The sequence below is a fragment of the Miniopterus schreibersii genome (genome assembly GCF_964146895.1).
Source record: "Miniopterus schreibersii genome assembly, chromosome: X".
Lineage (NCBI taxonomy): Eukaryota > Metazoa > Chordata > Mammalia > Chiroptera > Miniopteridae > Miniopterus > Miniopterus schreibersii.
Window position 1 is genome coordinate 16,742,831 of NC_138104.1, and position 72,089 is coordinate 16,814,919.

The 72,089-nt window shown below is 41.6% G+C and overlaps 1 protein-coding gene and 1 pseudogene across 3 annotated transcripts; both read right to left on the bottom strand.

The window, feature by feature from the left end:
- Positions 1–3,428: 3,428 nt before the first annotated feature.
- Positions 3,429–36,783, bottom strand: SLC25A43 (solute carrier family 25 member 43). 2 transcript variants are annotated; one of them, XM_081125582.1, is made up of 6 exons: positions 36,420–36,783; positions 29,527–29,768; positions 26,070–26,242; positions 24,589–24,624; positions 5,626–5,760; positions 3,435–4,674 (listed from the first exon to the last, which is right to left on the bottom strand). In XM_081125582.1, the coding sequence occupies exons 1-6, from the start codon at positions 36,692–36,694 to the stop codon at positions 4,474–4,476; spliced, it is 1,062 nt and encodes a 353-aa protein (XP_080981708.1). In that variant the 5' UTR covers positions 36,695–36,783; the 3' UTR covers positions 3,435–4,473. The 2 variants fall into 2 exon arrangements, with proteins under 2 accessions (XP_080981709.1, XP_080981708.1); XM_081125583.1 differs by lacking the exon at positions 24,589–24,624 and having other exon boundaries at positions 3,429–4,674.
- A 1,659-nt stretch (positions 36,784–38,442) lies between these two features.
- Positions 38,443–40,295, bottom strand: LOC308551220 (heterogeneous nuclear ribonucleoprotein K-like; annotated as a pseudogene). The gene is made up of 2 exons: positions 40,083–40,295; positions 38,443–39,865 (listed from the first exon to the last, which is right to left on the bottom strand). The product of its transcript is annotated as a heterogeneous nuclear ribonucleoprotein K-like (transcript).
- Positions 40,296–72,089: the final 31,794 nt, after the last annotated feature.

Below are 72,089 nucleotides of genomic sequence, written 5' to 3' on the forward strand. Positions count from 1 at the left end.
ATATATATTGAGATTCATCCATGCTTTTTGTGTATCAATAGTCAGTTCCTTTCTCCTACTATGGATATATCACATGTTGCTTCTCCATTCATCACTTGATAGACATTTGGGTCATTTCCACTTTTTGCCTATTATGAACGATGCTGCTATAAACATGCCTGTACAAGTTTTTATGTGGACATATGTTTTCCTTTCTCTGGTGTATATACCTAGGAGTGGAATTGCTAGGCCATATGGTAACTCCATGTTGACTCACTTGAGGAACTGCCAGACTGTAAAATGACTGTAGCATTTTACATCCCCCAACAGCAGGGTAGAAGAGTTCCAGTTCCTCTACATCTTGCTTGAGGCCTTTCTTTTGCCAACATCCCCTCAATGTCATTTTTTGTTGCTTCCCCCTCCCCCAGGAGTTTCTTGCCATCCACTCCTTTGGCGGTCTCATTCAGTCTCTTGGCTTTAAAGGCCATCTATCTGCTGATGACACCCAAATTTCTGTCTCCTGTCACCACTCTCCCCTGAACTCCAGACTTGTCCCAGTTTGCCCAGGACTGTTCTGGTTTATGCTTATTATTCTGACATTAGACATTATTATTAATAGTATCCTGCTTTATTAGCTTTCTATTGCTGCCATAACAAATTCCTGCAAACTCAGTGGCTTAAACAAGACAAATTTATTATCTTACAGTTATGGAGATCAGAAGTCTGATGTGGGTCTCACTGGGCTAACATCAAGGTGTCTGACTGGAATGTGTCTCTTTCTGGAGGCTGTCAGGAAAAGTCTGTTTCCTGGCTCATTCAGGTTGTTGGCTGAATTCGGTACCTTGTGGTTGTAAGACTGAAGTCCCCATTTCCTTGTTGGCAGTCAGCTGAGGGTTATTCTCAGCTTCTAGAGGCCATTCCCATTCCTTAACTCCTGGACACCTTTGTCTTCAAAGCCAGCAGTGGTGAATCAAGTTCTTCTCATGTCCCATTCCTTCTGCCTCTTGTTCTGTCCCACTCTTCCACCTTTCTCTTCCAATTTTAGGGACTTGTGATTAGGTTGGGCCCACCCAGATAAACCATGATAATCTCTCCATCTTAATATCCTTAACCTAGCCTTAGCCAGTTTGGCTTCATGGTTAGAGTGTCAGCCTGTGGACTGAAGGGTCGCGGGTTTGATTCTGGTCAATGGCACATACCTTGGTTGCAGGTTCGATCCCAGGCCCCTGTCAGGGCATGTGGGGGAGGCAACCAATGGATGTGTCTTTCTCACACTGATGTTTCTCTCTCTCTCCTTCCCTCAACCTTAATCACATCTGCAAAGTCCCATTTGTAACATAAGGTAAATGTTCACAGGTCCTAGGTATTAGGGTGTGGACACCCTTGGGGGGGTGTCATTATTCTGTCTACCACAACTGGTTTGGACAATTACATAAACAGTCTGTGCTCCAGACAACTGTCTACTTGGATTTCTCATGGGCATTTTGAATTTAACATGTCCAGAAGAGACCTTTTAATTCCTTCCCCACCAAAACTCTGGCCCTCACCAGTCTTCCTCACATTAGTAAATGTCAACATTATCTACCTTGTTAGTCAAGTCAAAAGCCAAAAACCTAGGTGTCATTTTGATTCCTTCCTTTTATTCCCTACATTCAGTCACTCAGTAAATCCTGCTGAGCCTAGCTCCAAAATATGTCTTGAACCCATTCACTCCTCTCCATCTTTATTGCTACTATTCTAGTCCAAGCCATCATGTCTTACTTGGACTTTGTAATAGTCTCTTAACTGGTCTTCCCACTCACAGCCTCGCTTCCCTCCAATCTATTATCCACACAGCAATCAGAAGGAAATTTTAAAAATGAAATAATTGAATCTGCTGTACATAAAAACCTTCAAAGACTCTCCACTGCATTTAGAGTAAAATTTAACTTCTTACTATGGCCCAAATGGCCACATATGATCTGGCTCTCTACCCAACCTCATCTCAGACACTCTCTCACTCACTCATTGCCCACACTCACCCATTTTCTGTTCACTAAGTCTTTCCCCACTACCAGCACCACTTTGGCACCTTCTGCTTTCTCAGGCAGGAATGTTCTCCCTAGTTCTTTGCATGGTTGGCTCATTCTCACCCTCCAGGTCCCATCTCAAATGTCACATCTCAGAGTGGCCTTCCCTGGCTCCCTGATTTAAGATATTTCCTTCACTCCCACAAAGTTCTCTAACAAAGTGCCCTGTTGATTTCCCTCATAACATTATAATCTGTAATTATGTAACTTATGGATTCATTTATTTCTTTATTGACTGCTGCTTTCACTCAGCTGTAAGCTCCAGAAGGGCAAGGACCTTTCTGACTTATGTACCACTGTGTCCAGAGTGCCCCGCAGCTGAATAAATGCATGAGACCGGTCCTCTTACTCTATCCCAAACAACTTTTGCTTGCCTCCATCTCCGTGACACTGCACATGACCTGCCTTCAGCCTGTAATGCCCTCCAACTTATTCTTGACCAACCAGTATCCTCTCACTTCCTTCAAAACTTAGTTCAAGACTCACTACTTCCAAAACCCCTGCTCTTTACCGGCCCCTCTCACCTGATGATCCTGTTAATCATTGATTCAGTGAGTGTACACAGAACCCCTTAGCAGTCTTGCAAACAGCTGTTACCACATTATCATGCCTTTGCTTGTGTTTGCTCTGTAATCATAGCCATTTCATGTATGTAGGTAAGTTTTGTTCCCTAAGACTGTATATTACTCCTGGGTCAATATTGCATCACACTTTATATAATTCTCCTAAAGTGCTTAGTCCAGCGTGGTGCGCACTGCCAGCCATAAAGCAGAACACTCCCTTCCTACTGCTGAGAAAATGCAAATAGCTGCAAGTTCATTTCAGGGACAGAGCTAGAGTTTTAAGAGTTGTTTTGAAGTTATAAAAATGAGACATTTGCTTTTCCTTCCTTCCTTCATTTAAAAAAAAAAAAAATCAATACAGCTGCTCAGAAAACATTCCTGTGTGTGGCAATAGCAAGAGCTTAGCTATTTCATCACACCTGTGGAAGAATGCACAGAAGGTGTTGATGATATGAGGTAAGTAACCTGAAGTTAGGATTTTAGATTTAGTTTAAAAAAATTTTTTTGCAGCTTTCAGAATTTGAAAAAGTTGTTCACCTCAAGGGAAATAAAGAATAACAGACGAACTGTTTGCTCTGGGTAAAGAGTTGCCACCCTCCAAACTCTAACAGATTGGGCTACAGATGAGATTTTCATGTGTCTATTAACTGCTATTCGCCATAAAACACTAGCTGCCACGGCAACTGGAAAAATGAGTTATTTTGGTATATTTCAGTAGACCAAGGTTCTTAGAGTTGAAAGATTTTGGCCAGTATATATTTAACCACCGTTTTAAAACTCAGATTAGTAATAAATGACCAACACATCATTTTTATTTCAAAAATAAATTTAATAAGGAAAAATACTTTCAGCATACTGAAAGCTTGTGTATATATATAACTTGGTATCATAATATTAAATTTTTTTAATGCATAGATAGGCACTATTCGCATGGAGTTATATAAACAACATAGAATCCCCAAGGTGAGTCAATCCAAAATGTGACATTTTAAAAATCTGGTAGAGATGATTAGTTTAAAGTGTTTCTTCAGTTATATATGGTTTTTTTTGGTATGTGTATCCAATGCTCTATTTGATCCTTCTAGGCAACTGGGACATCTTGTGAGAATAACTTAAGTTGACTAAATAATTTATTTTCAGGGTAGGCTTGCAAAGCAAGTTAAAAAGGCGGAGAATTCAGGCCACTTAAACTGTACATGACTGCAGTTGGAAGAAGGCCTTTTGGGGCATAATTAAGCAGTCATGATAAAAACTGCCTTCCTGAAACACAAGATTTAAGCCTGGGATGCTTCAAATTTAAATAAAGGATGGTTCAACTATGATAGTCGTACCTTTTCAATGTTAAACATCTTCATTGAGCTTCTGATAAGGCATAATTTACACTGTGGTGTGTACACTCGGAAGTCAGCAGAGGTTCTTAGTTCCAGAGCGATTCTGTTAGGAAGTCTCAGGTCAAATTGAGCATCACTAGGCCTATGTGGGTTAGTACAAGCTGTGACCCTGTGACTGAGCACATGGCATGGTCCCTGCTCAGCTACTTCAATTACATGTTGCTCTGAGGTGTCACGGCAATGTCCTTTCTTTGGTCTTGTGTAAATAACACGTATCATTTCTGCTAGCTTTTGGTATAAAACCTGGCGGAATGCCATAAGGGAGACAGTCATGTTGGGGAACCTTCCCATGGTACAGGTTCCCAGGGACATCAGTTTGGAGCTCAGAGGTGGCGTATGGCTGATTCTTCTCATTTCCAAGAGTAGCAGACAGGAGTACCCTCTCCTCACTCCACACATGCAATTGTGAACCTACATTTATCCATGATTGCGCCGCGCCTCCAGTCAGGGCACTTCTAGATCCACTCAGTTTTAAAGAGTTGGTTTTCTAGAATTTAGTTTTCCAGTTTTGAAGAACTTCTTTAATTCCCGTAATTCCTGGGGCTTCAAACTCTGATCCACCCCTGGGGTCAATTTATAGCTCAGAGGAGACATAATGTAACCATTTTGGTAAAGACAGATTCTCTTGCAGAACTCAAAGGTACCAAACATAACTCCAAAATATGGAACTATCTGTTTAAAAATAAAATGAAAACCATGTTAAAATCTTAGAAAGAAAGTGTCAGTGTGTCTGCAGTCAACTTGAGTCTGGGTAAACTGAGTTAAAGGCTGTGGATAATACAACATGGTAATTCTTTTTGGAATCAGATGGCAGGTGGGGGTGGGGAATGGCAGAGCAGTCGAAGGGCGCTGGGGAAGCACAGGTCTGGATTAATATCCACGTAGATGATGTGACTCTTCCTTTCAATATATGCTTGTCTTGATTGGAACCATTTATGTGTCAATTAGTACAAGGTTAGTCCAGAGTTCTTTTTTTTTTTCCCCCCAAAGAATGTAATATGTGAGGTTTTGTTTTTTTTCTTTCTTTTTTTCAATCCTCACCCAAGGATATGCTTAGAGAAGAGAGAGAGAGGGGGAGAGAGGGGCAGACATTGATGGACTGCCTCCCACATGCACCCCGACTGGGGATCAAACCTGCAACCTACGTATGTGCCCTGACTGGGAATCGAACCCACAACATTTGGTGTACAGGACAATGCTCTAACCAACTCAACCACCCGGCCAGGGCAGTCCAGAGTTCTTAACCTTTTTTTGGTCATAGAGTTTTGGGGATATGATGAAAGCTATGGATCCTTTCCCCAGAGAGAGGCACATATGCACACACATCTGCATTTTTCCACACAATTTTAGGATGGGGGTTAGGTTCCCCATGGGAGTCCATGAACCCCCATGGTAGGAACCTCTACATTAAACAGTCAGCTCCTCGGGCATGGGGTATCAGATGCCCCAACATTGCACAGGGTCCTCTCTCTTCAGGGATGACAGCCAGGCTGCACTTCTGGGCCTTGGGCTACCGTCAGTATTAGAGGGGACATTTCCATGCCAACTATATGTGGAGCGGCAAAGGAACAGGCTAGAACTGGAAGAGGCGGAGAAATAGTAGAGACGGACCACTCTTCTCACCTTCAGTAAGTTGGCTGCCAATCCACTCCAGAGCCCCAGTACTCCCTGGGCCTTCACTATCTGCCGGAAGCAGTCTGTGGCTCCTGAGAAATGGACATCTACTCCTCCACAGTGGGGGAGGAAGGGGCTCTGAGCCTGGCAGGAAACAGAAGATGGGATGAAGTGGGAAATAAACGTTTTAGTCAAAGTAGCCAGGGTCGCAAGTCTGGACTCTGGATGCCATGCTCCTGGCCAAGAGGATGGCAAAGAATGGCTGTCACAGGGCTCTTCTTTTTCCATGGGCAGTAAAGTCATGACACATTGCTGGCAAATTTGTGGCTTATTTTGCTTGGAAGGAAGCAGCCATTTGGGACAGGCTCAACTTCACCCTTAACGTTCCTTCCCAACCTATGCCTTCTGGACATGATCAACACACACTCCCATGCCCTTAATCTTTTTTAAGTGCCCCCGTTTCCTTGTCTTAACTGATTTATCCCCTTGCTTATTTTTATTTATTTTTTTAAAATAGAAACAGACTCATAGATACAAAGACATCAAATTTTATTCTTTTTAATTTATTGATTAGAGAGAGAGTGAGAGAGAGAGATCGATTTGTTGTTCCACTTATTTATGCATTCATTGGTTGATTCTTGCATGTGCCCTGACCGGGGATTGAACCAGCAACCTTGGTGCAAGGGGACGACACTCTAACTAACTGAGCTACCCGGCTAGGGCTTTATCCTCTTGTTTAGACCTCTGCTGTGGCACAGTCTTTCTGGCATGAGTTATTTAGGTATAATATCTGGCCTTGCAGCCAGAGAGCTCAGGGGAGCAGGTACTGGGCCTTCCTCACTGTTCTAGCTCTTCAGGGCCTAACATCCTTCATTGCACATAATGTCAGACCAAATTTACCTCAATATCAGCGTCACTAGTAGCTTTCCCCCAAATACAACTGTTTACCTGTGACCAGGCTCAAATAAGCTACATGAATGGTCATGAAGTAAAAAAATGGCCAATATCTACTGTTAGGTGTCAGGCATTACACTGAGTCCTTTACATGTTCCAGCTCATTTAATTTTCACAAAAACCTCATGAAATAGGTAATTTTTATCTTATTAGCTTGATTTTATAGATGACAAAATGGAGTCTGTGAAAGGATAAATCTCCAAAATCACAGAACAGAAGGGACAAAGCATCAACTTGAATTTGGGTCTGTTTGATGCAAAACGAAGCTCTACACCACTAAGTTGCACTGCCTTCTGATGCCCAGCACGGAGAATGCTATTGTAGCTCTTGATACGCTTGTTACCACACATCCGCGCTGAACGTGGCTGCCGTAGCATGTACACTGAATAAACTATTTATGCAAAGACTAGAGCTCGTGGGATGGTGTGAATCGGTGCCTCTCTGCAAGTGTCATACCCAACTGACATTCACAACACTAAAGAAAACATGTATTGCTGGTTGCTTCCTATGGACTGAATGTTTACGGGCCCCCACAATTCATATGTTGAGCCCTGATCCCCAGTGTGATAGTATTTGGAGATAGGGCCTTTGGGAAGTGATTAGGTCATGAGAGTGGAGCCCTCATGAATGAGATTAGTGCTCTTATAAAGAGGAACTTGGAGATATGATCTCTCTCACACCACCGTGTGAGGACACAGCAAGAAGGCCGGTGTTTACAAACCAGGAAGTGGGGTCACACCAGACACCGAGTCAATCTATTGCTTCCTTGGTTTTGTACTTCCCCAGCCTCCAGAACTGTGAGAGGTAAGTATTGTTTAAGCCACACTTAAACAATGGTATTTTGTTATAGCAGCTTGAACTAAAATACACCCAAAGGAAGAAGGAATGGTAAGGCTATAAACTAGTGCTTCTCAACCCTTAGCTTCATATTAGACTAACCAGGGATGCCTTTCAAAACCATCAATGATTGGAATCCACTCCTAGAGACTGCGATTTAACTGACCTAGGGTGAGGCCTGGACATCAGCATTTTTGGCAAGCTCCCCAAGTGGTTCTGATGTGCAGCCAGGGTTGTGTAGGCCCAAAGTTGCTGGGGGCTCAGACCTGAGTCTACTAACTGGCTGCTGATACTGAGAGTCCTTGGGAAAAGTACATGGGCTCTGAAGCCAGACTGCTTGGACTGAGTCCCTGCTTTGCCACTCACTAGCTTTGTGACGTTGAGCAAATGGCTTGACCTTTCTGAGCTTAATTTCCTCATCTGTAAAATGGTGTAATAATAATATCTACCTTATAGGGTTCTTGTCAAGATTAAATGAACTACATGTAAAATGCTTAGAACAGCATTTGACATATAGCAAGCACTACATAAGTAACCACCATTATTAATATTATTATTTATTATCTAAGCCTGGAGAAGAGACAAGTCTGCTGACGACTAAACCAACCCACTAGACTGGAATGCTAGACTGCCATTTGCCCAAACTGTATCTTACTAGTAAAGAGAAACAAACATGTTAGGCTGCTAGTCACAGGACCTGAACTTAAACACTCCCTCTGCATGATCCCATAGATGTCTAGATTAGATCTATAGATCCCAGGATGGGCATGCTGCTTTTGCTGCATAGCACCATCTGAAAAATATCAGAGGAGCCAGGTCCTAGTCCGGGCTTTGCCTTTATCTATATCTATCATCTATCTATCTATCTATCTATCTATCTATCTATCTATCTATCTATCTATCTATCTATCATCTATCTATCATCTATCTATCTATCTATCTATCTATCTATCTATCTATCTATCTATCTATCTATCTATCATCTATCTATCTATCATCTATCTATCATCTATCATCATCTATCATCTATCATCATCTATCATCCTTACCCAAGGATACTTCCCTCCCCCCACTGCTTTTCAGAGAGAGTGGAAGAGAGAGAGAGAGAGAGAAACATTGATTGGTTGCCTCCTGCACGTGCCCCAACCTGGGCCGGGGATCCAGCCTGCAACCAAGGTACATGCCCTTGGCCGGAATCAAACCCCAGACCCATCAGTCCTCAGGCCAACGCTCTAACCACTTGGCCAAACCAGCTAGGGCACCTCTGCCACTATCTGTATAACCTTGACCAAGTCGTTTAGTTCTTTGAACCTAAGTTTGTTCACGTGTCAAGTTAGGAGATTGGAATGAAATGACCTTGAAGGCCCTTTCTTGGTCCTATAATCCATGCTGCTGGCCCTAATGTATGCTCCTTCCTGACTCTGAGCTTTCAAACCTGCCATTTCCTCTGCCTAGCTGAGTCTGTCTGGTTGATCAGAATAGATACCACTTCCTCCAGGAAGTCTTCTCAGATCGCCAAAGTTGGCAGCCTAGTAAGCACTTCTGGTCACCCTGTACTTCTCCTTCATGGCATGTGACACACTATGTAATGATTTGGTGTATAATTATTTCTTTCATGTGTACTCCCTGCCACAACCCGACCTCTGGAACTGTGCAGTGACCATGTCTGCCTTGTTTGTGGTTTTATCCCTAAGGCCTACCAACATTTCTGATATGCAGTATGTTAATACATATTGAGGGAAAGAAGGAATAAACTTGCAGTAGGTCAAAAAAAAGACAAATACTTCAAAGCCAAGTACTCAATGGTTTCTGTGATAAACTTCACAGAGGTCTCCCAGCAAGGCGACATTTCAGGTTGTTCATTCTTTCCATGAGTACTGAAATAAACAATATTTTATAAATATATAAAAGCCACCCTTTGACCAAAGCAATCCTACTTCTAGGAATTTATTCTACAGATGTATTTGCCCATGTAGGAACTGATATATTTTATAAGGATTTTTTTGTTGTAACATTATTAGTAACAGCAGGAAATTGGAAATAATCTAAATGTCCACCAACACGGGGCTAGTTAAAAAAATAGTACATCTGTTATGCTACATGAAATGTCAGGCACAGCAAGACAAATACCATATGATTTCACTTATAAAACAAAATAAACAAGCAAACAAAACAGAAACAAACTCATAGATAAAGGATATTTTTATGGTTGCCAGATGGGGGGGTAGTGTGGAGAGATGGGTGAAAAAGGGGAAGGGATTGAGAAGTACAAATTGGTAGTTACAAAACAGTCCCAGGGATATAAAGTACAGCATAGGGAATATAGTCAATAATATTGTAATAACTATGTATAGTGTCAGATGGGTACTAGATTTATCAGGGTGATCACTTTATAAGTTATATAAATGTCTGATCACAGGGTTGTATACCTGAAACTCATGTAATATTGCATACCGACTGTAATTGAAAAATAAAAAATATTTTAAAAAATAAATAGTACATCATACTATGGAATACTATGGCACCATTTTAAAATATGTGGCAGCTCCATCTAGACTGATATGATATGTAACATCTCCAAGATACACTTTTAGTTAAAAAAAAAAAAAAATGGTGCACAGAGTATATGTAATAAGCTGCTCTTTATCTAAAAACAAAAAAATAAATTCACATGTTTGTGTATCTTTGCATAGACCATCTTTGGAAAGATTCAGGTAAGTAAGTGGAAGTGACAGTGTTGTCTGCAGAGAACTTGTAGGCTAAGGGACGAAGGTTGGGGAAGACTGACTTTTCAATGTATACTCTGTGCACCTTTGGGGTTTTGTATTATATGCATATGTTAGCAATGCAAAAGGTAGAGTACATGACTTTAAAAGAGCATTAATCAAGAAAATGAGAAGGTGAGCCACAGACTGGGGAAAATATTTACAAGACACATCTGATGAATAACCGTTATCCAAAATTTACAAAAAAACAACAAACAAAAACAAAATCTCTTGAAACTTTATAAGAAAACAACCTGACTAAAAATTTGGCCAAAGACCTCAACAGACACCTCACTAAAGAATATAAAAAGAGGGTAAATAAGCATATGTATAGATGCTCCACATCACCTGCATCAGGGAAATGCAAATTAAAACAACAATGAGGTACCACTATACACCTAATAGAATGGCCAAAATCTAGAACACCGACACCACCAAATGCTGGAGAGGGCGTGTAGCAACAGGAATGCCATTCATGGTACAGCCGCTTTGGAAGACAGTTGGGCAGTTTCTTACACAACTAAACATACTCTTACCATATGATCCAGCAGTTGTGCTGATTAGATGGTTAGATCTTGGTGTTTACCCGAATAAGCTGAAAACTTATGTCCATACAAAAACCTGCACCCGGATATTTATAGCAGCTTTCTTCATAATTGTCAAAGCTTGGACACAACCAAGATGTGCTTGGTTGTCCTTAGGTGAATGGATAAATAAACCGTGGTACATCCAGAGAATGGAATATTATTCAGCAAGAAAAAGAAGCCGTGAAAAGACATGAGGAGAACTTAAATGCATATTACTATGAAAAAAGCCAATCTGGGCGCAGCCACTGTGGAAAGCGGTATGGAGTTACCTAAAAAAATTAAAAACAGAACTGCCTCGTGACTCAGTGATTCCATTGCTGGGAATATATCTGGAGAAACCTGAAACACCAATTCAAAAGAATATATGCACCCCATGTTCACTGCAGCGTTATTTACAATAGCCAAGATTTGGAAGCAGCCCAAATCAGTAGATGAGTGAATTAAAAAAAAAAGGTGTGGGACATTTACACAATGGAATACTATGTGGCTGTAAAAAGAAGGACATCTTACCTTTTGTGACAGCATGGATGGACCCGGAGAGTATTATACTAAGTGAAATAAGCCAGTCAGAGAAAGACAAGTACCATATGATTTCACTTATATGTGGAATCTAATGAACAAAATAAACTGACAAACAAAATAGAAACAGACTCATAGGTACAGAGAACAGACTGACGGTTGCCAGAGGGGAGGGGGGTTGAGGGGCTGGGTGAAAGAGGTGAAGGGATTAAGAAAAAAACTCATAGACACAAACAACAGTATGGTGATTACCAGAGGGAAGGGGGGTGGGGGGAGGTAGAAGAGGGTAAAGGGGGGGATAAATGGTGATGGAAGGAGACTTGACTTGGGGTGGCGAACACACAATACAATATACAGATGGTGTATTATAGAATTGTGCGCCTGAAACCTATATAATTTTATTAACCAATATCACTCCAATACATTCAATAAAAAAAGAATAATTTTTTAAAAAAGAAAGTAAAAGGCCAATCTGAGAAGGCTACAGACTGTATGATTCCAACTATATGATATTCTGGAAAACTATGGAGACAGTAAAAAGATCAGTGGTTGCCAGGGTTTGGGGGAGAGGGGAGGAGTGAATAGGCAGAGGAGAGGATTTTTTAGGGCAGTGAAAAGACTCTGTATGATACTATAATGACGGATACATGTCATTATGCATTTGTCCAAACCCACAGAATGTACACCACCAAGAGTAAGCCCTAAAGTAAATTATGAAATATCTATGTAGGTTCCTCAATTGTAGCATGTAACCACTCTGGTGGGGTAATGCATTGTGTGGGCAGTGAGTATGTGGGAAGTCTTTGTACCATCCTTTCAATTAAAAAGTTTTTTAAACGTTTTTTATTGATTTTAGAGAGAGAAGAAGGGAGAGAGAGAAAGAGAAAAACACTGATGTGAGAGACAAACATCGACCGGCTGCCTCCTGCTCGAAACCCAACTGCGGATCTGACCCAAAACCAGGGCGTGTGCCCTGATGGGGAATCGAACCGGTGACCTTTTGGTGCACAGGACGATGCCCAACCATCTGAGCCACACTGGCCAGGTCAAAACAAATTTTTAAATTAAAGTAAGTTGAAATACAAAATTGCATTAGTTTCAGGTGTACAACATAGTGATTTGACATTTATATACTCTACGATGTGATCACCATGATAAGTCTATTAACCATCTATCACTGTGCAAAGTTATTACAATATTACCGGCTATATTTCCCGTGCTGTACACCGCATCTCCAGGGCTTATTTATTTTATAGCTGGAAGTTTGTCCCTCATATTCCCCTTCACCTTTTCACCCATCCCCCACCCCTTCCTGTCAATTTTGAGGTCAACCTAAAACTGTTCTAAGAAAATAAAGTCAATTTGAAAAAGGCACTTAAAAGGAGAGACAAAAGGAAGAAAAGAGTCTGCTAGTTGGAGCAAACAGGAGCTCAGAACCTTTTGCTTGTTCTTTGGAAACAACTTTATCTTCCGAGGACATATGGGACCCAAGTCAGAAACCAAACTGTCCAGTTCCCAAACCATCTGAGGACACACTTGCCTGGAAGGCAGTTGTGGTGGAGGCTTTTGTCATTTGGCAGCCCCTCAATAATCAAAACCAATAGCATTGAAGTAAAAGGACCTTTCTGCACTGTGAACCGCACAGCCCAGGGCCCAAGTTTCTCTTGGCAGAGCCAGGGGCTCAGAGCTGGGAGGCACTACGGCTCTGCAGTGGAAATGTCCTCAAAAGTTGGGTGCAGACAGCTGCCCCCAGCATGGCCCGCCTAGAAGATCCCCTCCCCTCCATCCAGGCTGAAGAGCATGCCCCCTGGTTCAGCAGCAGCCAGAGGAGGGCCCGGGATACGGGAGGGGGCAGTGAACAAATGGACAGCAGGTTAGTATTCTGCTTGGAAAGAGAAGACAGTCAGTTCCTGCGTGCTGGTGGGGGGTGGGGTGGGAAACAAAAAGTGCAGCTGGGCCAGGCTAGAGAAAGCAATTGAGATGCAAGGGAGCGGAGCTGCGGGAGCTGCCCAGGAGGAGGCCGGTGGGGTGCTCGCAGCAGCAGTTGGAAGAGCCAACTTTTAGTGTCACCTTGATTGGGAATGAGATGGGGCAGGAAGGGTGGGGGAAAAGACTGGGAAGATGACAGTTTCCAGGAGGCCGAGACTATACAGATACATGCGTTGCTTGCACATGGTGGCCTCTAGGTAAATGCCTTTTAAAGGAGCCCAACAAATGAATAATTAACTTTCCTACCCTCCCAGCTTGCCATTATCTATGGAGATAGAGGGTCTTTTGAGGTTTAGTGATGCTAACTCATCTGTGTATTTATAGCAATCAGGAAACATAGAACCGCACCTGGACCAGCTTTTATAGTTCTAATCAGGCCTTCAATGCCATGCGTAGATTCTGAAGAGATGCTTCAAGAACAATAAAAACAGTGCCTCAGCTTTATTGACTATTATCCTGTGCCTGGCTCGGTGTCTGCATTAACCCGATTCAGTCCCCCCTCTCCACGCAGGAGCGAGGCACTATGCTTCTCACCGGGCTTTACAGGTGAGGAAGATGAGGCTCAGGGCGGGTTCACAGCCTGCCCAGGTCCATGCAGGAGTAAGGGGCAGAGCTGGCGGCCAAAGTCCACACCCCTGACCATGGAGCTACTCTGCCCATTGAAGCTTGAAGACAAACACACAGCCATAACCAAAGAACTTATATGCATATATGCACAGCCCGTGGACACAGACAATAGGGTGTTGAAGGCCTGGGGGTGGGGCAGGGGGTGGGGCAGGGGCTGGGTGGAGGGGGCAAAGGAAGGGGGAGGTGAGGGATATCTGTAATACTTTCCAATAAAGTAAATAGATAAACAAATAAAAGAAGTACAAATTGGCAGTTAAAACACACACACAAGCAACAGCTACGTGGGAAAAAAAAAGGTGAAAACTGGTTTCTAAAGCTGCAGTGGGAATTCCCACAGAAGTGGGTGTAGGCAGCGAGGCCGCCTCCAAGGTACCCTCCATCTCATTTCTAAAAGTGGCTGGAGGCCAGCGGGGAGGGGTCAGCAAGCTCTAGCCATCTCCTGACAGCAACTGCACACGTCTGCTCACAGCTGGGGGTCTTTCTTGGCTGACCCCAGGCCATTTCTGGGGCTTTGTTTCCCTCTCCCCTACCTCTCTCTTCACCCCCACTGTGGAGGTAGGCTGGGAGTGGAGAGGGGTAAATTCCCACCTTAGCTGCTATTACTGTTTAGCTGGAGCTCAAAGAAGCTTGCTTAGGACATTTTGATTCCCAGGCTTTATCTCTTCAAAGGAGTAAGCCCAGGTCAGGTCCAGAGAAAAGGGCAGAGTGACTCAACGAGAGGGGAATGGAGAAGGCTCCTCCTTCCTCTCTCCTGGCCTGCCCTCTACCCTCTAGGGACAGTCACGTTTCCATGATCAACAACTGTCATCCCTAACATATTTAGGGCATGCTATACTTTTTGAAAAAAACAAAGGGAAGCATTTTCCTTTCCCTACACCTTAACAGTGACTCTCAAACAAAGCCACCTCGCCTGAGGGATATCCAGACATCTACCTCAGACTGCCAGGCAATGCCACTGACTTAGGCAGAAGAAGTCAGTCCCCAAAGGGGCAGGCCCAAAAGTAAAATGACAACAGGGAGTTGAAAATGCAACAAGCTGAAGGTAATGTTCCCACCCTCTCCCACGACCCTGACAGCCTAGAGCCCAGCAGTGTTTGCACTTCAAGTCAGGTAAGCTGGTCTGTTGGGAAGTAGAGCTCTGTTCCTACTGAGAAACCTTGAACAAGGCAGAGAACTTGGCACTGTTAGCACCTCCTAGCAGGTGTGATGATCACGATTTCCTTTTCCCTCTCGGGGCTTTTCACCCGCTCTCTCCCCCAGGGGCTCAGAGAGCCAGTCGGCCTTTCTTTCCAGTCCCTGAGCAGCGTGGTCAGTTTGTGGCTGGCCAAAGGTCCGTGGCTGCTGACGGATCAATGCTCCTCATTCTGTCTGCCGGCTTCAAGCCTTCCATTGCCAGGCTGCCAAGGACTAAATAAGGCAAGCCCCCCCCCCCCCAGCCCGCTTTTCCAACGATCCCCCGCCTTCTAACTTGAGTTAACCATTTCCTGGCCAGAGCCAGGCTCTTGCTTATTTCTGAGCTTGCACACTATTTTGTTTTTTCAAGTGCTCTTGCAGTTGTGAGGGGAAGCAGAGTTTGCCACTCCAAAATATACTTTGGGGGATATTGACTATTTTAAGCTGGTTATTAAGAAATGAAACACTCAGAAAGAACATTTGACCCTCCCCCTTACCTGCCTAAAGGAATTCAGATAGAAAATCCTGCTTAAACGAAGGGAGCTATTAGCATCATAATAGAAACTAAATGTGGCAGGCTGGGCGAACCCTAGCAATCTAACAAAGTCTGTTAGACTCTCTTATACGTGTTATTGATTCTGGGTGGCCCAGCAAGAAATTGTTCACCACATGTTTGCTCTTTCTCATTTACCTGTGAACTGCCTACTTTCCCTTTGAAGTCCCAGACCCCTGCCTCCCTCCCCTGAGTCCAGAATGGCACATAAGCCTCAACTGCCTAGTGTGTCTGAGGTCTCAGCTTCTTAGGGAACCCCTGAACGTACATATGTAATAGATTTTCACCTGTTAATCTGTCTCATGTTAATTTGATTATTAGTCCAGCCAGGAGAACTTAGAAGGGTAGAAGTTATGTAATAATAATAATAATAATTATTATTATTACATTTTTTATTCTCACCTGAGGATATTTTATTCCATTGCTTTTCAGAGAGAGTGGAAAGGAGAGAGAGAAAGAGAGAAAGAGAGAAAGAGAGAGAGAGAGAGAGACATCAATGTGAGAGAGACACATTGATTTGTGCCTCCTGCAAGCACCCCGACCTGGGCCGCGGATCAAGCCTGCAACTGAGGTACGTGCCTTTGGCTAAAATCGAACCCAAGACCCTTCAATCCTTGGGCCGATGCTCTAACCACTGAGCCAAACTGGCTAGGGCGAAGTAAAATTCTTTTTCTGCCCCACATTGTGAGCTCCCAATTCTCAAGTTTAGGTTTTCTTCTCCTTCTTCCATTACTCCCAAGCCTGGGGCAAAAGAACTGAAAAAAATAAAATAAAAAATGAACCAATTGCCTAGGATGTAAACAAGCCCCTGTACTTCTGGTGGAAGAAGCATGGGCCTGAAGAAGGAGACACCTGGGTTCAATCCCAGCTCCACCTCCTGCCAGCTATGTGACTCTTAGGCAAGTTACTCACCCTCTCTGTGCCTCATTTCCTCATCTAGAAAATAGGAATCCTAACAGTGTTTACTCATTTCGTAGGGTCTGTAAAGAGGGTGGAATGGGATCATAAACTGCCTTGTCCATATTAAAGGACTAATAAATGGTAGATGTATTATTATAATTTTCGAATACCAGGGAACACTCTTTCATTACCTCCTCCTGCCATATTTTGTCCCCATCGTTCCCCCCGACAGAAGCGCTCCACCAAGGAAAGCACAGCTTTAGACACATTCATTCACATCAGGTCACATTTACTGAAATCAAGAAACTAACAAAATACAAATTCTATGACGCTATGACTTGTCCAGCACTTCCAGGCACCGCACAGAGAAGTGCGAGTTGCACTGAAGAGGGGGTGTACATCCAAATGGTTTCACGATTTATTTTGCTCTGTCTTCTCAGCATAGTTGCCTCTCTTGAAAGGTTAACTGCGGTTTGGGCAGAGATAAACAGAACCCGACTGACTGCTGAGGTAGGAGATTGAAGACACTGCATTATCGGGGCGAGGATTATAGGCGGGGGACAGGCAGAGGTTCCCTCAGAGCAGGCTGTCCTTCCTTCCACTTGGGTAGGGACAAGCACACAGACTTGGAGCTCGCCCAGCAGCAGCTAAGGTTCGATTCTGTACTCACAGTGAGATCCCTCCCAGAAGCCAGCCCTGAGCTTCATTCATTTTTAAACAAGTATCAAGTGCCTGCTACAAGAGGCAACCCACTGTGAGGATATATGAATGTGTAAGATACACGTCTCAAAGGCAAAGAGCTCATAGTCTAGAGGGAATCGTGACATAGAAGGTTATAGCCCATGGAAGCATGTTGCACGGGCCTACGAGAGCTATAGGGAGGGTATGCTACGTGCATTCAGAAGGAGGCTCCCGCCGTAGGAGGTGAGAGGAGGCTTCAGGATGTGGCTCCGACAGGGTGGAGGAGAAATGGGAGCAGTGGGGGCGTGTGCAGAAGTGCTTTGAAAATTCAGTTGGCTGGGTCAAAGGGCACGCGCAGACTAACAGCATCATTCACCCACAAAAATCCCACAAAGTAACAGTGCCCTTGGGGGGGGGGAGGGGCAGGGGTGACAGTGAAAACGCAGCATCTTCCATTTTATTACTAAAGCACACCGTTAGCTGACTGGCTTTTCCTGCCTCGCCACCCCCTCTGCAGCGGTCTGGAACACCCCCGCTGTGCCTCTACAAAGGCGAAACACCTGCCTTTAGCCGTCGGGATGGGGTAGCTCTTTTGGGGGTGGGGAAAGCCCACTCATCTGTCAAACAAAAGCAACAGATATGTGCTATTTGGGGTCACAAGGGACGTGCTCCAGGCAGAGGTGCCTGAAATGTGAAACACACTTATTCTTTAGGGGGAGGGGGGGAAAATCTGGATCTTAGGCTCCCTGGAAAAACTGCGCCCACATTTCTAAATGGCATCCGTCCTTTGGAGAAGGGGAGTCTGCCACAGCCTCCACTGGCTTGCTTTATCCCTGCCTGCTATTCACATTTAGATGCTAATCACAGTTTGTGAGCACAGCGCAGTTAGCTCTCCAGAATGCTTTTGAAAGCCAAAAGCCTGGGTGGCTCAGAACACATCTGAAAGCCTATTCTTTAGGGGGCAAATGTATGTTATCTGGCTTCCCGGTTTTCTCTTTTTTTCATGTTACTTCCAAGTCCCTGCTAGGGTTTGATTTTGCAGCTCCCGATATGGAATGCCTCTGTGCAACGAGGGTGGCAAAATTGGTGAGGGCCGCATGCCAGGCCAAGGAGCTCAGCCTTTGTTCTCTGGGGGCAAAAAAGGACAACACAGGCAGATCTTAAGAAAGTTAGTCTGGAAGAAGCTCTGAGCTGGGCTGGAGGGACTGACATGACTATTGCTCCTGGAGACAAACTACCTGGTCTTAAATTTCAGCTCAGTTACTGGGTGGGTGAACTCGGGCAGGCTACAGAAGCTTTCAATGCCTTGGTGTTCTCAGCTGTAAAATGGGCTTGATAGGAACAGTATCCACCTCTTAGGGTTGTTGTAAGAATGAAATAAGATAATGAGCATAGAGCACTTAGCACTTGGCACAGTGCCTGGTACATTATTGTTCCAGGATCATTTTTAGAATTAATCTTGGAGGCCAATTGGAGGATTACTGCAATAGCCTAGGTATGAGCTGACAAGGTCCCTGACTAGGGCAGGGACAGTGACAAAGAGAAAGACCAGTGTGGGGGCGTTGGGAATGTTGGGAATGAAGAACCAATTGGCCTCAGGGTTGATTGGGGGTTGGGGAAGAGGAAACTCAAAGCTCCCTTGTGGATTTCCAGCCTGGGTAACTGGGGGCATGATGGCACTGAAATGGAAAGCCCTGGGAAGAAAGTCTCAGAGGAAGCAGTTAGTTTGATATGTATTAAGTCAGAGGTGCCAGTGGGGCGGTGATTGCCAGGTGGCAATGTCCAGCAATGCGAGAGCAGGGATGCAGGTGTGGATTTGAGCATGAGAAACCCCATGTGGGGGAGGGGCGCGTTGGGAGCACCTGGCGAGGCCACAGTGTCCAGCTGACCAAAGGCAGCCTGAGGTGTTAAGCATCTGGGTCAGGCTTAGCATCTGTGTTTGAACAGGCCGGGGCCTCCCTTCACTCAGGTACTGTGTGTATTCTGCCCGGTCAGCTGTGCCACTCGGAGACTACCTTTGTCCTTCATCTTATGTGCTTTCAGTTCAAATGCTGACCTGGCCCAATCCTGCTTACCTTGTGAGCTTGATGGGGTCAAAGTCCCCTGGGGTGTAAAGCAACCGGCTGACACTCAGTTTTATATTTGATGAAATGGTGACATGTAATATGGGCAACAGGGGAGGGTGGCAGGCAGAGTTATGCGGGAACCACGCTTGTGCCTGGTGCCTCCCTCCTGATGCTCTCAGGAGGCCCCATGTTCTCAGCTGCTCCCTCGATTTTCAGGGCAGCCTGCCTCCCTCTCTCCTCACGTGCCTGTCCAGAGAACCATTTGCTCAGGAATCGCAGGTCCTTACTAGGAGCCCATAGATTAGTCAGATAAATTAATCTCCATCAATATTTTACCCTTTCTACTCTCTCAACACATGAAGTGTTGCCAGCCTCTTCAGGCCCAGGCTCTGGGCCAGCTGTGGGAGATATGAAGATGAACAGGCCAGGCCATACCTGGAAGAGCTTAAACTAAAATGGACTGAGGAGTGGCCATGGAGATTTCAGTCAGGGTGGCCTTAGGGTCGGTCCATGAAAGCGCACCAGGTGGGGGACACCTCATTCTATTTGTACAAAGGGCTGACCCACTCCCCTTCCCACCAGAAACCATGCCATCAAAACATGCACATGCATGATTTCTTTACCTCTCCATTCTCTAGCATGCCAGCCAGGAGCCAGGTCAAGAAAAAGAAAAAGGAATAATATGAGTGTAAGCACAGTGAAGGAAGGGCTCAGCTAGTTAAACAAGACTTCTGATTATTGTCATTAATATTCAAGAGACTTCCGACTTGATGGGACATTAAACAGGCAGTGTGTGTGTGTGTGTGTGTGTGTGTGTGTGTGTGTGTGTAAAGACATTAGGAGAAGGAGACATTCAAAGTGGCCAGTCACTGTGGGGGTTGACAAACTTCCCTGGCCAACAGGTTATCTAACAGACGCCTGACATGCTTCCTGATAGGAGGTGCGACGAGGAAAGCCAATGGGGTGCAAATGTTCTCATTACGTGTGCTCAGGGCAGAGCAGCTTGGCTGCCCCCGCTAAGCTCCCTCCTTGCAAATTCTGCTGGCAAACCTTGCCCACTCACCTGAGGGGAGACTGTTATTAAAGCTCTCTCGTCTTGGAGAATTTGGATTGTGTGCTTTGCAGGAAAAAAAACAACTCCAGCAGGGTTTAGAGTTCAACTATTGTTTCTAGGCCTCTTATCGTCCAAACTGAAGGTGTATTTCAAGCAGGGATTAGGAGGTTGTTAACTGGACAGAGATCACTAGCTCTCTGGCTCTAATGCCCTCTGATAGCGATGATATGCTCCATTTACTGCAGCGACATCTAATGGCCAGAGAAAGCAATGCATGTTCACAATTAAAAGCAGCCTCCGGTTCTGTCTTGGGGATTAATTTTTTTTAAAAAGTAGACTGGACAAGGTATTATTATGTTTATTAACCCCTGTTAAATAACACTTTGACCACAACCTTAAGAATTCATTTTCTATATCTGTGGATGACATTTATGACGTTATTCATAACTGGATGCTGATCATACTTTTTGAAAACTGAGCAATTGCCTCTTTGGATTTTTTTTTTTTTCCAGCAATCATATGACTGTGCATTTAATTTAAAGCTTTTTGTTGAAGTTCTGTGCGTGCATTATCTAGAAGGTTTCTATATAAGTGGAAATATTAACAAGTTTACCCCCCAAAACCCACTTCTAGTGTATCTTAATCCAGTTTATAGTACATTGTTGTATGTATATAAATATTCTAGAGTAGAATGTAGTGGTGGCTAGATTCCCCCAGAAGAGGTCATTGTTCTAGCTCTCAGGTGGAGAAAGGAAAGCTGCAAGTTTTGGAGGAACACTGAAACCCCACTCCCATATTTAGATGTCATTGAATTTTATCTAAAACCCTCTGTGATACTGTGATTTATAATAAGAAATATATATTTGGTTTTCATCCTGTTTCTGGCACAGAGCTCCTAAAACCCTTGGAATTTCCTAAGTGATGGGAGTGGTAAATATGTCTTGATATTCATAACAGCCCCCTTTCAACCACACCTAAGTTTATGTGAATGGGGTGACTTTTGGAATGCACCTAAGGATGGGGGCTGGTTGCCAGGGGAATCAACCATGTGATCCAAGGATTGAACTTTCAGTCCCACCTCCCTGACTTCCTGGGAGGGATGAGGGGCTGGAGGTTGAATCAATTGCTGATGTCTAACGATTTAGTCAATCATGCTTACGTAATGAAGCCTCCATGAAAACCCAAAAGCACAGGGCTCAGAGAGCTTCCAGGTTAGCGAAGCAGAACACATCCATGTGCCACAGTGCTGGGTCCCAAACTCCATGGGGACAGAAGCTCCTTTGTTTGGGACTGTGTCCTATGTATCTCTTCACCTGGCTGTTGATTTGTATCCTTTAATATCCTTTATAATAAACTGGTAACCTAGTGAGTAAACTGGTTTCCTGAGTTCTGTTAGCTGCTCTAGCGAATTAAGCAAACCCAGGGAAAGGGTCCTGGGAACCTCTGATTTATAACCAGCCGGTCAGAAGTGCAGTCAACAACCTGAACTGGAGATTGGCATCTGAAGTGGGGGTGGCTGTCTTGTGGAACTGAGCCCTTAACCTGTGGGATCTGATGCTGTCTCTGGGTAGATAGTGTCAGGGTTGAGTTGAGTTATAGGACACTCAGCTGGTGTTGGAGAATTGGTTGGTGGGGGGGAAAAAATTCCACACATTGGAATTGGTCCCAGAGTCTTAGCCTTTTTCATTGATTACCCCTACCCCTCAAGGTCTTTAACTATGCATAAGGAACACTAAATTATAAAAGGTGGCAGAAAGTGCTGGAGAGATGCCTCTGGCTCTACTATTTCCAAAAATGATCTTCAAAGCATGGTAGCCAGTGCTATAAGTAGCCTTTGTTTCATCCATTTTCTGATAATCAACCAGCGAGAGAGCCCATTCTCCCTCCTGACAGTAAGAGAAATTCCTAGGGCCAGGATTTAATTTAAAAAAAGAATAAAAAGCTTCTAGCATATCATAACTCTTTCCCAACAAACCTCTCCCTGGCATTTTTAAAAAAGAAGCTTTTAAATTTGATTTAATTTAATTTTTAATATGTTTTTATGGATTTCCGAGAGAGAGGAAGGGAGAAGGAGAGAGAGAGAAATCTCAATGATGGGAGAGTCATCGATCGGCTGCCTCCTGCACGCCCCGCACTGGGGATCGAGCCCGCAACCCGGGCATGTGCCCAGACTGGGAACTCTGACCTCCTGGTTCATATGTCGACACAAACACTGAGCCACACTGGCCGGGAGAAGCTATCTTTTTTAGAAAAAGCATGATTACTATATGAAGAAGTCAATTTTTCTAAGGGTTGAACCATATGAAATTACCGTTTGAGTGGGTCAAAAGGTAGAATATTGACAATTTCATATGGTTCAACCTAAAGAAAGAAGACTGAAGCTAAAAGACATATATGGCATTCCTAAAAAAGACAGAATATCTTACATGAATTATTCCAAGTTTATAGGTTTAACATATTCCATTCATAATCACAAGGTAATTCTAATGTTCATCAGGAGAAACAAGTGACCATGAATAATCATGGAAATACTGAAAAGAAGAGCAATGAGGAGGGAGATGCCCTGCCACGTAGTAAAAGGTATTAGAGAGCTAGAGGATGTGGTAAAAGTCACATCAAAGAATACAGGGGGGAAAAGATTATTTAAAAAATGGTATATTAAGAAAAATAATATAGCCCAGCTGGCATGGCTCAGGGGTTGAACATTGACTTAGGATCCAGGAGATCATGGTTTGATTCCCAGTCAGGGCACATGCCCGGGTTGCGGGCTCAATCCCCAGGAGGGGGCGGGCAGGAGGCAGCCGATCAATGACTCTCTCATCATCTCTCTCTCTCTCTCTCCCCCCCTTCCTCTCTCTGAAACCAATAAAAACATATTTAAAAAAAAGAAAGAAAAATAACATAAATGGAATCACTTTAAAATGGAGCCAGAGCTGCCATGCCAGAAAACCTGCTTTGCACGTCTTATGCCTCAAGCCTTAGAATGTTTAAACAGGGCAAAGCAACCTTTGGGCTGGGCCTAAGCAAACTTGTGCTCCAAAGAACTGCTTGCAAACAAGAAAGCAGATATTATGACTATAGGACTGATGACTTCTGGACTGAAACTTAAAAACATTGTTTAGAATTAACATCATTATGTTATGTTATCTGCACCAATAGCAATGCCTTCCTTCTATTGATGTAATTGTTCCCCTTCCCTTTCTCACAAATACCCACTGCTTTTGCCTTCCAATCAGAACACTATTTGGGCTTCTGCCTGAATCAAAGCATCCCGAATAGTTACTCTTTGATCTCAAATAAGCGCTTCCTGTCTCTCACTATGAAAGGCCTTATCTTTAGGTTGACATATCCTTTTTTAAATTATTGATTTTAGAGAGAGAGGAAAGTAGAGGGATAGAAAAAAAACATTGATGAGAAACAGGGATCGCCTGCCTCCTGCACGCCCCCTACTGGGGATTGGGCCTACAACCTGGGCATGTGCCCTGACTGGGAACCAAACCGGTGACCTCTTGGTTCATGGGTTGACGCTCAACCACTGAGCCACGCTGGCTGGGCAAGGTTGATGTATCCTTAAGCAATTGGTAAACTATCTTTGTAAAAGTCAGGTGATTCCTGCACATATCATATCCAGGGTAAAGTTGAAATATGTTAAAGTGATAAGTGTAAAAATTATAACAAAAAAGTATTTCAATATCTATATAAATGAATAGTCCTATGATTGTGGGCTTTTTTTTTATTTATTTATGAGAGAAAGATCACCTTTAATTGGCACCTGAGAGCATTCTGATCTACTAAAGCGAAGAGATTTTGGACAAACAGCAATGCTTGCTGCTCCTATACTGACCAATGAATAGATGCCGGGATTGGCCTTTTCAAGCTTGCACTTGCTGCCCTCCCAGAGCACCGGGGTAGGCCTTTTGCACAGAAAAGCAAAGTTAGAAACAAAAAACAGTAATAGATATAATCACATAAACATCTAAAACCATGTACAACAACAGCGCATAAACGGCATCAGAAGCCAAATGTCAAACTGGGAAAAACGTGTGTCATGTACAGCAAAGGGTTAATATCTCTCACATATAAAATCTTCGTACCAATCAGTAGAAAAAGCTGACTGTCCTAGAAAAACAGGCCATGGACATAAACAGAAAATTTACAGAAGATATACAAAGGGACGATTGTATACTGAGGTAAGGGGTGGCAGCAGAATTGGGCGTCATCATAATGTGTATTATTCTGAAGGCAGTTTATAGGCTGAGATAAGTACCTTCAGGCTTTTGTTGTTGTTGTTGTTAATCCTCACCTGAGGATATTTTTTCCGTTGATTTTTTTAGAGAGAGGGGGAGAGACAGAGAGAGAGAAACATCAATGTGAGAGAGACACATCCATTGGTTGCCTCCCACAGGCCCTGACCTGGGCTGGGGATCGAGCCTGCAACCGAGGTGCATGCCCTTGACTGGGATGGAGCACAGGACCCTTCAGTCCATGGGCCGATGCTCTAACCAGAGCCAAACCGGCCAGGGCTACCTTCAGGCTTTTTCGTGCTGAGATAAGCGGGGTCCAGCCCAGCCAAAAAAGCCACAGAGGGGAAGCCAGGGGCCACTGAGACTGCAGGGGGACAAGGTACAGACGTGAGGGAAAACAAACTCAGCTGGGATTGATTATTTAAAATTGGATTCAACTGACTCCAAATTAACATGCAAGCAGCTTATCAGAAACACATATCAACCCCTTGGACTGGAGTTCTAGGGAGGCTACAGAGAGCAAGTAGGGTTAAAGGCACATGCGAAGCCTCAGAGTTCTTCTGAGCCTGCCCTCACTGTGCATGTGCAGATCTGCTTGTAACTCCCAACCTTACTTGGTCCACTGATTTATTTTTTTAATCAAAATTGGCTGATTCTAGGCTAAGCCAGTTACTCACTTTGGGACCTTGGATACCAGGCTGTTGCTTCTGTAGTCTATAGAGAAAATGTGAGTTTCCCAGGTAACAATTAGGAAAATGCAGAGCCAATCCCACTAAGACAGCGACCCATTTCAAATGTAATTATTTCCTTCGCAAGGGAGTCAGGGACTATTGGAGCTTGGTTATTGAATAGCTCCTGGCTTATTTTGATTCTTTCCAGTCCGCCTCACTGAGGTAAGGGGTGGCTACGAAAGCAAGAATACCCTTTCCTCCCTGTGGAGGCCCCAGGGAAAGGGAGCTAGGAGGCTGCCTCGATGTCATGGGTGGTGGCAGCTATGAGGAAGAGAAGAAAAAAAAGTGGCCTGGCTGGTGTGGCTCAGTGGTTGAACGTCAACTTATGAAGCAGGAGGTCATGGTTTGATTCCTGGTCTGGGCACATGCCCAGGTTTTGGGCATGATCTCCAGTGGGGGGCGTGCAGGAGGCAGCCGATCCATGACTCTCTCATCATTGATGTTTCTATCTCTCTCTCCCTCTCCCTTCCTCTTTCTGATATCATTAAAAATATATTTTCAAAAAAGGAAAGAAAAGTGGGCCTCATGGGGGGGGCGGTAATAAAAGCCCTAAAAAAGCAGAGTATGGGAAAGAAACAGCACCTTGGGCTGGAGCCAACAGCTCTGAGGTTATTAGCAGAAATGCCCTGGAATGGGGGTTTGTGTAATATTTGTGTGAACAGTCACGATCTTGGAAACCTGGCATTGCTCAGGGCCAGTGTTCTCTGCAGTTGTCACCCACCCACTAACACTTCAAGGCATCTCCACACACCCCCTCCAACATCACTCCTCACCTGCATCTTCCTCTTCACCGTGTCGAAGGGAAAGGAGAGGGTCTGGGTCACCGCAGCAGCCAGGCAGACGTTGGCAAAGTTCTGGAGGAGAGAGAAGCGATCTCGGGGTCCATTCCAGATTTTCTCCAGGTTCATGTAAACTAGAAGAGAGCCAGCAGAGAAAGGAAGAGCACCTGCAAAACAAGGCCAGGAGGAGGCTACTGAAGTCCAGGGAAATATTGGCTTGGGAACATAAATGCCTGTGGGGAATCCAGGGCAAGGAAACAGGACCCTCTCTGGGCTTGTTAAACTCACTCCAACCGAAGCAGCAGGAAGGAACTCTCTTGGGCGATGATAACCTGCTCTATTTTGATAGGGGCTGTGTCATTTGTCAAAGTGCATGAAATGGTTTGCAAAGGGTTTGAGCACTTTACTGTATTAAATTTTACTTTAAAAAGAACCATAGCCCGGCTAGTGTTGCTCAGTGGTTGAGCGTTGACCCATGCACCAAGAGGTTGCCGGTTTGATTCCTGGTCAGGGCACAAGCCTGAGTTGCAGGCTCGATCCCCGGGTGCGGTGTGTGCAGGAGGCAGCTGATCAATGATTCTCTCATCAATGTTTCCATCTCTCCCTTTCCTTCCCTCTCTCTCTCTAAAATCAATAAAAACATTAAAAAACAGTTAAAAAAAGAACCAGAAACAAATATTGAAGTCTAATCTAGTTCGTGATACATGTATGGAAGGGTTGAGGGGTAAAGTGTATTGATGTTTGCAACTTATACGCAAATCATCAAAAAATATATAGGATGGACTGATGAATTGCTAGACGGATGGACAGATGGACAGATATGTGATAAAGCAAAATGTTAATTGTAGCATCTAGATGGTGGGTATACGGGTGCATCTAATTCTTTTAACTTTTCTGGTTGTTTGAAATTGTAAAAAAGAAAATATTGGAAGAAAATCACTCTCATAAGAAAAAGTTAGTGGCTGCCCTTAATCAACGTTTGGAGGCCAGGAGGGACTGGTTTCTAGCTGAGAAAGAAACATTCTATGAAAACTGGAAAGTGAGACTGGAGTGGTGAGGGAGATTACCTGACCTTGCCTTTGGAACTGATGTCATGACATCATGACCTTTCTGGGAAAATATGGTGAGCAAGGAGTGCAGTAGGTGGTACATTCACAAACTTCCAGAAACTTTGGGAACCATTTGAATTTTACAGAAGGACTACATTTCTTCCTCAAAAAGGGATTTAAAAGGGGATAACACAGTGAGGTTGATTGTCCTTAGAATAGTATAATATTTATATTTAATAAACACATTAAAAATGATGTACCAGTCCTGGCAGGGTGGCTCAGTTGGTTGGAGTGTCGTCCTGTACGCCAAAAGGTCACTGGTTTGATTCCAAGTCAGGGCATGTGCCTAGGTTGTGGGTTTGATCCCCGGTTGGGAGGGTACTGGAGGCAACCAATCGGTGTTTCTCACATTGATCTCTCTCTCCCCTTTCCTCTCTCTCTCTAAAAATCAATAAACATATCCTCAGGCGAGGGTTTAAAATAAATTTAAAAAAAAAAGATGTCCCAATCTTCCATTTACCTTCATTCAGAAAACATTTGTGGAGCTTATGTTATGTGCTAGGACCTATGTTATATGCTAGAACCTTTTATTCCTTCAGGAATACAAAGAAGAGTAGGCTAATTCCTGGAGAAGCTCACCATCTAGTGGTGAGACAGCTGATAGGTGCCATAAGGGTGGGGTGGCGGTGGCGCTATACAAAGTGCTTTATGTACACAGGGATCAGAGGAGTTAATTTTGCCTGGGGGAATCAGGAAGGACTTCACAGAAGAGAGAGCTTCTCAACTGGGTCTTGAGGAATGAGTAGGAGTTTATCAGACATAGAGTAGACAGGCAGTCCAGGCAGAGGGAACAGCATGTACAAAGGGAGCACTATTTTCAGGAAATGCAAGTATTTCTGTATGACCGGAGTATCAGTGCGGGTGGAGGTGTGACAGGAGAGGAGGTAAGCCGGGCTGTTCTGAAGGATCTGGTAGGCTATAAAGAAATAGGGCTTTTCCCCGTAGTTCAGGAGGCAGTGAAGGCTTTTGGGGAGGGCAGTGGAGTGAGGGTGGTGAACCGATCATCTTGCATTAAAGAGATCACCACACCCTGGCCGCAGTGCACAGGGCAGACAGAGGGACTGAAGACTGGGAGCAGGTAGGAGGAGCTTTTTGTAGGTGTCTTATGGGAAAGATGTTGATGAGAGTGCGATCTAGGGCAGAGGAGATGGGGATGGAGAAGGGGGATAAACTTGACAGTTCAAAGAGGTACGTGATGACTAAAGTGAGAGTGGAGTGAGAGGAAGAGTTGAAGTTAATCTAGGTTTCTTCTGGCTTGGGCCACTGGGTGAAAGAAAGGCATCGCATTCATTGGGGAACACAGAAGGACATCAGGTTTAGTCTTGAGTTTGATGTGCCAAGGGAGCATCGGGTGGGGGTGCCCAATATCAGGTATTCGCACTGCCCCTGGAAATTGGTAGCAGTCAGTGGTTAAGACAGAGGGCTCTGGGGCTATATTGCTAGGTTCTTCCACTTTCTATCCATGTGACCATGGGCAGGTCACTTAGCTTCCCTCTATTAGCATCTATTTCCTCTTCTGTAAAATGAGGCTTAAATGAGAAACTGTATGCAAAGCATTTAGCACACTGCCTGGCACACAGTAAGCACCAATAAATGTTACTATAGAGATGATATTGGGGGTCACTAGAGTACAATGATGCTTGTTCAAGCCACTAGCTTAGATGAGGCTACTAGGGAGGGTGTGAAGGGTGAAAGGAAAGTTAAGGAAGGAGCTGGGGGACTAGCAATATGTAGGGGGCTGGCAGTGTCAGATGAGCCAGATGAGTCAGATAAGAAAGAGCTGCCAGACAGGTAGGAAAGACATCCCGGAGACAGTAGGGTCCTAGAAGCCAAGTTTCCAGAAGAAAAGGTGATCAATCTCATCAAATGTTGCAAAAAAGGTCAGATAAAGGGCAAAAGTCTGCTGGATTAGCCATTAGGTGTCCCAGGTGACCTGTGTGTGTAGCCCTGGCAGAAGCTCCAAAGACCACAGAAGTTACCACTGCTACCCTGGTGGTTCTCATCTGTGCATGTGTGCACACTAAGACTCCTTCCCACAGTTGGATGAGGAGTGTGTGAGATTGTCTTCCTACCATTTTTTTTTTTTTTTAGATTGTCTTCCTATCATTTTGTGCAGAGCCACCTCCATGCTCTATCATCCATCTTTCTCTAGGATGTGACAGGTCAAAGTTATGAGTGGGGTGTATGGCTGTGGAATAGAATGAAGCTAAGTGGCCCTATATGGACTGTGTCCATATGACCCTGACCTCAATAAAATGGATTTAATTAGTTACAAAGGTATACATTCATATATGTCAAAGAATTCAGCTTTTCCTTGGACAAGGCGAAAATTTCCATCTTACCTAAAACTGTAAGGGAAACCCCTCGATAAAGGGCAAAGAATCCTTCCTGTTGATAAACAGTAGAAAATGCATGGAGGATCCCCCGGTAAGATGGTTCCAGCATATTCTGCACAATCAAGCGCGTTTTGATGAGGTCTGTAGGATATGTTACAATGGTGGAGACCATGCCTGCGAGACTTCCAGCCATGATGGCACTCCACTGGGAAATGTGGCCCAAGTCATCCATGAAGAGTATGACAAACCTGGGAGAAAACAGGGGGAGAAGCCCAAGGGAATCAGCTATGGATTGTGCTAGAGTGGCCTACACTACTTGCACATCTTCCAGCATTTGGACATGCTTTACAAAGTGAAAACTACCATACTAATGAATTAGGATTAATGAGTAACACATTCAACTCTACTATGTTTATATAATTCTAGTTAGCTATAAGGAAAAGATGCCCGACCCTCTTATTTATAGCTACCCTAAGTTCTTCCCACTTCACTTTAAGCATTTCTTCCTTTTATCCAAATAAATGTCAACTCTGGCTTGCCTGTGGGGTATAAATTTGCAGAAGTACTTGGTAAATACCAAACTGTAATGTATTCCTTTGCTTCTGTTGAAACTTAAAAGAAATGAAACTGCTTGAAATGATGACTTTGAGCATCCCCAGTAAATGAGTTTTAAAAATATATTAGCTGGCCCGGCTGGTGTGGCTCAGTGGTTAAGCATTGCCCCATGAACCGGGAGGTCAAGGTTCAATTCCCAGTCAGGGCACATGCCCAGGGTTGAGGGCTCAATCCCTAGTAGGGGGAGTGCAGGAGGCAGCCGATCAATAACTCTCTCTCATCACTGATGTTTCCATCTCTCTCCCTCTCCCTTCCTCTTTCTGAAATCAATAAAAACATTAATATATATATATTAATTAAAAGAGAAGATGTGCCATCCCACTAGTTGTCAGGGAAATGACAAATAAGAACAATAACAAGATACCATTTCTCACCTAGCAGATTAGCAAGGCTTAAAAGGTCTGACAATATCAAGTGATGATGAGGATGAATGGAAACAGGACCTCTCACCCACTGCTTATAGAAGTACAAACTGGTATGGCCACCGTGTAGTGTCTAGTACCACTGAAAGCATGACTACTTTCACTCCAGCATTTCCATTTCTACGTGCATATCCTGGGGAAATTCTTGCACATGTACATATGAAGACACATACATCATTGTTTGTAAGCGTGAGTCAAACCACCATACAATGGACGCTACATAGTTTAAATGAATAAGCTTAGAACTATGTAATAACAAACAAATCATAAAGTTGAGTGAAAAAGCAAGTTGTGGAGTGACAATTGTCATTGTCTACGACAATGATCTATTTATATTAAGAAACACCCACAAAATCATACCTTATATTTTTCATGGATAGATATATAAAAAAGTGTAAAATAGACCTTTGGGAAGGTGGAAGAGGGGATGGACTGAGAGAGAGAATGAAGAGGAGGACTGCAGCTTGAGCTATAACATTTTATTTCTTGTATTAAAAAAGATATTTGAAGTATCTTTTATACTAACTATCATGCTGTCAATTCTGGATGGTGGGTGTTTGCTGGATTATTTTTCGTGTTTCTCTGCAGTTTTACAATGCAGTCAAAGATGGCTTTGGGTGGACTTTTCTAAATGCAAAATAGAATGCCATTCTGTTACAATTCCTCTTCTGGAAAGCAGCACCCCCCCAGGTATGAGGGCCTACCTAAGCACAAATTGTTACAAGGGAATGTTTACCCTACACGTTCCCTGGTCAGGAACAAAGGGATTTTACTTCACCTTGCAGATGAAGATAAAATAAAAAAGGACTTGGAAACCAGGGGGAAATTTTTTTCTGCCAGAGAGTGGGGAGGGAGAGAGGGAGAGGGATAGCAAGGGTTTGAATAAAAGGAAAGTGAACAGAGCTCGGCTAAAATAAAAGTTTTGTAGAATATCCCTAGCGCTTTGGCTTGCAAGCCTCCAGTGAGGAGGTTTCTTTCCTGCTCCTTCAGTTTGGCAGCACACCAGGGCCCTAAATGAGTGGGTGTTTAGGTGCAGTTATTTAAGGGGTTCTAGGATGGCTCCTTGCTCCCAAGGAAACACTCATTGATAAAAAAAACACATCTCCTTCAAGCTGTAGGAAAATCTTGACTTCATTTTGTTAATGTACTTTAACTGTACCAACTGAAAGTCATCTGAGTTAACCAGCTACCTTTTCAAGATGCATGTGACGAAATCTGGCAATCACTAATGGGTCATTTGCTTCAGTTTCACTGCCTGCACACTTCCTTGTTTCCTCTCTCCTCCTCTCTCCTCTGGCCAGTCAAGTTGGGGGGTGGGGGGTGTAACCTTAGAAGGGGAAGGGGAGATTAAGGAAATGAAAATGCTTGGCTGGAGGAGTGGGCCGCAGCAAACTGGAACAACCTGAAGATGGCTTTAGAAATGCCACAAGAAACAGCCTTCATTCTCATTGCCTCACCCGTATTCCCTATTCCACCTGGCACTTCCAGGGCACTAACTAATTCATTACCCATTTACTGAATATCTACAATGTGCCAGACACTGTGCTAACACTCAGCATTGGTCATAAGAGAGTTCAACAGTCCTGCTAAAGAAATGACTAACAAGGGCAACAAGAGAGGAACTAAGCTTTTGGTTGAATGAACTTGATGAACTAAACCCTGTCTTCTACCAGATTGCCTTATAAAGTGAGGTCTTACTATCAAATACACAAAATTCAAAAGAACACAAAGAAAGTCCCTTCTCAGACTCTGACCATCTGACACAGAGGCAATGACCACTAACCGTTCCCCTTAGAATCACAGAGTCAAGGCAGGCAACCCTAATAGGCCATCGATAATGTCATCCTTGTTCCCACATCTTAAGCTCCTGTCTGATTGGCCAGGGCACCAGTGTTCCCCTTTTTGCTCTTTCCCCCACCCCCACACACATGCACAGCTTTTGCCAATGAGGCTGAATAAGCTGGTGAACAGCAGTAAACCCTTCTTTTCAGCCACATGAATATTACACACACACTGGATCTATGTAGTTAGAACTGGCAGCACTTCAACCTAATCCACCTGAGCCATCAAACACAAGCTCATGAAGTGGTTATGAGCTTGGTGCTGGTTATGAACAATTTCAGAGCTGCAGGGACCCAAACCAATGCTTATACAGACAGACAAGCAGCTGCGGTATAAAGTTGGGTGAGGGGGTATTATTTGATGTATTTGAAAGCCATCTATTGTGTTAAGTATTATTTACTTATTACAAGTACCTAGCTCCTAATAGACTCTCCTGAGTGGACTTTTTTGATAATTAACCCAAGTAAGGGGACATTTCAGCATCACAGCGGTGGGCAGAGTCCTGGACTGTGGAGCCAGAAGACCTGGTTTCAAGCTCTAGGTCTGTCATTAATTGTGTTTGTGGACAAGTTATTTGACCACTCCATTCTCTGAATATTTGGGATGTTTATGCTTTGCTAAATCCATGATCATAGGCTGTACCATTACCCCCAGCCAACTATTTTGCAAATTCATGGTCAGGAGAGAGTAGAGGTGAATCGGTATAATGATGGACCAAAGAGCCCAGTTGGTATGGCTCAGTGGTTGAGCGTGGAGGATCTAGGAACCAAGAGGTTCGATTCCCAGTCAGGGCACATACCTGGGTTGCAGGCTCTATCCCCAGTAGGGGGCATGCAGGAGGCAGCTGATCAATGATATTTCTATCTTGCTGATGTTACTATCTCTATCCCTCTACCTTCCTCTTTCTCTAAAAATCAATAAAAGAAAAACAAAAACAAAACCATCTATATCTATATCTATCTATACCTATATATCTACATCTATAAATCCTCACCCAAGGATACTTTTTTCATTGCTTTTCTGAGAGAGTGGAAGGGAGGAAGGGAGGGAGGGAGGGAGGGAGAGAGAGAGAGAGAGAGAGAGAGAGAGAGAGAGAGAGAGAGAGATGAGAGACGCATCAATTGGCTGCCTCCTTGCACAAGCCCTGACCAGGGCTGGGGATCAAGGCTGAAACTGAGGTACGTGCCCTTGGCCGGAATCAAACCCAGGACCCTTCGTCCGCACTCTGACACTCTAACCAGTGAGCCAAACCGGCTAGGGCCAAAACCATATTTTAATGATGGATCAAAGGTATCATCTTTATGTAGGAAGGATGACATCATGATTAATCAACCATTTTGCTCTCTACCTATGCCTAGCCATTTGCTGAAATACTACCTTTTAGTTTCCAGAAAGAAAATAATCTTGCAGGGGAAAAGATTATTAGCAAACCAAGCCCAGGTGACTCTCTCTTCTTCCTCTCCCATGCATCAAATCTCTTCCACTCGCACAGTCACCAGTCTATTTATTTCAGGTGCCCTCAGCTGCCACATGGACTAATGCAATAGGTTCCTAACTGGTCCTCCACCCCCCCCCCTTCCAGGTGGCAATTATTACTGTTGAATTGCTTTAATCACAGCACTTCACCCTCAAAAGTCTCCCACAGTCACCCTTGAGTACCAAGTAAAGTCCAAGCTCCTTAACCTGGCCCTCCATCTGATTCTAACCTGCTTTTCTGGATGTATTTCCCATTACTGCTATAGACACACCTTATGCTCCAGTCATGCTGCATGCCTTCCCACCCCTGTGTTTTTGCTCATGACATTGCCTGCAACACCTTTCTCCCCATCTTTGCCAAGCAACTCCTACTCATTCGCCTAAGACCAAACTCAGATGGTTTTTCTCCTCTGTGAGGTCTTCCATCTCTTCCTTCTCATCCTTCATCAGAAGTGTTTATTTTTATAGTACTTCAACCACGGCCATCACACGCTATGGACATACTAGTCTTATTCTTCTATAGCTTTCCAGTTCTGGGGCACAGAGACCATGGCCCTTTCATCCTTGCCTCATCCCCAGCAGCATGCATACAGTGGGTACTTAATGAAGACTTGTTAAATTAGACTCGTTAAATTAATGTCAAATAAAGGCAGAGAGAAAGGCAGCACCATGTAACGGAGATTTGAAGTCAGGAGCTCAGCTGTGTCATTGATGAATGGTATGGCCAGTCTGAGTCCAATTCTGCATCTGTAAAATGGGCATATTTCTTTCCCACGCTACAGACCTTACAGGGGAGGAAGCAGGAGTTTTAAAAATTCAGTGATGTACATATGCATGTACACGTACACATGAAATAACTATACAGAGGTGATAGATATGTTAATTAGCTTGATTGAGGTAATTATTTCGCAATGTATATCAAAATATCAAGTTGTACACCTTGAATTTATTCAGTTTTTATGTCAATGATATCTCAAAAAAGCTGTTTTAAAAAATCCAATGATGTGCCCGGCTGGTTGTGGCTCAGCGGTTGAGCATTGACCTAGGATTCAGGAGATCGCAGTTCGGTTCCCGGTCAGGGCACATGCCCGGGTTTCGGGCTCAATCCCCAGTGGGAAGCGTGCAGGAGGCAGCCAATCAATGACTCTCATCATTGATGTTTCTATCTCTCCCCTTCTCCGTTCCTCTCTCTGAAATCAATAAAGATATGTTAAAAAAAAAAATCCAGTGATGTATATATACTAGGTGGTTAGCAGTAAAGCCACACAACACTTAAACCAGTCTTTGAAGTTCTGCCTTCCTCCCCTGGGTTTGCTTGGTGGAGAAGATAGTGAAGTGGGGAGATGAGTCATTAAAACTCAGCTGTTTACAGACTTCAGGCCAGAAGTTGCTGAGGGCAAGGAGGTGCTGGGGAGGAAAGAGAGCCTTGACAGAAATACCTGTTGATCCCACTGCCTTCCCTCCCCAGAGGAAGACAAGGTAACTCTACTCCCAGGCTTGGGTGAAATGAGCCCTGGCCTGGTAGACTCCGTGAAAAGGTTGATTCCATCTTGCTTGTCAGCTGCTAGGTGAGCCTTCCAGCTCTGGCCTCCCAGAGTCACATTCTTTGACTGTGAGCCTCCAAGGCTGAACAATGTGGTCAAAACTGTGGGCTGTTTGTCTAATTCAGAGCCAAGGCCAGTCTTTGGAGTTGGCACTGTCTTCCCTAATGAGCTACACAGGGACCATCCTTCCTAACACAGAAACATCTCTTCCTGAAATTCCATCATTTACCATTTCGTTCTTTTAGGCTTTGTTTCCAGCTAAAATGAAAGTATCTGTGAGCTCGGAGGAAGCTTTAAGACTCACCTGGCATTAGCCTTTCCAAAGCAGCAGCTGGTGAGGTGAGCCTCAAGCCTTGACAGAAGAATGGGGCCAGTGGGCAGCCAGTGTGGAGTGAGCAGTAGGCACGGGGTGGGGAAGCTGAGGCCTCTGTTGGACCCTAAAGGCGGGGGTGGGGGTGGTGGGGGTGGTGGGGGTGGTGGTGTGTGTGTGTGTGTGTGTGTGTGTGTGTGTGTGTGTGTGTAGAAACTTGTGACAATGGATTGAATCCTCTGCCCCTACCAAATGTCTTCTGGGGGCTTTGGTCACGCAGACATAGTTTCACACACACGCCTACCTTCAAAGAGGTCTCCCCTAGGCTAGCCAAGGCAGTTTCCAAGTTGGTGGACCGTGGGAATGGTCAGGAGCCATCTCCCGAGGTCTCTTCCCTTCATCCCCCAGATCTCCTTTTGCCCCATTCCACCTCCTCACCCGTCCAACCCGGTGAGCCTCTCTGGGCCAGGGCTGCCCCCGCAAAACCGCACCAGGAGAGGCAGGGATCCCAAGAGCACGTGACAAACTTGGGGACTGCACTTTGGGGCCGTAGTTGTCACCTTTCGACTAAACTGCCCAGAGGAGAGCCCACGCGATCAGGAAAGGGGCTGGGGCCCACGGCAGGGCCCTGGCCCCGGGAACTCTGGCGGTCCCAGCCCCGGCCCGCCCTCCCGCGCGCCCGGCCCTTACTTGCGGTAGGCGGTGAGTTGCACGGCGCTGCAAGGGAAGAGGCGCAGGCAGGCCACCGCGTTCCCCTTCCACAGGGCTTGGGGCCCCTCGGCCCGCCACACGCCAAGCACCGCGGCCCACGGGCCCCGGCCGCGCCCCCGCGCCGCGCCGACCTGGGCCAGCACGGTGGCGAGCTCCAGGGGCGCGGTGAGGCTCAGGCTGAGCGCCCCCGCCAGCCCCGCGCACAGCAGCCGCTGGCCGCCGGTCAGCCGGCCGTCCCGCCGCCACGTCGCCATCGCCCCGCGCCGGCAGAGCCCCGGCCCCGGACACCTCGGGGCTCTCGGTGGAGGAGGCGGGCAGGCCCTCCCGAAGGGGGCCGGACGCGCTGCGGGGCGGGGAATCCCGTCGCGCCCTGGCGGCCTCCGGGTGCGGTGGGTGGGGCGGAGGAGCCTCCCGGATTTGCCGTCTGCTCCGCAGCTGGCAAGTTTCTGTTTGCTGTTGAGCAAGACTTCTTGTTTCCGAAGTACCCAGGGCTGCCTCTCTTCTTGTTCATCCTGTAGGGGTTCAGGATCAGTCACCCTAAGATGAGCCTCTGTGGTATGCGGAGTATTTTGAGCTAAAGGCAACAGAGACCCTGAGGGCTCATGAGAAACTTTTACGTCTCCCTTAAAGAATTTAAATTAGGGCCCTTGCCCATAATAAGAGTTATCATCAGAAACGACTTTTTATGACCTATTTCTAGGACAGGGCAAACTTCTAATTACTGAATACCTGCTCTTCATCTGGGCCTGGGAATGACCTTCCTCCCTTCTAAAGCCCCAAGGGCTTTACCTCTCCCTTAGCTGAGAATGCCATATACTTCATTTTCCCTTTCTGTCTCTGAACCTCTCATATATGTGGGGTCTCTGACTCTCTAATCTATGTGAAGGTCCCATACATATGTATGCAATTAAATTTAGTAATTTTCTTTCTCTCTCTCTCTTCATTGTTGTTGTTAATCCTCACCTGAGGATTTTCCATTGATTTTTTTTTTTCTTTTTTTTCTTCTTGAATCTGTCTTTGCTTATGGTCATTTTTTTTTTACACCTTTTTTGTTTTGTTTTGTTTTGTTTTATTATTGTTTAAAATATTACAGATGTCCCTTTTTCTCCCCAATGACCCGTTCCACCCCGTTCCTTCCCCCTTCCCAGTCCCTCTCCCCACCATTGTCCATGTCCTTGGGCTGTGCATACATGCACATAAATTTTTTGGTTACTCTCTCCCCCTCCACCCACCCGCCCTCCTCCATCCCTCTGACATTCATCAGTCTCATCTATGCTTCCATGTCATTGAATCTATTCTGTTCATCAGTTTATTAAGTTCTTTAGATTCCACGTATTCCATTGATTTTTTTAGAGAGTGGAGTGGAGAGGGTGGAGAGAAAAAGAGAGAGAGGCATGGATTGGTTGCTTCCCACACACGCCAGCCACCGCGGGGAGTGATATGGAACCTGCAACCCAGGTACCTGCCCTTGACCCTTGACCGGGAGTCAAACAGGAGACCCTTCGGTGCACCACCACTGAGCAACACTGGCAAGGGCAAATTTAGTTATTTTCTCTTGGTAATCTGTCTCATATCTATTTGATTATTAGACCTGCTGAAGAAACCTAGGAAGGTAGAAGAAAGTTTCTTCCTCCCCCACAACCCCATTACTCCCCTTCCACATTTCTCCTCACCCCCTTTCTTCCCTGGCTTCTGTTGTCTGTCTTCCAACCTCTTTTTTTATTTTTATTTTAAAAATCATAAAAAGTTTCTTACAAAAGAGCATTACATTCTGCACACTGCTTTGAATAGATGCCAGGGACATATGGACTATTGTTACTCTTCCTCCCTGTCCCCCCTTTCCCCAATGTTAGAGTGACCACAAAGCAAAGTGTTCACAATAATTACATAGGGGGAATTTCCTTTTCTAACCGACAACAATGAACAAAAATTAAGTCACTCACTCTGCTGCTGTTTCAAAATTTCAATGTTAGTTTTTGCACACCCTGCCCCCAACCCTTTTTGTAAGGAACTAAAACATTACATCTGGTGAACAGCAAAGATTTCACTACACCTCAAATGCAAAACACCTATGAAGCAGAGGAATGTTGGCTTTTTAAACAGAAGCAGATTTAAAAAAAAAAAGATGCAGGACTCCTTCAGTTCTTCACTAGTCTTATAAAAACTTTCCAGAATACTGCTTCACACTATAAAAAAGAAAAAAAATATTGCATTAGAATCCTTCAACATCTGCATACTGTTTCACACTGTTCTGCAGCAAATACTGTGCATTCTGTATCTGGTCCTGTGTTCCTGTAATGGTAATGATCCGATCTTTGGACCCTTCTAAAGGCTCATCAATTTTGATAGAAGCTCCTGACTCATGATGAATTTGTTTAATCCTCTGACCACCTTTGCCAATAATAGATCCAGCCAAATCTTTGGGAATAGTTACTTGTGTAGTAATAATAGATCCACCAATATCACCATATGAGCCACGACCCCCTGCATAGGAATAATCATATCCAGAGCCACTCTGTGGTTTATAAGCCATCTGCCATTCTGAAGGGCTCCATGTGTCTATTACAGAGTCCCAAGTTTCATCAGCACTGAAACCAACCATGCCATCATAACGGTCTCCAGGTCTTCCTCTTCTGTCATAGACCATTAGATCTCCTCCTCTAGGTGGTGGTGAAGGAGGAAGAGGAAGATTCCATGCTCTGCTACCACCCTGGCCACCTGGTCCAAGAGGAGGGGGAGGAGGTCCTCGCCTAGGGCTCATATCATCATAATCTCTTCTAGATGGAGGCATTGGACACCCACCCCGACCAGGAGGCATTCTGTCAAAACCACCTCTTCCCCGCATGGGAAATCCCACGGGCCTGCCTCGGTGGTCATCAAACATCATTGTAAAGCCACCATAATTGTAAGTTTCATCGTAAAAATTGGGATCATAAGGCTGTGCAAGTCCTTTGATGGGAGACTCTGATATAAGATCAAGGATGATCTTTATACACTCTACAACCCTATCAGGTTTTCCTCCAATAAGAATGACTCTGTCAGTGGAATGAGGACAGCATTCCTGGAAAAGATTGATTGTTGTCTGAGTGTTCTCTCAAAGTTCTTTGATTTTTAGCACCGTTCACCCCAATAATTCCTCCTGCCAGACTCTGATGAATCAACAGTCTCAACTCGCAGTCAAAGTCACTTCCTTTATAGTGTTGGTAATTTAAGCATTCCAACAGCATCAAATTCGAGCGGGAGCTGGCTGGTGGCAGTGGGTGATGGCAACTGCCGGCCCTCTTCCAAGGTAAGGATGATTTTCTTCAGAATTTCTCCCATTGTTTCAGTATCAGCACTGATACTCAATATGTGCTCAGGGCCACTGCTGTCTGGGACTGAAACACTGGCATTGTAGTCTGTATGCAGAGCCTTAATATTCTTGCCTCCTTTTCCTTTTTTTTTTTTTTTAAACATATCTTTATTGATTTCAGAGAGAAGAAGGAAGAGGGAGAGAGAGAGATAGAAACATCAACGATGAGAGAATCTTTGATCAGCTGCAGCCCGCAACCCGGGCATGTGCCCTGACCGGAAATCGAACCCTGATCTTCTGGATCCTAGGTCGGTGCTCAACCGCTGAGCCACTCCTGGCCGGGCTCTTGCCTCCTTTTCCAATCACTGCCCCAGCATTCTTGCTCTGAAGCAGAATGCGTAGTTCAACCCTCTCATTGGTGTTCCTATATCTTTTAAAAGCTTGTTCCTCTTCCATGTCTTCTGCATGGCATTTACCAAATTCACCATTGATTTCAGTGTTGGGGAAGGTTTCCTCTGGCTGTTCAGTTTCCATTTTCTTAGATTATATAGACACACCAATCCATAGGCCGTAAACAAGCGGGACGTAAGCAAGACATAGAGGTTGGTGCAGCAGAGAAACAGAGGATAATGGCGTCTGCCCCTCCAACCTCTTTTGTTTTTACCTCAAGATAAAGCTGTGCAGATTTCTCAGTGCAGAACAAAAAATCTATAACACACACAACTGCTACCTATCAGACAAGTGTCAAGTATTGGGCTTTACATACATTATCTCATTTATTCCTCATAACAACCCTTAGTAGGTATTGCCCTCATTTGGAGAGGCTGTAGTGTGGTGGTTAGAGCCTGGACTCTGGAACCTGCATTAGAATTTTGGCCCTGCTGCTTACCAGCTGGGTGCCCTTGGGGAAGTCACTCATCCTCTCTGTGCCTCAGTTACTTTATCTATAGTTTCTTCCCCTAAGGGGTGTTATAAGAATTAAATATACAATGACTGATACAGATAAGCACTATATATGCGTTAACTATGATTAGCTATTATTTTACAGAGGAGGAAACCAAAACAAAGAGATTGACCTGCTCAAGATCACACAGCTACTACCAGGCAGTCAGGATTCAAATCTAGGTCAGTTTTGTGGCAACACCCACTATCAGCTACACTACATGTCTACTTGACTACAGAATGTAACTTGAGTAAGGACATTTTCAATGGCTCTCTTAGCTAAGAGGACAATAGAGGAAAAGAAGGGCTAAGAGTGAGTTGGCAAGAATCCAAGACAGATTTTGATAACTTTTTAAAAAAATTCCAAAGTTTTCCCTTTTTCTTTATTTCTTTATTTTTTTGAGAAGAAATAAATCCACAAATTTAATGTTGGTTTATTGGTGATTCGGTAACAGGTTATGCATATATTTCTAAAAATGTGTTTACATATCAATTAAAAATAAGTCATGTTTTGCCTGGCTGGTTTGGCTCAGTGGTTGAGCATTGACCCATGAACCTGGAGGTCAAGGTTCAATTCCTGGTCAGGGAACATGCCAGGGTTTCCGGCTCAGTCCCCAATAGAAGGTGTGCTGGAGGCAGTGGATCGATGATTCTTTCTTATCATTGATGTTTCTATCTCTCTCTCTCCCTCCCCCTTCCTCTCTCTGAAATAAAATTTAAAAAACATTAAAAAATTCTTTAAAAAAATGTTGTATTTCATAAGAGTACATAGCAAATAAATGGGTTTGGAAATCTGTTTAACATGAATTGGGATCTTGTGATGTTGGCTTGCTAGGACATGGTACACTTGTGTAAATTTAGCATCACCAAGAATGTGACATCAAGTAGAAATTGGAGTTGGTCACTTGCAGTGTTGTGCTTATATATCACATATCCTTAGGCCAATTTTTTTTAGCCACATATGGGTGTATGGGAGGTAGTATTGATCCGTAAGGGTGTGAGAGGTACTGGTCAATGCTCTGAACTGTGGTCTTTATGGTATAAACCAGGGCAGAGAGACCAGAACTGATATCAACAATAAGTATAAAAAGGAAAGGGGCAGTGAGTAGTCTGTAAGTATAAGACATCTCAGGTACACAGTGGCTTTTAGGCTTACGTGGTTATGTGCTATATTTATTTAATGACACACACGATAAAGGAACCTTTTCTAAAAGGCATTGCAAGGTTTAGACTGAGAGGGCTTGCTTTAATTACAGAAGTCTTGCTCTGCTCTCCATGATTGGGGTGTTGCTGTAAGAAACGTCCAAACCTGTAGCAAATTTTTACAAGAGTTTATCTGAGCCAAACAGAAAATACTACCTGGAAGCAAGATCTCAACAGTCTAAGATAAATGCTTCAGAGAATAACAGTAAATTCATAATTTTAGTAGCTTTATCCATTTCTTCCTTTTGAATAGGTTTAAATAATTGATTGGCCAGAGTCTCTAGTTTATCCGCATGTGCGGTTGCCCAGTTTAATTCGTGTTATTTAATCAGAATTACAAGCTCCTCATCTAATCCTTTCAGAAATGTTGAATTGAGTGTTATATCATTTTGATGATACTTAAAACTGTCTGGAGACAATCTTGAACATTGTTTGAAAGATTTTTCAAAACGTTCAAAGAAAGCAAGTATGGTTTCATCAGGTTTTTGTCTACATTGCTAGATTTGGGTCCAGTCTATTTTCCAGGGGAAAAAATCTCAGGGATGGCTTGGTGAAGCGGGTGGGCTAATTCTCTGCATTTTTCTTGGTCTGTTTCTCTTTGTTTTTTAAAAAAAATCCTCTATAGGAGTTTTCCAGCAGACCTTACCTAGCCATTGTGATGCTTTGCTCTCAGGAACCAATAGGTATATTAGTTGAAATAGGTCAGAATAGCCAAGGTCATATATTCTAACAATTAAATAAAATTCTTTTGCCAACCCAGCAGGGTCTTGGAGAGGATTGGGAAAATCTTTAGTTAGATTCTTTGTGTTTTAGTCCAAGGACAGTAAATTATTGCTCATTCCCCTTGTCCTGGGACTAGCTTTTCTCAAAAGGCAGCTGCTAGAATTCCTGTTTTTTTTTCTAGCCTACCCTGGTCTGGCTTTCTATTCTTAGTTTCCTTTAAGTCAATAGAAGGTGGTGGTAGAGAGGAGAGAAGAAGAAAAGCAGGGCAAGTTCAAAAAAGGGAGCTCAAAAAGTAGTGGAGAGGTTAGAGAAGGGGGAGAAGTGGGGTGTTGGCATTGAGCAGTTTTGGAAGCCTTCTTTAGTTCAGAGAGAGTCTCTAAAATGTTCTTATTGCCCAGCTAGCATGGCTCAATGATTGAGCATCGACCTATAAACTAGGAGGTCACAGTTCAGGGTACACGCCTGGGTTTTGGGTTCAATCGCAGGTTGGGGTGCATACAGGAAACAATGGATTGATGTTTCTCTCTCACATCTATGTTTCTCTCTCTCTCTCTCTCTCTCTCTCAAATCAATAAACATATCCTCAGGTGAGGATTAAAAAAAAATATCTCCTCCATCACCGATTGTCTCTGAAGCATTCCCATTAGGTGTGCTGTTTTCTGTGACGTGGCTTTGCTATAGGGGAGGTGTTAGTTTTGAAATATTGACCAACTCTTGCTGAAGTTCTGAATGAAACACAATACAATCTGATTCCTATTTACATGGTACTTGCATTCCTGGAAGAAAGGAAGGAAGGAAAAAAGGAAATCTCTTTTTCAGTTCTACAAGTTAGAAAAGATTAACAGAGCATAACGTCTTCATGAAATTATTTATTCAGGGCATATATGATGAATAGCAAAAGATGAACTAATTCAAAAGATTGGCAGATTCATCAATTCACAGTGAATAATATCAACCTTGTCAGAAACTGGATATTTGCCAGTTTATGTTTCCAGCTACATCTGTAATTCTAGAGTGAACTGTGGCTTCTGACAGAAACATTTACTTTGTCCCCAATTATCATGTCTTAAGCAGCAGTTTTGGCAAGTGTATCAACAATGACTTCAGCAGCTCTAACCTTTGCAGTTAAATATAACACTATCAAATGGGCTTTCCACAGCTTTTGCGTTTTTATCCTTGGCACTCTGTATTTAACCTTAGGCAATGCTTGAATGTCCTTCTATTCTGCTTCAAAACTTTTGATGATGTTTGAAGCAAGAAGATTTCATATCAAAATGTGTGAGCCAACCTAGTTGGTTTGGCTCAGTGGTTAGAGCATTGGCCTGAGGACTGAAGGGTCTCAGGTTCAATTCTGATCAAGGGCACATACCTCAGTTGCAGGCTTGATCCCCTGACCCAGTCCAGGGCATGTTCAGGAGGCAACCAATCGATGTGTCTCTTTCACATCGATGTTTCTATCTCTCTCTTTCTCTCTTTTCCACTCTCTCTGAAAGCAATGGAAAAAATATCCTTGGGTGAGGATTAAAAAAAAAAAGTGTGAGTCTTTTCATTCATTCATTCATTCATTCATTCACTCATTCCACAAACATTTATTGAATACTTACTCTATATCAGGAACTGGGCTGGGGATACATATACCACTTAATGGAATTTAATTTGCTCCCATTGCCAGGCTATGGTAATACGAATTTCAATGGTTTTTCATGGTATCACATAGTACTTTTATTTACAACACTAGTTGATGGAATGATAAATTTCTGATACCTGCCTGGGGACCTGGAACTAAACTCTACATTTTAATCACTTCACCTCCATGCTTTTTGCAATTTATGTATGGTAAAATTACCTTGTAATCTTTTAGGAGTTTTAACACTAGATCTGTGTGACTGTCACCACCACAATTGGAGTACAAAATTGCTCCATCAGCCCCCAGAATTCTCATGTGCTGCCTCTTTGTAGTCAAGGCTTCCCCAACCCCCAGCCCTTGGCAACCACTGATCTGTTCTTGGTCCCTATAGTTTTGCCTTTCGAGAATATCATACAAATGCATTGATGTACAGGGTCCTTCAATATACAAGGCCCCATACCTGGTGCTCTGGGTTGTGAAGTGCTTTGCAAAATGGCAGTGATCATTGGCAATTCACAGATGGAGGAAACAAGGTTGGCCATGTGAATGTTGAACTCACTGAGAATGATGGGAGAAATTGGGACAAAGAGGACAGTGAGTCAAGAACTAAAGCCTTCATGAAGGAAGGCAGTGACAAGGAGGGTGACAGAGGACTGCCACCAGGATGGGGAGAGAGTGAAATAATGGGATGGTGTGAGCCAAAGAGGAGACAGAGGTTTCTCAAAAGTGGGAAGGAGCAAAGGTCAGAAAGTGGCCTTGGGGAGCAAGGAGAGCTCCAGCTCCACCTCTCGGCACTCTAAGCCATTTAGCTGCAGAGAGATGAGGGGAAAAATAGCCTGCACTTCAGAGGGGCCAGCAGACAGCCAAGGTGTCAGTTACATTACAACAGGATGTGGAGGGAACATCTTGAGGAGAGGTTTGAGGCTATTGGGACTTAGCCCATGATGCACTGGGAGTTCTAACCCTAACCCACCCTAACCCTAACTTAACCCTCAACCTCACCCTAACCTGCTGGTAAGGTCCAGGGGTGTTATAATATAAAGTGTTCCTTTACTTCTAAGTCACCTGGTGTTGGCAGCAGCAGCTGGCTGCAATGAACCATGGAGCCCTATGCTACTGGGGCCGTGGGAATGGTATTCAGTGTCCCTTCTGGGTGTTCTCCAAGACTGGACCAGAGTGCCTGGCTGGAGTTATAAGGCTGAGCTCTTCCTGCAAGTGTGATATGTATGGTTCTGGTATTTTAAAAAATGTGTTTTTATTGATTTTTAAAGAGGAAGGGAGAGGGATAGAGATAGAAACATCAATGAGAGAGAAACATCAGTGATGAGAGTCATTGATTGGCTGCCTCCTGCACGCCCTCTACTGGGGATCGAACCCACAACCCAGGCATGTGCCCTGACCTGGAATCGAGCTGGTGACCTCTTGATTCATGGGTTGACGCTCAACCACTGAGCTACACTGGCAGGGCTGGTTCTGGTATTTAACATCCCCAACCAGAGACTAGCCACATCTACCACAATATGACCATGTTGTTACTATTTTTCATATAATCTGCACGAGGTGTGTTGCATTTAAAAGATGTCAAGCTCTGGCTGGTTTGACTTAGTGGTTAGAGCTTTGGCCTGTGGACTGAAGGGTCATGGGTTCGATATCCAGTCAGCAGCATGTACCTCGGTTGCAGGCTCGATCCCCACCCTGGTCAAAAGCAGCCTATTATAGCAGAGACTGTACACCAATATCAGTGTGCTCCTCTTTATTTTTCAGCTTTCCTTTTAGCTAGGTGAGTCCGTGTGGTTTTGTTCTGGCCAAGGAAATGTGGGTGAAATTGATAACTGCCATTTCCAGGCCTAACCCATACAATTGTCCTCATAATTTTTCAGGCTGAATCTCTCTGCTGTTGGACTCTGAAATGGCAGAGCACAGTGCAAGGAACCTGGACTCCTGAGTTCACCACTTAGAGGAAACCTATCTAGGAGAGTTGTTAAGACAGGAACTATCTCATGGGACTTTGCATGAGTAAGAAATAAACTTTTTTGTTAAGCCACTGAAATTTCAGGCTTTATTTGCCATCAGAGCAGAGTCCAATCTACCCCAACTAACACTGCCACCCACTGTTGTCCACACGAAAGCTCTCTCCACCTGAACTACACATGAAGATTTAAGAGAAGCACTTAATGCTTGTCAGTTATGTTAAGGATTTCTTTCTCAGCTTTATGAAGAGGTGGGCAATGACTATAAAGGACCATTTTTGCCCAAGAAAATCACTGGCTTTCATAAGGAAAAATCATCACTTGACTATTTGAGTTTCAAGAAAAATCTGCATCTTTCTGGAAAAACCCTTCACTCTGAATGATCCTAAGCATGACTAAGATTGGCTTGAAACAACCCAAATTTATGCTTTTCTGATAAGCTTCATCATCTTCCTACCATGCAAGGGAAACTGAACGCAATGTTTTCAAAAACTGTAGCTACAGCACATATGACTTGACGGAGATTGTGAGTTTGGGGTATTAAATTGTTTTTATTGTCTGAATTATCTACTTGTGAATTCAACTGATGAACTTGCTGAAAACATTTTGATCATAATGAAGAGACTCTTGAAATGCTTGATTAAGTGTCTTCTGTAGAATTCTTCCAAAGTGGACAGCAGTGGTGAATGGCTAATTGTACCAATTTGGTTCCTCCAGGTAGCAGATGCTAATGTAGAGTTAGGAATGTAAGATGCTGATTAGGGATAATGGCTGTGAAAGATAAAAGGGCAGAGAGCAAGATTAGGCAAGGAAATCTCCTAGGCCATAATGCAGATTTGACACATTTGAAAGGATGGCAGGGAAGAAGGGGAATTGGGGCAGAATTGCTTTGGACTGTGAGGCAGGTGTGATAAAGTCTTGGTCAACCCAATGTAGAGTTCTGGAGGAAAGAGTGCCTGTCAGAAGAGTCCCATATTAGGTAGAAATGACCAAGCCCTAGTACTGCCACCATGCTCAGCCATTGGCTGGAGTCTTCCAGGGGAAAGCATAGCCTTGTCAAGAACACTGTGGCTGATCTTGGAAGGTGCTGCAGTTGGAGGCTGTCAGCTAATTATATTTCTCACAGATATATGGCAAATTCTTTCTGGAAGGGAGATCTAAGCCATACACTTCCATGCCTGCCACTGTCCACCTTTTGTGCAGAATGGATTCACTTCTCCAAACCTGTTAAAGGTTCCTATAGGCCTCTCTTCCTGAGGTGAAATATGGAAGAGGAAGTTAGAAGGAAGAACTATAGCTCACCTTGCTGCAGTTGTTCTCAGAGCTGCCATTTGTTCTATCTTCTCATTTCTTCATTATCCTTTCTACATTTGTACAGATTTTCTGCCTGTTTGATCTATTACTTACAAAAGAGTGTTGAGGTCTCCAGTTATAATAGTGGGTGTATTTATTTCTCCTTGAAGTTCCATCATTTTTGCATCACTTATTTTGATGCTGTGTTGTTAAGTGCATATATATTTAGGATTTACTCCTTTATCATTATGTAATGCTCCTTTTTATTCTCTCTTTTTATCTTTTAACCTCATTTCTTTTTAAAATTTATTTATTGAATTTATTGGGGTGACACTGGTTAATAAAATTATGTAGGTTTCAGGTATACAATTCTATAATACATCATCTGTTATTGCATTGTGTGCTCACCACCCTAAGTCAAGTCTCCTTCCATCACCATTTATCCCTCCTTTACCCTCTTCTACCTTTCCCACACTCCCCTTTCCCTCTGATAATTACCATACTGTTGTCTATGTCTTCGAGGTGGCTTTTTTTTTGTTTAATCCCTTCACCTTTTCCACCCAACCCCCCAACCTCCCTCCCCTCTGACAGCTGTCACTCTGTTCCATATATCCATGCCTGTGTTTCTATTTTGTTCATCAGTTTATTTTGTTCATTAGATTGTACATATAAGTGAAATCATATGGTACTTGTCTTTCTTTGACTGGCTTATTTCACTTAGCGTAACACTCTCCAGGTCCATCTATGCTAAGAAAGAAAAGGGTCTATACACCAAAGGAGCTGCAAGACCTAGCCAACATATATTGGAAGAAGTCAGAGAGATCCCATGGACAGGATTTGAAGTGGACAGTGTTTGATCAATGGGGCCAGAACATAAGACTGGATAAGGGAGAGTTTACTGACTTGGGGCATTCTTTTGGAATGCAGGACTTAACACCCTGGCAGGGACCTTAGAGGTAGGTACAAACCTGTTGTTATGGTGGATCCTAAAAGCCTGGAAAAAGTGATGACCTGCACTGGCCTTCCAGCTAGAGAATAAAAATAATACTAATACTGCAAGAACAAATGAATAGCAAAAAAAAAGGGGGAGGAGAAAAAGTAGGGAAAACAGAAAGCACAAATTAGAGTGGCAGAAAGAAATGCAATAAACCATATTTTTAAAAATCCAGCTATATGCTGTTTATAAGAGAGATACATAAAATATAAGGACACAGAAAGTTTGAAAGTAAAAAGACAGAAAAAATATGCCCAGGAAATATAACCAAAAGAAAACTGATGGCACAATATGATCAGACAAGATAAACTTTAAGGTAGAAAACATTATTAGACATAATATGATCACTACATCATGATGAAAAATTCATCAAGAAGGTATAACAATTCTAAGCCTGAATGTATCTAATTATATTATTATAAAAAGCAAAAATAGACAAAATTACAAGGAGAAACAGATAACATACACAATCAGTAAAGATTATTTCATTAAAGTACAGCTGACATAAAATAGGAAAGATATTAATATACTTTTCTTCATATTTGAGAGATTATGCAGATAACAATTAGTGAAGTATGAAAGGTTTGAAAGTATAATTATCAGGCTTTCTCTACAGAGCATGTATAGAACCTTACATCCATTAATTAGATAATACATATTCTTTTCAAGCACATATATAACAGTTTGAAAAATTAATTGCCCTGACTGGTGTGGCTCAGTGGATGGAGTGTTGGCCCGTACACCAAAGGATCTCGGGTTCAATTCCTGGTCAAGGGCACATACCTCGGTTGCAGGTTCAATCCCCTTCCCTGGTTGGGGCGCATGCAGGAAGCAACCAGTTGTCTCTTTCAAATCAATGTTTCTCTCTTTCTCTTTCTCTCTGTCTCCCCCTCACCCCCCCCCCCCCCCTTCCACTCTCTCTGAAAAACAATGGAAAAAGTATCCTCTGGTGAGGATTAACAACAACAAAAAAACAAAAAACAAAACAAAATTGATCATTAAGTTGCAAACTAAATAACAAATACCAAAGAATATGTCATGAAGATCATATCCTCTGATCACAATGAAATTATATTAGAAATAATAAACAAGAGGATAATTTTAAAGCCACATGTACTTGGATATTTATAATCACATATCACGTGGGCCAAAGAAAAAAATTGTACCCCAAACTAGAAAATATTTAGAAATTGAATGACTGAAAACACTAAATAACAGCTTGTGAGGGTACAACTAAGATGATACTTAGGGAAAATATATACACCTCTAACTTATATTAGGAAAGGTGAAAGGCTAAAAAGTAACTCAAGAAGTTAGAAATAAAACAACAGGAAAGTAGAAGAAAAGAATTTCAAAAAGCTTAAAGCAGAAATTAACGAAATAGAATACAAAACAAATCAAAAGGAACAACAAAATAAAATGCTAGTTTTTATATGAATATAAATATGACAAATATACACTCTAGATATGCCAGGATAGGCTTGCTCTCATATACTTTAGTGTTACGTTAACAGAAAATTACTGTTGTTAAAATTTGTATTTCTTCTCATGTAATTATATTCTTTCTAATAAACATTATTGATTAAATAGAGACTTAAATGAGACATAGCCCTTATAAGTCTATCCTGTAAATGCATTCACAAATTTAAAAATGCTATGAAAACCTGGTTGTTTTAAAAAGATGAATAAAACAACTCTCTGGAATAAAAGGAGAGAAGGCTCAAATAAACAATAAAAATGAGACTAGATGTAAAGTGACTGATACAGTATATAGGTTATTTAAACAATAATAAAAGAACTTTATGAACATCTTTATGACAATAAATATGAAAACTTAGATGAAATAGATCATTTCATATAAAACTACAATTTACCAAAATATACTTAAGAAAAAATGGGAAAACTGAGTAGACTTATGATTATTAATGAAATTGAGGCAGGATCTCACTGGAGCATGCCCATGCCTTTTCTTGGCCATGAACTTTTTACTTTTTCTCATAAACTCTAAGGGTCCTCAAGAGACTTGCAACCAGGAGAGCAGCAGGCAGTGGCAGCTCATCCCAGGCTTACCCCCTGAACCTGTCTCCAAGGCCCCCTTTTTTCTCTGACTTTCCAGTGAGCTAACAGCAGCCCTGCCTTGGCTCACTTCTGTCACTGTGACTTGCTTCTCAGTGAATTCACGCAGCCCAGCATGGCTCATTTCTTTCTTATAACATTTCTAGGGAGCCAAAGCAGCTCCACCTAAGCTCTCACCTGTTGCTTCTTCTACTCTAAGTTCTTCCTTTGTTTCACTGTACTCAGCTTTAATAAATATACTCTCAAAATAAAACTAAAACTAAAAATTAAAAAGAAATTGAAGTAGTGGTTAAATCTACCAACCAACCAATAAGCAAATACATAACTCATTACATACCCCTTGGATAGTTGAATTCCACCAAACATTCAAGGAACAGATAATCTCATTACTATATAAACTATTGTAGTAAATCCCTTCCAACTCATTTGATAAGGCTAGCATAACCTTGATGCCAAATCAAGCTATCATGATAAAAGAAAATTACAGGCTAACTTCACCTTCATTTCAGCCTGATGAGACCCTGAATAGAGAACCCAGCTAAGTCCTGCCCAGACTTCTGACCTACAGAAACTATGAGGTAAGAAATGTGTGTTGTTTTAAGCCACTAAGTCTGTGGTAATTTGTTATACAATAGGAAACTAATACAAGCAGCCATAGGCAATATGTAAATGAATGAGAAAAGGAGACTGTGTTCCAATAAAACTTTATTTGTGAAAGCTGACATTTGAATTTCATAAATTTTCATGTGTTGCAAAATATTATTCTTCTTTTGATTTTTTAGATTTTTTATTAAAAATATTATTGAAGTCCCTTTTTTCAATCATTTAAATATATTTATATATATCACATTCTTAGCTCATGGGCTGTACAAAGACCAGTGTGAGGGGATGGATTTTGGCCTGTGTGTTATAGTTAGCAACCTCTGATCTAGGAATTAATGCATTTTCTAATCAAACTCTCTGAACTTTTGAGAATTTTTCAGGTCTCATAAGAATATGGAGCCGTAGCCGATTTGGCTCAGTGGTTAGAGTGTTGTCCCACGGACTGAAGGGTCCTGGGTTTGATTTCAGCCAAGGGCACATACCTCAGTTGCAGGCTCAATCCTTGGCCCTGGTCAGCGCTCTAGCAAGAGGCAACCAATCGGTGTGTCTCTCTCAATCGATGTTTCTCTCTCTTTATCTCCCCCCGCCACTCTCTCTGAAAAGCAATGGGAAAAAAATCCTCGGGTGAGAATTAAAAAAAAAAATTTAAAAAATTATATATATATATATATATATATATATATATATATATATATATATATGTGGATATGAGTCTCTAAAACATTCATTACTTCAAGGTATGAAATGAGTTACAGCTCATTTTCTTCACATAGCATGATAAACACCATAGCATTTTTCAAACATACAATACATTTTAAAACAATTTTCTCTAACTGTAACAAAATAGAAATAAACTCATTCTCTGTGAAAATTTATTTTGTCTTGGTATTTGCACATCTTTTTCTTTTTTTCTCTTTTTTTTAAAAAAAATCTTTATTGATTTCAGAAAGAGGAAAGGAGAGAGAGAGAGACAGAAACATCAATGATGAGAGAGTCATTGATCGGCTGCCTCCTACATGCCCCCGACTGGGGAATCAGCCCATAACCCGGCTCATTTTTTTATTTTATTTTATTTTTTTCAAAGGTTTAAAGGTTTTATTTCTATAAATCACAGCTGATGAACACCAAAGCGTTCACACGTAGAGACCATGCTCCAGCTAGGTCCTGGGGCACTGCTCTGCGAGAAGAACTGCTATCAGGAAAGGGGCTGGCACGACAGGCAGAAACCTGTGAAGTCCAGAGTCCTGGGTGGAGAGGGGTCAGGACATGAGGGCCTCAGCCAGATCAGCCCCGGCAGCCACAGTGTTCCCTGACAGGGAATCAAACCCCAATTGCCTGGATCTTAGGTTGATGCTCAACCGTCGAGCCATGCCCAGCCGGGCACACATCTTTTTCTTATCTCCACGTGAAACTGGTGCTTCATAATTTTATTTTAAAATCGATATTTTAGCCCTGGCCAGGTTCTCAGTGGTTAGAGTGTCTGCCCGAGGACCCAAGTGTCGAGGGTTCGATTCCTGGTCGAGGGCACATTCCTAGATGTTTCATTCTGTCTCTCTCTCTCCCCACCCTCCCTTCTGCTCTCTCTAAGGAAAAAAAAAATCAATGGAAAAAATATCCTTGGGTAAGGATTAACAAACAAACAAAAATCGATATTTTAATAATATTAAAAAGTGAATTTTTTGTTAACCAATGAGAAAATTAAAAATAAAATAATTTTTTCTAATGGTCTAAATTTCTTCTAAGTATCAAATCTAAACTATAAAAACATTTAATTTACACATCAATTCCTAACACTCAAATAGGTTCAAAAGAACATTGCCAATTATCTAATAAAAGTACTGTAGTTATTTATTTTACATCCTGAAAGAAGCCCTCTTTATTCTTTTGATAGTATGATTCTAATTAGCTGATACACATGCATGGCCTTTTTTTTTTTTTTAATTTATCTGGCATGGCCTTTCTTAAGACATGTTAATTAGTGTGAATGTTGCTATAACACTTGTGTAGTAATTTATATTTTCTGAATATCTGGCATATCATGCATTAATTTTCTCATTTAATGAAATTACTTAGTCAGGAATTTAGTATGCTGTGCTTAAGCTTTCTTTATTTAGAAATCGAGATATGAAAGCAAGCAGGGCCCTTGGAAACGCAGTTTGATAGCACGAGGCAGACGTGCTATGGGGAAAACTTTCTCGATTAGTGTGTTAGGGCTGCTGTAACGAAGTACCACCAACTGGGTGGCTTAAAACAATAGAAATTTATTCTTTCACAGCTCTGGAGGCTAGGAGTCTAAAATCAAGGTGTCAGCAGGGTGTCGGCTCCTTCCTGTAGGGAAGAGTCCTTTTCCCCTTTCTCCTAGCTTCTATTATTTTGCTGGCAATTGTTGGTGCTACTTGGCTTGTCTCTCTGCCTTTGTCATCACATGGCTGTCTTCTCCCTGAGTCTTCCTCCCTCCCTCCCTCCCTCCCTCCCTCCCTCCCTCCCTCCCTCCCTCCCTTCCTTCCTTCCTTCCTTCCTTCCTTCCTTCCTTCCTTCCTTCCTTCCTTCCTTCCAATAAACAAAAGCATGCATTAAACCATTTTGCTGGAAATTGGTTAAAAATGAAGGCACTCTAAACTTTAGTTTCCCTGAGGTTACAATTTTTGGCCACTTTTAGTATTATTTCAGAAAAAAGCATATGGACTAAGGCCGCCTTCCAGTTGCCTTGGTGTGGGTTCTATATTGTGTGCAAAGATTAAATACACTATTTTAAACAATTGGTAGCTCTACTTTCTGCTCAGTAACCTAAATTCAAGAAACTGTGATTTTATGTTCTACTATATTAATACAAAGTTCATTAAAGTCTATTAGAAAGTTTCTTTTATGAATAAATAATAGAAACTCAAAATTTGTAGGCTGCTATAAAATACTTAGGAATGTTTCACAATACTTTAAGTTGCTATCAAATGCCCAAGAAGTCAGAAAAATAAGACTGAAGAGTTTGTTAAAGGTTGTTTTTTCAGTTCATGAAAGTTTCAGTGTAGAGCCCTGGCTGGTGTGGCTCAGTTGGTTGAGTGTAGTCCCACACACCGAGAGGTCGCCAGTTTGATTTCCAGTCAAGGCACATGCCTGGGGTTTTGGGCTTGATCCCCAGTGGGGGATGTGCAGGAAGCAGCCGATCCATGTTTTTCTCTTTCATCACCGTTTCTCTCCCTCCCTCTCCCTCCCTCTCTCTCTAATATCAATAAAAACATATTTTTAAAAATGAAGGGTCTTTGCCATTAAAAAAAATTCAGTGTAGAAATGTTAATTCATGGTATACATAGCTTAAAAGGTATATCAAGTTGTTCACTGATTTTTTTTTTTGTAATCCTCACCCGAGGATATTTTTTCCATTGCTATTCAGAGAGAATGGAAGGGAGGGAGGGAGGGAGGGGGAGAGAGAGTGAGAGAGAGAGATGTGAGAGAGATAAATCGATTGGTAGCCTCCCGAATGTATCCCGACTGGGGCCAGGGATTAAGCCTACAACCGAGGTACGTGCCCTTGGCTAGAATTGAACCCAGGACCCTTCAGTCCACGGGATGACACTCTAACCACTGAGCAAAACCAGCTAGAGCTGTTTAATGATTTTTAAAAGTATTTTGGATCACATTGATTTGTATGTGAACTTTATCTGATGCTTAAGACAGTTGTCTCTAATAGCATGATTATGAGTGTTAAAATGGAATGAATCATTTATTTTATGTGCCTGTTGACCTATTTTCCCAAAGCTAAATGTTTCCCTATGTGTTTCTGTATGTCTTCTATTCTTCTTTTAAGGACATCAGTTGTATTGGACTAGGGCCCATCCTAATGACCTCACCTTAACTTGATTACATTTGCAATTATTTTCAAATAAGGTCTCATTCACAGGTACTTCCACATGTCTTTTTAAGGGGCATAATTCAACTCATAACACTTTCTCAAAGAAAAAGACAAGAATGTTAGGTAGAACCTGATTAGAATAGGAATGACCTTAACATTTTTCTACAATAACCACCTAGTTTTACATTTGGAAAAACTGAAGCATTAAAAGATTAGGAGACTTGACCAAGGTCACACAGCTAGACAAAGACGGAGTTGGGACTGGAAATCAGTATTGACATGGAAATGTAGAAAGCATGCAAATATATTTCTAGGTAAACATCTGAAATACTCAAGGTTGGCCCTAAGAAAAGAGTGGGAATTAGACAAAGTCTATCTGAGTCTTTCTCACCTCTTTTATTATCTTTTTCCTCCCTGTTGGAACCTCCTTAGCTTTGACTCTCTCCTCTAAAGCAGGTGACATTTACTGAGTGCCTTCCTATGTGCTGGGCATTGTGCTAAGTCTTCTGTGGCACTAATTTAATTCTCATAACAGCAGTAAGTGCTATTATGATCCCATTTTTTAAAAATTTTATTTTTATGATACCATTTTACAAGTGAGGAAACTGAGCATCAGAGAGGCAAATTAACTTTTGCCGAGACTCACAGTTTGTAACTGGCCTGGCTGAGATGCAAACACTGGTAGAGCCCACATTGGTAACTATTTTGCTACTCTGCATCTTCCTCTTTGCAACTGACCTCTCCCACCACCATATGCTTTCACACCCTTTATACTTTGTGCAAGGACCCACCTGGAGGCCCTCCTTAAACCCACCTTTCCAGAGAGGGTCCTACATTTCAGAATCATCTCTTGGACTCTGCCTATTGCCATGATGAGTTGGTAAAGAAAGTAACCAACTGGCTGTATGAACAGGGCCTCCCAGGGGCCTCGCATCTGTTTCTGAAAAGGTCTAGGGGCTGTTTCTCAAATTTGAGGATTCAGAAACTTTGTTTCGTTGGCTTCCCCAGGAATGTTGTTGAGGTCTAGGGTAAGAATTCCTCCACTTAAATTACAAGTGGTTGCTTCCTAATCCAGACTACTAATTAGGAATTTACACTGAGAAATGTACATGACAAGTGTTGCAAGTATTGCGAAAACAGGAAAGGGAGTGCTGCTCAAAGAGGCCTGTGCCAGCCAGGAGAGCTCTAGTGAGATTCTCATGCCCATGATCTGGGTCCTGGTCTTCCCCCACCAAAAGGACTAGGGCAAATGAGGTGGGAGTGTTGTCCACAGGCTCGACTTTTGGATAGCAGAGTCCCAGGGGCTGGGTTGTCTCAACACTTTTTGCCAGCCACACCAGCCGGGCTGTACCACACTTTTAATTACTGTGGTGTTATAATACACTTTACTATTTAGTAGGATTAATCTCCATTTGTTACCCTTTCCCCCCAGATTTTAATGCATTTTTTGATAATTTTGTCAAGCTTCCCATCTCTCCCTTCATAGAATTTCTTTCTAGAATTTTGTTTGGGTGTATGTTAGATTTACAGATTAATTTATGGAGAACTAGCAATGTTATAATGTTGAGTCTTCCTATTTAAGAATAAAATTTGCCCTATCCAGTTTGGATCAGTGGCTAGAATGTTGGCCTGCCGACTGCAGGGTCTGAGGTTCGATTCCGGCCAAAGGGCACGTACCTCAGTTGCAGGCTCTACCCCTGGCCCCGGTCAGGGCGAGTGTGGGAGGCCACCAATCGATGTCTCTCTCTCGCATTGATGTTTCTTTCTCTCAGCCCCCCCTTCCACTCTGAAAAACAATGGAAAAAAGTATCCTTGGGTGAGGATTAAAAAAAAAGAATAAAATTTATTTCCATTTATTGATATTTTATGCCCTACAAGAGGTTTTTATAGTTTTCTTTATAGAAGTCATCCTGCTCAATTCTTGTTTAGTCCTAGATATTTTATGGGCTTTATTTATTTCTACTGTGAATGTGATCATCTCATAATTAGCCAACTCAGACAAGTATGAGGAAAAAAGTAAATAGATAATATTGTTTTTCATGGTTTTGCTTCCCTAACAGGAATGCTTGAAGTACCTCTTTTTGCATTCTGATATTTTAACAACTTCACAGTTTTTGGTGAGCTGAAAGATTTTGCAAATTTTTTTTGCAGCCTGGATGCTCTATTTGGTTTTCCTTACTTTGGACACCTACTGAATTCAATATTTACCTCTAAAACACCTGGACTATTGTGGGAAAGAAACAAGATTGAGAACTCTATTCTGTGGGTAATTGACAGCAATTTTTGTAGCTGATTTGTTGCTCATTAAGAAAATTAACTATTCAGTTCACATTGAAACTCTTTTGTGTCAGATCTTACATTTAAAGAACGTTCAACTTGCAGTATTCAAATACTATGGAAGCTATTTCATGTAATGGACCAGTAGTGATTTCTAACCCATGCAAGGCAAAAACATTTTACCTTAAGAGCTTTTTTAAAAAACCCCTCATGATTAAAAAATATTTTGGAATGGAATTACTTAATTTCAAGTCTACTTTATAAATGGAATGAATTGAAATGCATTCAAAGCTAGAAAACTGCATTGCTACCATTTTATGTAATTTGTATGCTGGAAATATTATAGTTTTTAAAAGGGCTTAAAAAGCCCATAATGGACTGTCTTACTCGTGTTTTTTCTCTTGTTTGTCAGAGAAAGCATATGGTCCCATTAGCCCCTGGGCATTGTGAGGTAAATACACAGAAGCATTAACTAAATACATAGAAGTCACAATTAGGCAGTCTTTTTGCCAATAATATAAAGAGAAAAGTCTTGATTAAAGTTGGGGGTGGGAAGGAACAATTTTGTCCCCACTGCAGATGTCTGATTAGTTATGAAAAGAGAACGTGTTCTCTCTAAGCTTTGGGTTAATAATCTTAAAATCTATTTCTGTGGCTCTTGTAAAAAACAATCAGATGTTACATTGAAAGCAGAAACCATAAAAAGAAAACAGTGAATGCTTAGACCACATTAAATAAAACAACCAAATAAAAACACCACACATTATGTTGCAAGTCAAACAACATTTTGGGAAAACATAATTTGCAACATATATGACAAGTTTCTAAAAAATTGATTAAAATAAGAAAACACACGCTCAAATAGAAAAATTGACAAAGTCCCCCCATGTTGAAATACAAAAGAAGAAATGCAAATGGAAATAAATATGAACAGTTGTTGTGCTTTACTGGTGACCAGAGACATGCAAATTAAAATAATGTTGCTATTTTAAAACCCTATCAGGGTGACAAAGATTAAAAATTATTAGTGTCCAGTGCTTAAAAAAGTGTGAGGAAAGGGCAGTTCTCATATATTACTGTTGAGAAAGTCAACTGAGGGCAATTTAGCAATATGTGCTCAAACTGAAAATGGGCATACTCTTTATTTAGCAATTTCAGAATTCAGAAATTTATCTTAGAGGCATATTTTTCATGTCCATAAAAATGTATCTTTAAAGATATTCATTGCAACATTATTTATAATTCCAAGATTTACAGCCTAAATGTTCATGAAAAGGGACCTGGATAAATAAATCATAGTTATCCTTACACTAACTAAACAACTTTTAAAAATAGTGAAATAGATCTATATGTGCTGATAGTGAACAATTCCAAGGTCTTTTACTGAGAAACACATGTCCCAGAACACCAAGTATGATCACTATCTCTAATTCTACTCCTTCCATGCTCTCTGACTCACTCCGACCTACTCTTGGCAAGTTCTCCATTACCATTGATCTCAGTGATGCTAACATCCGATCTCAGGCCTAATGTGCAATCAATCCTCAGTCCTCACATTAATTGAAATAGTTGATCACTCCTTCCTCTTTGAAACACTTTTCTCAATTGGCTCCCAGGCCCCCACGCTCTCATTGTTTCTTTTGGTCCTATTGGCTCCTTTCTCTGGCTTCTTTATTCATCCCTCTTCCTTTCCCCAACTTCCTCAAAAACAGTTTCCAGGGCTTCATCCTGGCCTACCTATTTTCTCTCTCTGTCCTCACTCCATATCCAACCTCACAGCTTCAAATACACTCCATGTGCTCTTGTATCCTTAATTGACTCCTTCATCCAACTGTCTCCCCATGAACTCCAGGCTCATATAGCCAACTGCCTGCCAGACATCTTCTCTTAGACAACATAAACCTTTTCTGTCCCAAAATGAACTTCCGATTTTTACCCCAAAATCTTCTCTTAATATTCTATACCTCAGTAAATGGCAACTTCACTTTCCAGTTGCTCAGGCCAAAAACCTGGGTGTCATTCTTGACTCCTCTCTTTCTCTCACACTCCATGCCTAATATCAAATTTATTGTGAAGCTAATGAATCTTAAGTGTCAGAGCCCCTCACTTGCAGCAGCTTCTTACAAAGCCCTAACAATGGGATGACACTGCTATATGATTTTTTTTTTACTTTGCAAAAGTAAAATATTTTAATTGCAATTAGTTAAGACAGCTCTCTTTCCACTCTGTCACTCAGAGCTTTCCCTCTGTCACTTTCCATTTTGTGGTGGGGTTGGCATTGGGCGGCTATGGACCTTTTGGAGAAAGTTGAATTAGGTTTATATTTATTTTGGGTGTGATCAGACATATTTACATGGCTTTCAGTCATTTCTATGTCATTGCTAACCATCCTGGCATAAAGATGTCTTCCAGGAACAATTTTCCTCATGCTATGCTGACTAATGATGTGGGGCCAGAGACCATAGCTTGAAACTAATGCATCCTATAGTACCCAACACTGGAAATATGTGAAGTTGAAGAGAAATAAGATTTTGAATGTACAAAGCCAGACACTAGCCTGTGGAAAACTCTTCTATTCACTGGATATGTAAAACTACATATTGAAGATTCAGTACTGCCTAGTCAGAATGGGAATTTTCTTCTGTCACTAAAATACTCAATAATGCAACATACACAACTGTAATTGCACCATCCATATTTTACTGTGTTAACAGCACTTAACATAAGATCTACACTCTTAACAAAATTTTAAGTGTACAGTATATTATTGTTGACTATAGGTACTATGTTGTACAACAGATCTCTAGAACTTATTCAACTTGCATAACTGAAACTTTAAACTCATTGAATAGTAACTTCTCATTACCCTCCTTCTCCCCATCTCTTGTTAACCACCATTATATGCTTTGCTTCTGAGTTTGACTATTTTAGATACTCACATAAGTGGAATCATGCAATATTAGTTTTTCTGTGACTGGCTTATTTGACTTAGCACAATGCCCTCAAGGTTCATCCATGTTGTAGCATGTGAAAGGATTTATTTCTTTTTTAAGGCTGAGTAATATTCCATGGTATATACATACTATATTTTCTTTATTCATTCATCTGTCAATGGACATTTAGGTTATTTCCATAACTTGGCTATTGTGAATAGTGCTACAATGAACGTGGAAGTGCAGATATCCTTTTAAGATCCAAATTTCAATTATTTTGGATATATTCCCAGAAGTGGAATTGCTGAATCATATGGTAGTTCTATTTTTAATTTTTTGAGAAAGTCCATACTGTTTTTCATAATGGTTGCAGCATGTTTTTATGGGACTCTTGTGAAGTATAATTTATCAGAAATCCTATGTTTGCAGAACACAACCCTTTAGCAGTACTACAAATTGCGATTTAGTCTCTGTATGAATTTCTGTGCTTTATCCATCTTAACATATTGGATCATGTTTTAGTGTATCTGACTCATTCTGATGAAGCTTGGCAGTTTCAAATGAAAGGGTATATAAAAGTCACAGACACAGTGAACTAACCTGAAAAAAATAAACGTTCCAGTTACAAAAAGGCCAAATATATTAATAAATAACTCAGTGTATGGACTGAGTGATTTGATTATACAATTACTTAACAATACATGCAGTATCAATTTTAAAATACATTTGAATTGTTTAAAAAATGACTTATTTTCAGATCAATTTTGTATTTGCTTTTTGGAATTTTTGATGAACAAGAATTTAAATATGATAAGAAGGAAGCTAAATATGTAAACTGAAACAAAGATCAGCCTGTCAAAAGCTGTTTTAATATTATCACAATGGCAATTAAACACTTTATCAATGATAAAAATGAAATAAAAGCATAAATAATAAAGTAAATTTTTTTTATCAACTATGCTAGAGGAATTATCTTTCTATTCTTTTATAGAAAATATTATAAAATTATCACATGGACAGGTGAATAAATGGTACACAACCAACAATATAAGAAAAAGCCCTTACAGGGGTGTGTCGGAAAGTTAATATTGGGTTATTTTTCTAGAGTTCCTGATGTTTATAATATTTGTCAGCTTTTATAAATTTGTAGTATAGTGTCTAACAAAAACAATACAAAGGATCAATGAAACCAAGAGTTGGTTCATTGAAAAGATAAACAAAATTGATAAACCTTTAACTAGACTCAAGAAAAAAAGAGAGAGAACCCAAATAAATAAAATCAGAAATGAAAGAGTAGAAGTAACAAGTAACACCACGGAAATACAAAAGATTGTAAGAAAATATTAGAAAAAACTATATGCCAACAAGTTGGAGAGTCTGGAAGAAATGGATAAATTCATAGAAACATACAAACTCCCAAAACTGAATTAAGAAGAAACAAAAAAATCTGAACAGAACAATTATAGCTAATAAAATTGAAGCAATAATAAAAGAATTCAACAAACAAAAGTCCAAAAAATTCAATAAAAGGAAAAAATATACAATTTAAAAAAGAAAAGAAAATCTTGGAACTGATGGCTTCACAGGTGAATTTTACCAAACATTCAAAAAAGAACTAACACTTATCCTTCTCAAACTATTCCAAAAAATTCAAAAGGAGGAAAGACTCCCTTGCTCATTTTACAAGGCCAGTATTATCTTAATTCTAAAACCGGATAAGGACACTACAAAGAAAGAAAATTATAGGCCAATATCCCTGATGAACATAGATGCAAAAATTCTCAACAAATTATTAGCAAACCAAATCGAGCAATACACTTAAAAAATCATACACCATGATTAAGTGGAATTTATTCTGGGGATGTAAGTTTGGTACAACATCTGCAAATTAATAAGTGTGATACACCACATAAATAAAATGAAGGATAAAAATAATGTGATCATATCAATAGATACAGAAAAAGCTTTTGACAAAATCCAGCACCCATTTATGATAAACACTCAGCACAGTGGGAGTAGAGGGAATATACCTCAACATAATAAAGGCCATATGTGACAAACCCACAGCTAACATCATACTCAATAGGGGAAAACTAAAAACATTTACCTTAAGATCAGGAACAAGCCCAGCCGGGTGTGGCTCAGCGGTTGAGCATCAACCTAGGATCCAGGAGATCAGGGTTCAATTCCTGGTCAGGACACATGCTGGTGTTTCGGGCTCAATCCCCAGTAGGGGGCGTGCAGGAGGCAGCCAACCAATGATGACTGTCATCATTGATGTTTCAACTCTCCCTCCCTCCCTTCCTCTCTCTGAAATCAATAAAGATATATTAAAAAAAATTTCTTAAAAAACAAAACAAAACAGGAATAAGACAAAAATGTCCGCTTTCACCACTCTTCTTTAACATAGTACTGAAAGTCCTAGTCACAAATATCAGACAAGAACAAGAAATAAAGGGCATCCAAATCACAAAGGAAGAAGTAAAATTGTTATTTGCAGATGACATGATGCTATATATAGAGAGCCCTAAAGACTCCACCAAAAAACTACCAGAACCAATAGATAAATTCAGTAAAGTAGCAGGATACAAAATAAATATCCAGATATTGGTTGCATTTTTGTACACTAATAATGAACTATCAGAAAGGGAAACTAAGAAAGCAATCCCATTCACAATTGCATCAAAAACAATAAAATACCTAGGAATAAATTTAACCAAGGAAGTAAAAAAAACTGTACTCAGGACATTATAAGATACTGAAGAAAGAAAATGAAGAAGGTACAAATAAATGGGAGCATATACCATGCTCCCATTATGTCCATACTACCCAAAGCAATTGATAGATTCATTGCAATTCCCATCAAAATACCAATGACATATTTCACATAACTAGAACAAATAATCCAAAAATTTATATGGAACCACAAAAGGCTCCAAATAGGCACAGCAATCTTAAGAAAGAAAAATAAAGTTAGAGGTATCATGCCACCTGATATCAAACTATACTACAAAGCCATAATAATCAAACAGCATGGTGCTGGCATAAAAGCAGGCATATAGATCAATGGAACAGAATAGAGATCCCCCCCCAATAAACCCATGCCTATATGGTCAATTAATATTTGACAAAAGAGGCAAGAATGTATAATGGGGTAAAGATAGTCTGTTTAATAAATGGTGCTGAGAAAATTGGACAAATACATGCAAAAAAATGAAACTAGACCACCTTCTTACAACATATACCAGAATAAATTCAAAATGGATTATAGACTTAAAATGTAATATTTGAAACCGTGAAACTTCTATAAGAAAACATAAACAGTAAAATCTTGGACATTTCTTTTAGTAATTTTTTTTTTTCTGATATATCTTCTCAGGCAAGGGAAACAAAAGAAAAAATAAACAAATGGGACTGCATCAAACTAAAAAGTGTTTGAACTGAATGGCAGAACATATTCACCAATAATACATCTTGCAAGGGGTTAATACTCAAAATTTATAAAGAACTCCTACAACGCAACACCAAAAAACAAAACAAAAAAACAATCTAATTTAAAAAATGGGCAAAGGACCTGAATAGACACTTCTTCAAAGAGTACATACAAATGGCCAATAGATATGTGAAAAGATGCTCAACATCACTAATCATCAGAGAAATATAAATTAAAACCACAATGAGATATCACTTCACACCTATCAGAATGGCTATCATCAATAAAACAACAAACAAGGAAACCCTTGTGCACTGTTGGTGGGAATGCAGATTGGTGCAGCCACTGTGGAAAACAGTATGGAGTTTCCTCAAAAAATTAAAAATGGATCTGTCTTATGACCCAGAGATTTCATTTCTGGGTATGTATTTAAAGAAATCCAAAACACTAATTAGAAAGAAAATATGCACTCCTATGTTCATTGCAGCATTATTTACAATAGCCAAGCTATTGAAGCAACCTAAGTGCCCATCAATAGATGAGTGGATAAAAAAGTGGTGGTACATATATGCAATGGAATATTACTCAGCCATAAAAAGAAGAAATCTTAACATTTGCGACAGCATGGATGGACCTAGAGGGTATACTCAGTAAAATAAGTCAGTAAGAGAAATACAAATATCATATGATTTCACTTATTTGTGGAATCTAAAGAACAATATAAACAAACAAAACAGAAACAAAGTCATAGATACAGAGAACAGACTGAGGATTTCCGGAGGGGAGGGTCTGGGTGTTAAAGATGAAGGTATTGAAAAGTAAAGATTGATAATTACAAAATAGTCAGGGGGATGTAAAGTACAGCATAAGAGATATAGTCAAATGATATTGTAATAACTATGTATGGTGTCAGGTGGGTACTGGAAATATCAGGGGAATCACTTTGTAAAGTATAACAATCGTCTAACCACCATGCTTTATGCCTGAAAGGAATACAAAATAAAATTGAATGTAAACTGTACTTGAAAAATAAGTAAATAAAAATTTTTGTAATATACTGTGATTTCTTTTCTCATTTTAAATAAATATTCATTTTTGCAACTAATTTTGTATCCTTTTTCTTAACAGAGAACACCCCAAGTTGTCTAAGTTTTAGGGCACACAAAGCTTAGATCTACCCGTTATATCCAGTCCCGCAGCAAATTCTATTGGCTCTACCTTCTACGTATGTACAGAGTCTGAGCACTTCTCACCATCTTCAGTGCCACCACCCTGGCCTCAGCCACCATCATTTTTCACCTGGATTATTGTGATAGCCTGCTAATGTTTCTCCCTGCTTCCTGCCTTGCCCTCTTTCAGTCTAATCTCAACACGGCAGCCAAAGTGATCCTCTTAAACTGAAGTCACATCAGGTCCTTCCTGTGCTCAGAACTAAAACTTTCCAATGGTTTCCATCCTCACTCAGAGTAAAGTCCAAAGTCCTTTCTAAGGCTTTCAGAGGTCTACATGATCTGTGCTCTTCTATACATCTCTGACCTTCTTTCTTATTCCACTCCCCTAATTTATTCCATTTCAGCAACCCTGTTTTTTTTGTGGTTCCTTGCACATGCCAAACCAACTTCTGTCTTGGAACCTTGGCCTGGCTATTACTCCTGCCTGGAACACTCTTCTTCTGTATATCTGCATGACTCACTTCCTTTATCTTTCTGGTCTCTGCTCATATGTCACTTCATCAGTGAGGCCTTCCTTGTCTAAAATTACAACCTCTCGATCACTCATAATCAATCTCTCTTTGCATTATTTTTCTCTATATGACTTATCATCATCTGACATAATACAGGGTTGAGGAAAAGTAGGTTTACAGTTGTTTGTATGGAAATAATACAAGTAAATAATACAATAATTAATAAATAATAATACAAGAATAAACTATCTTTTGTGTACTCACAACTGTAAACCTCCTTTTGTCCACCCCTGTACACCCTTCCCTGTTCATTTGTTTATTTTTTTCTCACCCATTAGAAGTAAGCTCCACAAGGAGAAGGACATTGTTTTGCTCACAAATGCATTCTCAGCACCTAGACATGTACTTGACATATATCAGGTATTCAATAAATATCAAATAAATAAAGAATGAATTCTATATGCTAACTTAAGCAGTGGGATTAGAGAGTAACCTTGCCTTTTTTCTTTTTGTTTTAAACATTGTGGCTAAACTATATATAGCAATAATTTTACCATTTTAGCCATTTTAAGTGTAGAATTTTAAAAATTTATTTGAATTTATTGGAATAACATTGGTTAATAAAATTATGTAGGTTTCAGGGGTACAATTTTATAACACATCATCTGTGTGTGTGTGTGTGTGTGTGTGTGTGTGTGTGTGTATATATATATATATATATAAAGTTTTAGTAACTTTTTTTTAAAGGTATCTTTACTGATTTCAGGGAGAGGAAGTGAAAGGGAGAGAAAGAGATAGAAACATCAATGATGAGAGAGTCATTGATTGGCTGCCTCCTGCATGGCCCCTGCTGGGGATCAAGCCTGAAACCCGGGCATGTGCCCTGACCGGGAATTGAACCTCAATCTCCTGGATCCTAGGTTGATGCTCAACCCTGAGCCATGCCCAACTGGGCCATCATTTGTATATTGTAGTGTGTGTTCACCATCTCAAGTCAGGTCTCCTTCCATCACCATTTATCCCCCCCTTATCCTCCCCTACATTCCCTTTTTAACTGTACAACTGATAGGCATTAAGTACATTTGCATTACTATGCAACTATCACTACTATCCATTCACAAAACATTTTTCATCTTGCAAAACTGAAACTCTGTATCATTTTTCTTTTTTATGTACTAAGTTAATGCCTGAATTGCTTACAACAAACATGTATTATTATAATGTTAAAAGGCCATTTCCATTTTGGGAACAGACTAATGGGAAATTTATATTCATTTTATAAAGTGATAATTGAGAAATGACTGTGTTCCTATTCTTTGAACAGATTAAGTGTGAAGCTGTCCAGCTTTAAAAATGATTCATTAATGTGTTCCTCTGGGAGCCTGAATATTCAGTACCAGCTGTTTTCCTCACTAATTTTTGAATTTAATGTTTTACATTAAGAAATCTGGTATCAAAGGAATAGTAAATATTTAACTACATATGACATTATTTTAATTTCACACATTTTCTTTACCTAGAGTTTATTTAATTAGCAATACCATTGCAGCTGTGTGATGTCATTAACACAGGGAAAGGAGGGAGAAAAGTGGCATGAATTGAGAGCCTACTAAGTGTCAGATGCATGGTAGATATGCAAAGAGGCCTGCAATTCCTCTGACTGCACTCAGTGGTCAATGCACTCAAGCTGACTTTCACCATCTCCATTTTTTGGGAATGCTCTTGACAAGATCGCCAGTTACTTCCCTGTCACTAAATTCCACTAGACATTTTTCAGTCCTTGTTCACTTGACCTCTTAGTAGCAGTAAGCCAGATGACCACTCGCTTCTTATCAAAGGCCCTCTTCTTTTAGCTCATCATTAGAGCTTTCTGATTCTACTTCTTAAATATTTTTATTATCTCTCCACTTTATTCCATGTTCACTGCCACCACTCAAATTAATTTGAGACACCATAAGCTCTTGCCTCTACTCCACCAGCCTTGTTTTAAAACACATTTTACTGTATGATAATTTTCCCCAGCTTTATTGAGGTATAATTAACAAACTTGTAAAATTTTTAAAGTTTACAACATGATGGTTTGATATATGTATACATTATGAAAAGACCCCCCTCATGTTAATGTATCTGTTATCTCGCATATTAACATTTTTGTGAGAACATTTAAGTTCTACTCTCTTAGTAAATTTCAGTTATACATATAATGTCATCAACTATAGTCCAATAGTTTCTTAACTGGTCTCTTTACTTCTAGTCTCTCCCATCTCCCCCCACCCCACCCCCTACCAGTCCATTTCCTATACAACTGCTAATGATCTCTCCAAACTATGATCACACCACTCCCATGGTTATAACTCCTCAATGGATTTTACTTGCTATGAAGTTCAGTATCATCCCTCTGGTCTACTGAGCTCTTCCTCCTCTGGTTCTTGCCTACCTTGCCAGCCTCAGTTTGGCCACTCTCTTTTTTGATCTTTGTCCTTAAGACTTCTTTGAGTTGCTTGAATAAACCATACACTCTTTCATTTATGGATCTTTGTACATGCTCTTCCTCCTGCTTGGGCCACTTTTGATTCATTTATTCCTTCATTCAACAAACATTTACTAAATGCTTACTAGGTGCCAGGCATTATTCTAAGAATTGAAGATACAGAAGTGAATAAAATAAAGATTCCTGTGCTTGTGAGCTTGCATTCTAGAAGGAGGGGGGAGTTGAAAAATAATAAATATAATAGATAAATAAATTGTCTAGTGTTTTAGAAAGGGATATGTGCTATGGGCAAACAAAAAAGTAGGGAGCAAGGTAAATGGGATCAAAGATGCAGAAGAGGATGGGTCAATGAGTGAGTGAAATTTTTAATGAGGAAGCCAAGCTAAGGCCCATTGAAAGGGTGATATTTAAGCAAAGATGTGAAGGAGGTGAGAGAAAAAGCCACATGGATGTCTGAAGGAAGAACTTTCTAAGGGGAGGCAGAAGCCTGTGCAAACCTGCAAAGGGGAATCTTGTGAGGTGTGTTTGAGAAACAGCAAGGAGGATGGTATGGCTGGAGTGGAGTGAACGAAGGGAAGCATGGTAGGAAATGGTGCCAAAGAGTTTGGTTTTCTCAGAGAGAGACGTGAATTTATTGGAAGGTTTTCAGCAGAATAGTTATGTAATGTAATTTATTTTATGAAAAGATCCCTCTTTCTGCTATATTGAGAATAGACTGTAGGAGAGAAGATGATGGGTAGGAAGTAGGAAGACTAGACAAGAGCTATTGCAGTAATCTAAGCAAGAGGGGCTTGGGCCAGAGTAGTAGCAGTTGAAGTGGGAAAAAGGGGTTGGATTATGGAGATATTGTGACAGCATAGCCATCTTGACTTGCTGGTTGAATATAGAGTGTGAGTAGGACCATACTCTATATGTAGGGCCTGAAGCTTATTAATTTGTGGGGCCTTGTTTTAAAAAGTACAAAATTAAGTACAAAAGTGAGTACAGTAGCTCTAGCCAGTTTGGCTCAGTGGTTAGAGTGTTGGCCTGCGGACTGAAGGGCTTCGGGTTCTATTCCTGCCAAAGGCACATACTTCAGTTGCAGGCTCCATCCCTGGCCCCAGTCCAGGCAAGTGCAGGAGGCAACCAATTGATGTGTCTCACATCGGTGTCTCTCTCTCTCTCTCTCTCTCTCTCTCCCTTCCACTCTCTCTGAAAAAGGAATGGAAGAAATATCCTCGGGTGAGGATTAAAAAAGAAAATCAAGTACAGTAGCCCCCTCCTTTATCTGTGGGGGATATATTTCAAAACCCCAGTGGATGCCTGAAGACTCCTAGTGGATAGTACTGAACCCTATATATACTAAGTTTTTTCCTACACACACATACTTATGATAAAGTTTAATTTATAATGGGTACAATAAGAGATTAACAACATTAACTAATAATAAAATAGAACAACAATAATAACATACTGTAATAATAGTTTTGTGAACATTGCATTATTAAGTAAAATAAGGGTTACTTGAACACAAACACTGCCATTCCATGACATACAGAGATACTAAATGACTAACGGGCAGGGAACATATACAGCATGGAGACGCTGGACAAAGGGATGATTCATGTCCTAGGTGAGGTGGAGTGTGACAGCGTGAGATTTCATCATGCTACTCAGAACAATGTGCATTTTTAAACTTAGGAATTGTTTGTTTCTGGAATTTTCCATTTAATATTTTCAGGCCATAGTTGACCACAGGTAACTGAAACGATGAAAAATGCAAGCATGGATAAGGAGAGACTACTGTAATATGTTGCAGTTTCTAAAAGGTTTTCACATATGACAAGCATCAACATAAATTGAAAATATGAGGGCAGGAATCATAGGAGGCTGTAAAAGTGATATTGAGAGGAAAAGGGACAGCTTCCAGGGAAAGGAAATGGCTGCTCCATTACCCTAGAAAAATTGGTGAAGGCTCACAACCTTTAAGTCTTAGCTTGAAAGCAATCATGAGGATTAAAACATGAACATCTTTGGAGTGCCATTATTCTGCCTACCACAATTTCCCACCACTACTCTGGAGACGCCATTTCTCTTAATCATCCACAGACATCTTTCCCTGTGGCATCTCCCATAATGCATGTCTGTAGGCTTTCTGTTTATATTCACTATACAGTTATATAAGAAAACTTTGGCTTTTGAATTTGTTGTTTTTCTGCTTTGCTTTTAGTCAGATGCACCTCAGGATAAAAGGGACTGTCTCGATCTTCATTGGTAGAGAGTTCGCTATCCCTGAATGTAAACTAGCAGACCCTAGAAGAGCTCCTTTAAGTCCTGAAATGTCTGGGTCTGACTTGCAGTAGACTTTAAGGAATGAAGCTGATGGGGGTTTTGTTTATTTGTTTTTATTTTTAAAATATGTTTTTATTGATTTTTAGAGAGAGAGGAAGGAAGAGGAGAGAGAGATAGAAACATGGATGAGAGAGAAACATCAACATCGACTGGTTGCCTCCTGCATGACCCCTGCTGGGGATCAAGCCAGCAACCCAGGCATGAGCGCTGACTAGGAATGGAACCTGTGACCTCTTGGTGCATAGGTTGATGCTCAATCACTGAGCAACACTGGCCAGGCCTGATGGGTGTTTTAAAGTGTCCTGTCACTGTGAGCTCACACGAGTCAATCAAGCTCTTTGTCTCCATCACCCCCATCTTGCCCCTCTGATAGACTTCTCTATCTCAGTACAGAGCAAGTCCAATTTCCCAGTTTCTCATGCAAGAACTTTCCTCTCACATCCAACATCTAAATCATCAACAAATCCTGCTGACTGCCTGCAGCATATATTCAGAACCTAACCACTTCTTAGAACTCCACTGCTACTCTCCTGATGTAAGCCACAATCATCTTTCTCTTTGATCATTGCATTAGCTTCCTATTTTGTCTTCCTTCCTTCATTTTTGCCTCCCATCAGTTAATTTTAAACACAGCAGCCACAGTGACTCTCTTAAAATGTACTTCAGATTATGTCACTCCTCTTATAACTCTCTAGTGTCTCCCCTTTTGTTCTGAGGATAAGGTAAAATCATGGCCCACAAGCCTTTACACAGTCTGGCTCCCAAGTCCCTCTCTGACCTCATCATTTACTACTCTTCCTCTCCCTACCTCAGTCCCAGCCCACAAGACTCCTTGCTCCTCCTTGAACATGATACATAGGCTCCTACATCAGGTCCTTTGCACTTACTCTTCCCTCTGCTAGAATGCTCTTCCCCCAGATATCTGCATGGCTTCTCTCTCATATCCTTCAGATATTTACTTAAATGTTTCCTTCTCAATGAATCCTTTTATGGCAACTATTTCTAAAATTGCAATGCCTCCTCCAATACCCTATCCTCCTTCCCCACTTAATTTTCCTCCATAGTTCTATTCATCATCTCACATTATTAGTTGTCCGCCCCAAAGTAAATTCCAAAAGGGCACAGATTTTTCTATTTCATTCATTGATGAATCTTCAGTGATTTAAACTGCCTGTCACATCATAAGTGCTAATAAATGTCTGTTGGATGAATGAATAAATGAATTTTACATGTTCCCTGCAACCCAGTCCCCCACAAACTATTCTCTCCCTCAATTCCAGCATCACAAACTTCCACCCCTTTCATTGAGACATGAATTCACTTTGCATCTTAAAAATGATGTTCCAAAAGCTTAGACCCAGATGGACCTGGATACGAATGCTGGCTCTTGCCACTTGGTAGCTGTGTGTAGGATCCAAAGCAAGTCGTTTCACTTCTGTGAGCCCCAGCTTCCCCGGTGAAGAGTGAGAATGCTATCTGTAGTACGTAGCCCAAAGATAAGATCATACTCTACACACTGCTCTGCAATTTGTGATGCCTACAGAAATCAGTTTTGTACATATATCCTTACCTACTGTTCCTCCATAGGATAGACTCCCCAAATGGAATTTCTGGCCCCAGCAGTATGTGCTTTCAAAAAAGTAAATAAGTGGTGCCAGATTATTTTCCAAAAAGGGTTCTAACAGTCTATACCCTTACCAACTATGAGAATGCCTGTTTTCCTACACCCTTACTAGTACCAGATATTATCAATCTTTTTCATTTTTGCCTATCTCTTGGGGGGAAATGGTACTTCATTGTGTTGATTTCCATTTCCTTTATCACTTGTAAAATTGAACATCATTTTATATGTATATTATTTATTTGTATATTATTTATGCCCTCTTCTGTGATTGCCTTCCATTTGTCCAATGGTCTTTTGAGTCATTTG

Bases quoted from the DNA above. Each gene is read 5' to 3' on its own strand.
- SLC25A43 (XM_081125582.1), bottom strand. From the start codon at position 36,694: ATGGCGACGTGGCGGCGGGACGGCCGGCTGACCGGCGGCCAGCGGCTG. The intron at 24,625-26,069 runs GTGAGGAGTGAT...AAATATCCTCAG, and splicing joins CGGTGAAGAGGAAGATGCAG to GTGAGGATTAACAACAACAA. The intron at 4,675-5,625 runs GTGAGAAGAGTG...ATTTTTAAACAG, and splicing joins TGGCAGCCAACTTACTGAAG to ATAGTTCCATATTTTGGAGT.